Below are 72,089 nucleotides of genomic sequence, written 5' to 3'. Positions count from 1 at the left end.
TCGTTTTGTATTATCACGTAGTAGGGGAGAGAGTGTGGCAGATATGATACGCGAGTTGGGATGGAAGTCATTACAGCAAAGACGTTTTTCGTCGCGGCGAGATCTATTTACGAAATTTTTCTCCAACTTTCTCTTCCGAATGCGAAAATATTTTGTTGAGCCCAACCTACATAGGTAGGAATGATCATCAAAATAAAATAAGAGAAATCAGAGCTCGAACAGAAAGGTTTAGGTGTTCGATTTTCCCGCGCGCTGTTCGGGAGTGAAATGGTAGAGAGATAGTATGATTGGGTTCGATGAACCCTCTGCCAAGCACTTAAATGTGAATTGCAGAGTAATCATGTAGATGTAGACGAACGGCATTTGTGCAAAGTTTTCAAGCCTTTGGAAGCGTCAGCCGTGGTCAGAACAGTGTTCAGATGCTTGTGAGTGCATGGCACTAAGGTGACAAAAGCCATGGGATAGCGATAGCACACATACAGATGGCGGTGGTATTCCATACACAAGGTATACAAGAGCAGTGCATTGGTGGAGCTGTCATTTGTTCTCAGATGAGTCTTCTGGAAAGGTTTTCGACGAGATTACGGTCGCATGATGGGAATTAACAGACTTTGAACGCGGAGAGGTAGATGGAGCTAGACGCCTGGGGCATCCCATTTCGGAAGTCGTTAGGGAATTCAATATTCCGAGAACCACAGTGTCAAGAGTGTACCGAGAATACCAAATTTCAGGCATTACTTCTCACCACAGTCAACGCAGTGACCGACGGCCTTCACTGAAGACCGAGGGCAGCGGCGTTTGCGTGGAATTGTCTGTGCTAACAGACTAGAGACACTTCGTGAAATAACCGCAGGAATCGACGAACATATCCGTTAGGACGGTGAGGTGGGGGGAGGGGGAATTTGAGTTTAATGGTCTATGGCAGTAGACGACAGACGCGACTGCCTTTGCTATCAGCACATCGCCTGCAGCGCCTCTCTTGGGCTCGTAACCATATCGGTTGGTTCCTAGACGACTGGAAAACCGTGGCCTGGTCAAATGCGTCCCGATTACAGTTGGTAAGAACTGATGTTAGGGTTAAAGTGTTGCGCAGACATCACGAAAACATGGACCCAAGTTGTCAACAAGGCACTGTACAGGCTGGTGAAGGCTCCGTAACGGTGTGTGCTGTGTTTACATAGAATGTCCTTTGCTCCAACTGAACTGATCACTGAGTGGAAATGTCAGGCATGGCTCAGTATTTCTGCAGGGGATTTCCAACGACTTGTTGAGTCCATGCCACGTCGAATTGCTGTTCTACACCGGTCAAAAGAGGTCCGACATGATATTTTGAGGTACCCCATGAGTTTTGTCACTTCAGTGTATGTCGAAGCTAAGTGAATTCGAAAAAGGACAAATTTTCGGTGGTCGTATGGTGGATGCTTGCAAAAACAAGAGAGCCGAAGTTTTCGATCATTCAAGAGACACCGCATCGAAGATTTACACCACATATAGGGAAAGTGAAAAACATAATCCGCCTGAAGGCATTGGAGCGTGTTGAGCGATCGTGACAGACGATCGTTGGAGATGATTGCGACAAAAACAAGAGGACGACAGCTGAAAAAGACACAGCAGAACTGGATGTTGTACTCGCGAATGCTGTCAGCAGAAAAAAAAACAAAAAAAAAAAAACGAGAAGAGCTACAAAAGCAGGGAATTGGGTTGTGAGGTGGAATTCCAAAACCACTCATCAGTGATGCAGATATCCGTAACTGAAAAACGTGGTGACGAAGCCATAAAAACTGGAGTACGGAGGAATGGAAGAAACTCATTTGTTCATATGAGTCTTGTTTCACACTGTTTCCAACTTCTGGTCAATTTACGTCCCTAGGGTGAAACATGGTGAGGATTCCGCTATGCTTTTGGCAGCCATATCGTGGTATTTCATGCGCCTCATAGTTACTCTGCATCCATTTACTGCCAAGAATTATGTAACCATTTTTGCTGATCAGGTCAATTCCATTGTAGGGTGTTCGTTTCCCAATGGTGATGCTGTGTTGCAAGACGAGAGTGCCCAGTTCACACAGATCCCATCGCCCACTGCTGATTTTGTGAGCGCTGGGGTGGATTGCCGCATCTTCTCTGGCCACAGCGATCACCAGCTATCAACATTATTGAGATTTTGTGGACTACTTTGGAGAGAAGGTTGCGTGTTCGCTGTACGCGTCCAGAATCGTTACCTAAAACTTCCACTATTTTGCAGGAAGAATAGTGCGAGGGTTGGAACTTTAATTGTGGCAACTATTTATTTACAGCTCTTACAAAATAGATACGTGTTTCAAAGTTTTACTGACCTTCAAAGTAGTCACCAGAATTGTGCATAACCCGTTGCCAGCGATGTGGAAGTCGTAGGATACTCTCAACACTGCCAGTTGTGTTGACAGTTCGAGCGGCTCGGTCTATTGCCCGACGAATTTTTAGCAGTTATGAAGCGAATGCTGTGAAGTGTCTCCTTCAGTTTAGAAATCGAGTTGAACTCACGAGGGCTTAAGTCAGGGGAGTGCAGTAGGTGGTGTAGCACTTAGCATCCCCATCACTCAAACAAATCAGTAACAGCTTGCACTGTACGTGCTGGAGCATTGTCCTGCAAAATGATGGTCAGATCCTGCAGAAAATGTCATCACTTCTGTCTCTATGCTGTTCATTTTTGGAACACAACCTATGACGAGCTTAGAGACAGAGGTGATGACACTTTCTGCAGGACCTGACCATCATTTTGCAGGACAACGCTCAAGCACGTACAGTGCAAGCTGTTACTGATTTGTTTGACCGATGGGGCTGCTACGTGCTATACCACCTACTGCACTCCACTGACTTACGCCCTCGTGAGTTCAACTCGATTTCTAAACTGAAGGAGACACTTCACGGAATTCGCTTCAGATCTGCTACAGATTCGTCGGGCAATAGACCTGGCCGCTCGAACTGTCAACACAACTGGCACTGCTGAGAGTATCCTACGACTTCCACATAGCTGGCAACGGGTTATACACAATGCTGGTGACTACTCTGAAGGTCAGTAAAACATTGAAACATGTATCTATTTTTTACGAGCTGTAAATATATAGTTGCCACTATTAACGTTCCAACCAAATGGCTGCGAGCACCGTGGGACTTAACATCTGAGATCATCAGTCCCCTAGAACTTAGAACTACTTAAACCTAACTAACCTAAGGACATCATACACATCCATGCCCGAGGTAGGATTCGAACCTGCGACCGTAGCAGCAGCGCTGCTCCGGACTGAAGCGCCTAGAAGCGCTCGGCCACAACGGCCGGCTAAAGTTCCAACCCTCGTATATTATTCCTCTGAAAACCGTACAGGACCTCTACTCGTATTGTCGATTTCGAAGTGACTGGAAGCTGTTTTGAGTGCCAACGTGTTTTCTGCACCGTATTAGAGACGCCCATGTGTTGTGTATTTGGTGTTTCCATATTTTTGTCCGACCCTTGTTAATTAGAAATTACATATATTGTTACTCATTGTCTGAGCGCTTGCCGGTAGACACAGCTTCGGTTCTGCATCGTCACTTACTGAACGAAAAACGAGCGTACTGAGTAGTATAAAAGCTGTTTCACTCGATTCTGGGCTTCCTAGCTGACAGAGCTCAGTAAGTTCAAATGGTTCAAATGGCTCTGAGCACTATGGGACTTAACTTCTAAGGTCATCAGTCCCCTAGAACTTAGAACTACTTAAACCTAACTAACCGAAGGACACCACACACATCCATGCCCGAGGCAGGATTCGAACCTGCGACCGTAGCAGTCACGCGGTTCCGGACTGAAGCGCCTAGAACCGCTCGGCCAACTCAGTAAGTCAAGACCTTCAGATTTAAAAGTAATTTTGCTTTTACTTCAATGTAGCGTTACAGCGTTGTCATGATTTGCACAAATGATGTAATGGATAAACGTGCCTCTTAGCGGGAGAAGTTACGTTTATGGCGCATGTCGCCAAACTTAGATCACGGAGCAACTGCGTGCAGAAAGATAACCTGATCATCGCAAACTGTCTCTGCAGACATCATAAACAAAAAAATCGAGAATGTGGATGTGTTATGAACAAAATACTCCCTTCGAACAAGCCTCGGAGGATCCAACGGTACCCACCGACCGCCGTGTCATCCTCAACCGATAGACGTCACTGGATGCGGATATGGAGGGACGCTGGGTCAACATACCGCTCTCCCGGTCGATGTCAGTTTTCGCGAATGGAGTTGCTGCTTTTCAATGAAGCAGCTCCTTAATAATCCTTACAAGGGCTGAGTGCACCCCGCTTGCCAACAGCGCTCAGCAAACCCAGACAGGTCTCCCAGCCAAATACTAGCGCAGCCTGTCAGTACTTAACATGGATGATCTAATGGCAAAGGGTGTCACCAAGCCGTTGGCGATGAATAAAATACACCAACGTAAAACAAAATCAACCGATGAAAAACCGCAACTAATTTTCTAACAGAAGTAACGTACATGCCGCATTACGAATCAGTTTGAGTATACGAGGGGCATAAAAAAGGTTCTGCGAGTACTACATTTCGACGCATTTCATCCTTTTCATGTTTCATCCTATCAACTGCTTCATGGAAATGACTTTCAAAATACTAGATTATAGTTCTGCGAATGGCGTCTACGAAAGACGCAAACTCGTGCTTCGTTCCTGTGAAAGACTTTGTTTGCAGATGTTGGATCGTTGACAAACTACGGGGAAAATAAATCATCGCCATATCCACAACGGGTCAGTTGAAAATCCACACTGGATCATAAAAGTGGATAAACAACGACCTAGGTCTGCCTACATGTATTGCGGGCTTTTCAAGAATCGCATCGTTGAACTCTATTTTATTGATCTACAGTTCCTGGCAGGTATGCTACTCAAATTATTGGAAGACGTCCCAGAAAACTAGGAGATAGAGCTGGATCGATCGTTCGCAAAATACATAGAGTCTTGCACATCCACCAGACTTAACACATCTGATCTTTTATCTGAGGGAAAAGTTAAAACAGGAGGTCTACAGGGAAACACCGACTGTTCCTAAAGACATGGAATGTTTTTAGATGCGAACACTTTATCTCAGGGTGTACCGCGCCTGTTATTGATATCGAAAGAAACAACAAGTTTATTGCTACTAGTCATTGTTTATTAGTTTCCACAACAGCGTTTCAAAGGTTTGAACCTCCATCATTAGGTCTATTTATGCATAATATCGCACGTGTGCGTTTTGTTACGACTTTGGCGTAACCTGTGGCACTGTCCAGTACAGTAAGAGCGAAACACTACTTCAGAATATACTTCGGTGGAGATTTTTCACTAAGGAGTAAACGTAAATGTAAATGTGAAAGTTAACTATAACAGCGCCTTCAGTGGTCACAGGTTCCTTTCTCTGTAGTAACACATCCTATATAATTTAATTACATATCAATATGTTACTCCAAAATTTGCCTATTTATAACATGTAAGCGGGACCGCTACGGTCGCAGGTTCGAATCCTGCATCGGGCATGGATGTGTGTGACGTCCTTAGGTGAGTTAGGTTTAAGTAGTTCTGATTTCTAGGGGACTGATGACCTCAGAATTTAAGTCCCATAGTGCTCAGAGCCATTGAACCATTTTTTTACGTCGTGTTATATGTTCTTTGCATCTGATAGCTTCTAGACACCGTGTTTGTTTACGAATTGTGACGGTTTATATATAATGCATTACTAGAGAGAAAGCAGCCTGTGACCACTGGAGAGATTATATTTTAGTTAATTTACTTTCAGATATACATTTACGTTCAGTCCTTAGTCAGAGACCTACACATAGCCATGTTGAGAACTAGTGTTCTTTTTCTGTACTAAACAATGCCAGAGGTTACCCCAAAGTCTTAATACAACACACACATGCCATAATATACATAAATCTACCTGATGAGGGAGTTTTAAGCCTTTGAAACGCGTAACGCGTTGTGGAAACGAATGAACAGTGACTGGTAACAGTAAACTTGTTTCATTGGACATGAAATGCCGTCTAACACAGGGTTTTGTCGCTGTATTATCTGTGTAGAATCGCTTTATAGCATGTATCAGTGGGCAAAGGAAACATTTGATTACATACGGCACAATAGCGCTGACTTTTGTGGGGCCATTTACACTGACGCCGGGACTGTGGTTTTTGACGCTGATACGAGGGGTGTTCAGTAAGTAATGCAACACATTTTTTTCTCCCCCAATTTCGGTTCAAAATCCGGAATTTTTGTGGAACGTCGTGGAATATTCCCGCTTCAGGCCTATAGTTTCATGAAGTTCCGATCGGTGGCGGAGCCATACGTACCATTCAAAATGGTGTCTGTAATGGAGGTGCGTTCCAAGCAGACAGCTGACATTGAGTTTCTTTTGGCGCAAAAACGGAGCATAGCGGATATTCATAGGCTCTTGAAGAATGTCTGCGGGAATCTGACAGTGAACTAAAGCCCGGTGAGTCGTTGGGCGAGGCGTCAATTGTGCCTCCTGCAATGTTGGAACGTGCGGACCCTCTCACTCGAGGTGATCGACAGATCACAGTCAAACACCTCGCTACGTAACTAGACGTCTATGTTGGCAGTGCTGACACATTCGTCCAGCAGTGAGGTACTCGAAGGTGTGTGCTCGCCGGGTTCCTCGTCGTCAAACAGAAGACCATAAAGACCAACGAAGGGCCATCTGTGCGGATTTGCTTGGGCGTTGCGAGGCTGATCGTGACAATTTTTTGTCGAACATCGTCACAGGCGATGAAATGTGGGTTCATCACTTCCAACCGGAAACAAAACGGCATCCGTGGAGTGGCGCCACACTACCTCTCCTTCGATGAAAAAGTTCAAACCTGCAACCTCAGTCTGTAAAGTCATGGTGGCGGTCTTCTGGGAGTCTGGAGGGGTTATTCTGTTTGATGTCCTCCCTCTTGATGCAACGATCAACTATGAGTATATTGTGCTACCCTCAGAAAATTGAAGAAACGACTCCAGCATGTGCGTCGCCACAAAAATGCCAAAAATGCTTTTCCTTCATCATGACAACGCAAGGTGTCACACAAATCTGCGCACCCGAGAGGAGCTCACAAAATTTCGTTGGACAGTTCTCCATTATCCACCCTACAGGCTGAATCTCGCACTTCTGACTTTCATCCGGTTGGCCTAATGAAGGATGCACTCTGCGGGAAGCAGTACATGGATGATGGGTGAAATTATTGATGCAGCAAGACGCTGGTTCCGACGTCGACCACTAGTGTGGTATCATGCGCTCATACAAGCCCTCCTATTAAGACGGCGTAGGGTCGTCGCACTCAATGGAGATTATGCTGAAAAATAGGTTTTGGTAGCCAAAGGACAGGGGTGTAATATGGTAAACTGGAAACCTAAAGAAAACCAACCCGCTTTCAGAAAAAAAAATTGTTGCATCACTTACTGAACACTCCTCGAATCTTGTTACTACACTGGCGTGCGAAACATAAGGACGAAAGAAGCCATCGCATGAAGTTGCACTGTCAAGTAACATAGTTCGATGATACTTGGACCATACACAGAAAAAACTGCTGCGGTACAGTACAGAGGGTAACTGAAAGAAATACGCAAGGATACGAACACAAAGGACACTTTTATTGAAAGACAGTAACTACACTGAAGTCACCGTGATTCATGATGGTCCCATGGACGTTACAAAAGGCGGGACCTTGCTGTAAATAGGGAGTGTGATGCCACGGACAGCAATTCACGCTCAGCAACGTGCTCCCATACTGGCCACAAGGTTGGTAACGATTTATGGTGGAAGGACGTTCCATTCCTCCGACAACGCAGTTGGCGTCCACTGGATGGTACATGTAGACGTGCTGCAATACGTCTGCCGAAAGTACCCCAAACGCGCTTGACAGGATTAAAGTCGGGGGAACGGGCAGGTCAGTTCATTCTCCGAATATCCTCTCGTTCAAGACCTCCTCAAACAGCGCTGTTCGATGAGGTCGCATATTAACATCCATAAAACTGAAGTTAGGACCGAATGCACCCTTACATGAGTACAGCATCACAACAACGTTGACTGGTGAGTGTACTATGTTCAAAGATCTGGAGGTCAGTAACCCTATACAACGTTATGTCTCCACAATCCTTAACACCTGGACCACCAAAACGAACATGTTCGACAATGTTCCTGGCCGCATTAAGTGTTCGTCCTACGTTGCCGAACATGCCTTTCGTCGGTCACAGTGTTACGGTGTGTGGGGGCATAACGTTGCGTGGACATATTTGAACACGGTACACTCACTAGTCACGTTATTGTGACACTGTTTCCCAATGAGCGTCTTTTCAGGAATGCATTAGACCCTGACTTATTTTTAGGCTCTGTACCTCATTCGGTGAAACCGGAACCCTTATAAGATCACTTTGTTGTCTGCCTGTCTGTCTGCCTGTTCGACTGTTGGTCTTTATGTCTAATACTAGGGTCTACGGCGCCTTGGCAGACCAAATAATTACGCTCCTAAGTGAATGCAATCAAAATACACGGAAGCGGCAAAGAAAGTGGTGTAGGTATTCAGATACATAGATATGTAAACAGGCAGAATATGGCACTGCGGTCGGCAACAACTATATATGACGACAAGTATCTGGCGCAGTTTTATATCGGTTACTCCTGCTACAACGGCAGGTTATCAAGATTTAAGCGAGTTTGAACGTGGTGTTATAGTCGAGGCACGAGCGATGGGTTACAGCATCTTCGAGGTAGCGATGAAGTCGGGATTTTCCCGTACGACCATTTCACGAGTGTACCATGAATATCAAGAATCCGGTAAAACATCAGATCTCCGACATCACTGCGGCCGGGAAACAATCCTGCAAGAACGGCACCAATGACGACTGAAAAGAATCATTCAACGTGACAGCAGTGAAACCCTTCCGCAAATTCCTGCAGATTCCAGTGCTGGGCCATCAACAAGTGTCAGCGTGCGAACCATTCGACGAAACATCATCTATATGGACCTTCGGAGGCGAAGGCCCACTCGTGAACCCTTGAAGACTGCATGACACAAAGCTATACGCCTCGCTTGGGCCCGTCAACACCGACGTTGGACTGTTTATGACTGGAAACATGTTGCCTCGTTGGACGAGTCTCATTTCAAATTATATCGAGCGGATGGACGTGTTCGGGTATGGAGACAACCTCATGAATTCATGGACCCTGCATGTCAGCAGAGAACTGTTCAAGCTGGTGGAGGCTCTATAATGTTGTGGGGCATATGCAGTTGGAGTGATATGGGGCCCCTGAAACGTCTAGGTACGACTCTGACTGGTGACACGTACGTAAGAATCCTGTCTGATCAGCTGCATCCATTCGTGTCCATTGTGTATTCCGACGGATTTGAGCACTTCCAGCAGGCAATGCGGCATCCTACACGTCCAGAATTGTTACAGAGTGGCACCAGGAACACTCTTCTGAGTTTAAAGACTTCCGCTGGCCACCAAACTGCCCAGAGATGAACATTATTGAGCATATCTGGGATGCCGTGCAACGGGCTGTTCAGAAGACCTCTCCACCCCCTCGTATTCTTACGGATTTATGGAGAGCCTTGCAGGATTCATGGTGTTATTTCCCTCCAGCACTACTCCAGACACTAGTCGAGTCAATGCCATGTCATGCTGCGGCACTTCTACGTGCTCGCGGGGGCCCACACTAGTACACCTGCCTAGGTGTACCAGTTTCTTTGGCTCTTCAGTGTATATGCCCATATATATTACATACACCGACGAAGGAAAGAAACGTAACACTAAGAAGAAGTTGTGCGGCATAAATAAAAGTTGGTAGACGTGTTTCTATATCTGAAAGATGATGTCTATACAGACTTCGCACTAGTCGCAAAGGAGTCGCACTAGTAGTGCCACTATAGGGATGCAAATCAGGTTTTCGTTAAGGAAACCCTAAAACGGATGTGAGCGTTAGTTACATTTGAGACTGGACGTGGTGAGTTGATATTAGTTAAGAACGCCTTTAAGGCGACAAAGACGCCATTGTCAACATCTCACTGAGTTTGAACGAGGTCGTGTAACATGGCTACGAGAAGCTGGATGTTGCTTCAGCAATGTTGCAGAAAAACTAGAGAGGAATATAGTCACTGTGCAAAATTGCTGCCATCGGCGGCCACGAGAACATGCGGTCGCAAGAAGACGAGACTACAGACGGCGATTCTTCACCTATATATCAGAAGTTATTATTTTGTGGAAAAAGAACTGTTTAATAATTCATACTGCACTGACTGGACACAAAACAGCTGATTCACATCAACCTGATGCTCTTGGTACAACTCATGAGGATTTTCAGAACTCCAATGTCATTTTTTCTACGAGTTCACCTGCCTTAATAAATACAGCTAAGCTTCAGTTGAAAAAAGTGGTAAATAGTGCAACGAATGTCTCTAACTTCTCGTCATGGGCTCTCCTAATTCATCTAAAACTGATACGCCATGTGCCTCAGCACAGTCCGAGGAGCGAGCCAGGGCATACATGATGATGAGACCCTACCATCCCGGTTACCGCGCAACGTTAGGCACAGAGCTAGACATAAAACGCTAGAGAACTATTTCCTGTTAGTCTAACTACCAGTTATTGCCATTAGTTTCCATAAGACACGGAGACATCGCAAAATCTGTGGCTACACACAGAATGATATAAAAATTTAATACACTACTACCAGAATAGGGGAACATGAAACTTTCGGATCTCATTCGCTCCACATTTCACTCCTGTCTAGAGGCTGTATGTGTAAGATGATGCCACAAAGACAGTCCAGCCCAGATATATCCAGAACGAGTAAATATAACAAAGTGCAGTTTTCGCTCAGTTATAGCGGACAATGTGATGGATTCCTTTCGTTCACTGCCGCATTTCAAGGCTGACCTTGTTTTCTTTGATGGAACTTGCACACTTTCTTATGTGGCATTGTATAAGCGCCTTCGAATAGGGTTTCAGTTACGTAACATTTGTGGAACCTGATCAAAATGGTTCAAATGGCTCTGAGCACTATGGGACTCAACTGCTGAGGTCATTAGTCCCCTAGAACTTAGAACTAGTTAAACCTAACTAACCTAAGGACATCACAAACATCCATGCCCGAGGCAGGATTCGAACCTGCGACCGTAGCGGTCTTGCGGTTCCAGACTGCAGCGCCTTTAACCGCACGGCCACTTCGGCCGGCCGGAACTTGATCAAATACACTAGTGTGCAAAACGTATGGACGAAAGGAACTACCGCATGACGTGTCACTGCTCTCTTATCTCGATGAAACTTGGACCATACATAGAAAGAACTACTACAGTATAGTACAGAAGGTAACTGAAAGATACACGGTGTGGCACGAACGGAAGTGAAACTTTCATTCCGAGACAATAATTACAGTGAAATCACAGCGATTCATGACGGTCCCGTGGACATTACATTATAAATAAAGTGTGTGATCAATAGAGATGGCGGTCAACCCTCTGCAACGTGCTTCCGTGCTGGTCACCAGATTGGTAAGGATTTCTTGTGACACGGCTTTCCGTTTCTCCACCAGCGCTGCACACAGCTGTTGAATGGTCGTTGGTGCATATGAAATTGCCTCAGTACGTGTCCCTAAAGCATTCCACACGTGGTCGGTAGGAATTAAATCGAGGGGACGGGAGGCAAGTCCATTTACCGAAAACCTCTCCTTCCAAGAGCTCTTCCACCTGTGCAGTTTGATGCGGTCACGCATTGCTATCCATATGGAAACCGGCCAAGTGCGAGCAGAACTTGTGCTCTAAGAGTGCCGTACAAACTTTATTATGAATATAGGCAGTAATAATAATTTCGTTTGGTTCAATGGTCTGGTGCAAGTCTTTCTATTTGACGCCACTGAGGTGACCCGTGTGTCCGTAACCTACGCTAGCAATCCAAACGGGGGAAAGGGACCGCTCATTTTAGCGTGCAATAAGCAGTTTGAGTATTTCATTGCAGTCCATCCAAGTTGCTTATACAATTTTCTTTCACTACTGTTTCTAAACATTTACCCCACAACAAGCATTCTGAATTGATTAAACCATAGATTTAGATGCTAAAACATGTATAACAAATACAGACCATATGCGATATTTAATCTTAAAACAGAACCAACTTTTTTACATCTTACTGGTACCGGTACTTCATAAAATTCAGCTTTTTCTGTTCTTTAGACGTAACATGTTTCAGAATGGGATGTATAATATATTAAATTCATACCACCTATTATTTGAGATATTTAATGAGAATTTTAGCGCCATGTTTCATACTACTTCCAATGTATCTAACCTATTTTATAACACCGTGGTCTGAATAATTCAGCTTTGGTTTAAATACTTTCAAATACAGAGCTTTGAAGCCAGAGGGAGCGAACGGAACCTCAAAATTCAAGGATATAGGCGGTCATGACCGTTTCCTGTTTGTATCAATTTCAAGATGTTTTGTTTCTGCCGATAACTGTGTGTCTTTCATAGCTGCCATTGTCTTGATCTTCCACACAATTGCATTCTCTGATACTTTTTACTCTCCCATACCTTCGAGGCAAATTAACTGTAAATCTAACATATTTAGGGATATTATAATTTTAACTTCGATCATCAGACCCAGAAGAGTAGGTCAGAATTTTGATTTCAGAACAATTTTCTCCTCCATCCTGGTTCGTCCTACTTCTCTGCAAGAGCAACAGCTCTGAATGGCAATGAGATATCGTTCGTCGTACGGTACCTCATTATCTCCAGTTCTCCATCAGGTGGAATGAAGCTGATGCAATGTTCCGTTTCAGATTCTGATTACTTCACACACTAATTAAACCTGACGACCTTCTGTGACAACTACAGGCTTTCCCCAACGTGCTGGGTCGTCACCACTTGCAGTCAGACCTTTTCCTTTGGCCTCCGTGACAATTTTATTGTTGATACTACATTTACATTCTGGCATACCTAACAGGTCAGATTTCATGAGTACTTTGCCAGCAACTTGTACAAACACTACCAGATCTTGTGATGACATCAAAAGAATAACTTGTTAACCCACATCTAGGAACAGTTCATTCCTTCTATATATTATACCATCTCGGCACCTTCCAATCTGCCAAGTAATTTATCTCTGCTTGTTCTTCCTTAGCCTGAGGTTTTACTCCTTATTGTGTAATGAATGTTTTCAGAACACCAGCATATGACGATAATCGGAGTCCAAGATTTCTTAAAGTTATTCATAAATGAGCAAAATGTTGTTCTCAATATTTTCGTTTGTAATATTTCCAAAATGTAACTTCATAACATCTGTTATCTTCAAGAGAAATTAGAACACCATAGAATCATTCACATTCTCACATTCTGCTTTCTTACAAGTGCAACAGATGCTTTTGCTCGCTTAATGCGAAAGAACGATATTCTTGAGCACTATATTGGTCACCGGTGATCTGACTTGATTCCTGATATGTATAAAACTGAGGGGGAAACCACTGACAGCATGTCGTCCAACGTCATTCTATAAACTCTACAGATCTGTACCTCACCTTTATGGTTATACACAAATATCCCACCAATGTGTGGGCAGAGATACCAGCTTCATCGCTCTAAAAATGCAGTCTGACCGCCTTGCGTTACTACTCCATCGCTATTCAAATATGGTGCCCCCCCCCCCCCCCCCCAACCCAATCGCCAGGTCAGACATATACAGGGTGTTACAAAAAGGTACGGCCAAACTTTCAGGAAACATTCCTCACACACAAATAAAGAAAAGATATTATGTGGACATGTGTCCGGAAACGCTTAATTTCCATGTTAGAGCTCATTTTAGTTTCGTCAGTATGTACAGTACTTCCCCGATTCACCGCCAGTTGGCCCAATTGAAGGAAGGTAATGTTGGCTTCGGTGCTTGTGTTGACATGCGACTCATTGCTCTATAGTACTAGCATCAAGCACATCAGTACGTAGCATCAACAGGTTAGTGTTCATCACGAACGTGGTTTTGCAGTCAGTGCAATGTTTACAACTGCGGGGTTGGCAGATGCCCATTTGACGTGTGGATTAGCACGGGGCAATAGCCGTGGCGCCGTACGTTTGTATCGAGACAGATTTCCAGAACGCAGGTGTCCCGACAGGAAGACGTTCGAAGCAATTGATCGGCGTCTTAGGGAGCACGGAACATTCCAGCCTATGACTCGCGTCTGGGGAAGACCTAGAACGACGAGGATACCTGCAATGGACGAGGCAATTCTTCGTGCAGTTGACGATAACCCTAATGTAAGCGTCAGTGAAGTTGCTGCTGTACAAGGTAACGTTGACCACGTCACTGTATGGAGAGTGCTACGGGAGAACCAGTTGCTTCCGTACCATGTACAGCGTGTGCAGGCACTATCAGCAGCTGATTGGCCTCCACGGGTACACTTCTGCGAATGGTTTGTAACAACACCAACGCTATTCTATTGTACCTATAATAATTTTTTCTTCGGATTTTCGATAAATTAGTGTAAGCGATGTTCTGATTTCATTTCTTTTTTCTTTTCATGTCATTATGTTAAAGAAACTGTAAACAATTTTCGATGTGAAAATTAATATTTATGTCAAATTTCAAGCAATGTTATAACAAAATGGAAATGTAAGAAATGTTGAAACTGTTGTAAGATGTTAAAGTTGTACTTGTGCATCTGGTCCATACGTAGGCAATGTACTGTATTAGGATATGTGGAATGCAAAACCTTCGGGGAATACCCTGTCTGTAGGGGAGCGGTAAAAGGTGAATGGCAGGCGAGCGCGGGAAAATGCACACGGGCGCGGCACGGCATAACGGGCTCAGCATCAGTAGTAGTCGGAGTTGGGCATCGGTCTGAGAAACACGTTTCGGATCGAGGAGGCTATCCTGGAAAACGTGATTTCGTTGAGCCTCGGATGAGCCGTTTCCGACGACTATACAGCTCGGCAATAGTCCATAGGCACTAAATGGGAAAGTATTGCGACGCTATGAAGAAGTAAAGTGCCGATAATTCAAGAGCCATTGCCGTGATTGTATGTGTGCTCCGCGCCTCGCCATCTCGCCGCCTGCCGACCGCCGCATCGATACGAACAGGTTGAATCTTTTAGTACTGTATTCGTGTGGACCAGTGTTACTTTTGTTCCTGACTGTTCAATAACAAGTTAACTTTTACCATAACTGTTCTATCATTTAATTTTCCTCATCACAAACCTAGACAGGGTCCTTTCCACATGTTGTGCAACTCGAGTGTCCCGAGCGGAAGATTTAAAGTTTATGTTGATAATAATTACCTGCAGACCTATCTGAGTTAGAATGATGTTTAAGGAACTTTGTTGTTAATGAAATAATAACTTAGGTCTGACAAAGTTTGAAGATAATGTTGAAATTGGTTTGGTAATGAAGTTCAATTAATTTGAGACAAAAATAATGGTAGTTAAATGAGCAGAAAATAAGACAAAAAGAATAGTAACTCATATATTGGAAATCTTGAGTACTTAACTATTTAGGTAATCAAAAATTTCAGTACAGTGATCATAACAGTTTCAGCCCCCCCCCCTTTTCTTTTCTATTCATTTGAATTCTGAAGTGTACTGAACTGATTTGACCAGCAAAGTTAAAGTCAATATAAAACTTAAATTTATCAATGTTTTACCTTTTTAAAATTGACATTGTATGTGTGTTTCTAAAGTGCTGTTTCTAGGGTAACCTATACCCGATTTCACTCAGATCAATAGACAATACGAATTTTGTAGTAAACATTATAGTGTATTGTTGCGTATTTATAGCTTGTCCATATTAGTACAGAAAGTGAAAATATTAGTTCAGTAGATTTTCTGGTTCTAAAACTTACCATATAATGCAGTGTTACTACGTGTTGTTGTGCTTGAACGTAATCCCTCTTGTACAGGGAAAAAACTCAGTTAATGCCTAATTAGGCTGGAGACCGTATTATTAACAATTGGTAGCATCTGCTGTGTTGTTTCTTGTCCGTTCTAATGTGTAGTTGCACTTTAGGCTTGCTTGACGTGTCATTGTATTTACTGAGTGAGTGTAAGTCTGATTTTGCCTCCATTCAGGTACACGCGGTCAACATATTTACCAAAATCCTTTCTTATAAGGTGAGGCCCGTCAACTTACTATAGTACAGGCTTTATAAAGTTAACGTACGCAAGAGCGTAGTCGTTACAGGTTCATCCAACAACGTGTCAATCCTCATTTCAGTGCAAATGTTCTCTTTACGGATGAGGCTTCATTCCAACGTGATCAAATTGTAAATTTTCACAATCAACATGTGTGGGCTGACGAGAATCCGCACGCAATTGTGCAATCACGTCATCAACGCAGATTTTCTGTGAACGTTTGGGCAGCCATTGTTGGTGATGTCTTGACTGGGCTCCATATTCTTCCACCTACGGTCAATGGAGCACGTTATCATGATTTCATACGGGATACTCCACCTCATGATTTCATACGGGATACTCTACCTGTGCTGCTAGAACATGTGCCTCTACAAGTACGACACAACATGTGGTTCATGCACGATGGAGCTCCTGCACATTTCAGTCGAAGTGTTCGTACGCTTCTCAACAACAGATTCGGTGAGCGATGGATTGTTAGAGGCGGACAAATTCCATGGCCTCCACGCTCTCCTGACCTCAACCCTCTTGACTTTCATTTATGGGGGCATTTGAAAGCTCTTGTCTACGCAACCCCGGTACCAAATGTAGAGACTCTTTGTGCTCGTATTGTGGACGGCTTTGATACAATACGCCATTCTCCAGGGCAGCATCAGCGCATCAGGGATTCCATGCGACGGAGGGTGGATGCATGTATCCTCGCTAACGGAGGACATTTTGAACCTTTCCTGTAACAAAGTGTTTGAAGTCACACTGGTACGTTCTGTTGCTGTATGTTTCTATTCCATGATTAATGTGATTTGAAGAGAAGTAATAAAATGAGCTGCAACATGGAAAGTAAGCGTTTCCGGACGCATGTCCACATAACATATTTTCTTTCTTTGTGTGTGAGGAATGTTTCATGAAAGTTTGGCCGTACCTTTTTGTAACACCCTGTATAGTGTTAGTTCATCTATAGGTTTTGATTCACTGAGTTTCCGAGTTTTAAAATACACTGACAGAAAAAAATCGTAACACCAAAATGTAATTAAGGTAGAGTATTTGTAACCGCGAGATAAGACACTGCAAGTGTGAAATGATGTTACATTAGTAACCAGTGTAAGAACCAGAATGTCGAATGCAAACATGGAAAAGGGCATGCATTGTGTTGTACAGGTGCTGGATATCAATTTGTGAGATAGAGGTCCATGCCTGTTGCACTCGGTCTGGCAGTACAGGGGCAGTTAATCCTGTTTGTGGATGGTGCTGGAGTTTTCGTCCGATGACGTCCCATATGCGCTCGACTGGAGACGGATCTGCTAATCGAGCAGGCCAAGGCTGCTGGTATGTGGGCGGGCGTTATCCGTTGGAAAGCAAAAAAAAAAAAAAAAAAATTGGTTCAAATGGCTCTGAGCACTATGGGACTTAACATCTGTGGTCATCAGTCCCCTAGAACTTAGAACTACTTAAACCTAACTAACCTAAAGACGTCACACACATCCATGCCCGAGGCAGGATTCGAACCTGCGACCGTTGGAAAGCACCCCCTGGAATGCTGTTCATGAATCGCAGCACAACAGGTCGAATCATGAGGTTTACGTACAAATCTGCAGTCAACGTAGGTGCGACAACCACGAGATTGCCCGCGCTGTCATACTAAACGGCACCCTAGAGCATAACTCCAGGTTGCAAATCCAGTCTGTCTACATGCTAGGTCTTCAATTGGCTTCCTTCTAACCAACATGCGGCCATCACGGCGCCGAAGCTGAACCAGCTTTCATTAGAAAACACAACAGACCTCCACCCTGCCCTCCAATTAGCTCTCGCTTAATACCATTGAAGCTGCAAATCGCATTGATTTGCGGTCCTTGGAATGATGCTACAGGGCGTCTGGCTCAGAGCTGTCCTTGAAGTAACCGATTTGTAACAGATCATTGTGTAACTGTGGTGCCAACTGCTGCAGATGCAGCGCAATGAGCCAGAGCCATGCGCCGAATACAATGGTCTTCCCTCATTGTAGTGCCACGTGGCCGTCAGGAGCCCTGGTTCTTGCGATCGTACATTACTGTGACCACCGCTGCCAGCAGTCACGTACAGTGACTACATTCCTGTCAAGTCTTTCTGCAGTAGTGCAGAAGAAGCGTCCATCTTCTTGTAACCCTGTTACACGACCTCGTTCAAACTCAGTGAGGTGTTGATGATGGCGGATTTGTCGTCTCAAAGGCATTCTTGAGTAACATCATCTCATCACGTTCAGTATCAAAGGTAACTAATGGTCACGACCGTTCCAGCGTGTATTTGAAGCGAACCTCTTATGCGACTGGCGCGAAATCTGAATAGGCATCAAGTTTCATATGTACGCTGAAGCGTCAAACAAGCGTATAGGCAGGCTTATTGAAATGCAGAGCTATGTGAACAGGCAGAATACGGCTCTACGGTCGGCAACGCCTGTATAAGACAAGAAGTGTCTGGCACAGTTTTCAGTTCAGTCTATAGCGCGATGTCAACGCGAGCAAACCGTGCAGCGCGCATGCAGGAGGGGGTCGATCGCCGGTCGGCGGGGTCTGCCCGCCTCAGGCCCCATCGGCCACTCCACTTATGGTGACTTCGGCACCTGCAGGTGGATATCGGAGGGAGACACAGGCTATGGGCATGGTTTATGAAAGTTCAACGTTTCACTCGGGCGGAGCTGTGTAACCGCCTGGCGCCGCAGTGACGACAGGACAACACGCCCAACTGACACCAACAGCCGCTTCTACCGGTAAACAAGAGCTTTCGCGGAAGCCGTCGGTGCCGCGCAAAACTGAAACCCTCAGGGACGAAGAAAACTCGTACCCACCGCGTGGTAGCGTCCTTCATGACGAACCTGATGTGGACCACGACAGCACAACACCGCTAGAATTCGGCGAGAACATGGAATTGATGGACCAAGAGCCACCGGAAAGAGACAACAGCTTTGCAGAAACGTATGACTTCGTCCTAGTGCGACACAAACGGCAGTATCGGAGAAACTCGAAAGAACACGCGAAGCCTCAGAAAGGACGAGCTGAGACGATTGAGACTACCAGTAGGTTCACACCTATTACCCCCAGAGATGACAACAAAGACGACTCCACGCATGCACGAAACCTTGAACTAGGAACGTTGAAACAACAAAGTCGCTGCTGCATCTGACGCAGAGAAACAAACACGTGTTCCACCAGTGACGATTTATTATACTGGCCAGTATGTGGAACTGAATAATGCGCTACAACAACAACTCTCCGGAACCCTGAAGGCCATCTTCCAGAAGGAGCAGATTAAATACCGTTTCGAGTCCTTTGAGGATCAAAAAAAGGCTCTGAAATTTTTTGAGACCTACGACTTGCCACACTTCAAACATCAACCACTGGAGGAAAAGGAACTTAAGGTGGTGATCAAACGACTGCCTGCACAGCTCACAGAACGTCAACTCCATGAAGCATTAAGTGAAAAAGGATTCCCCCACCCAAAGGTACATCAGTATAAAAGGAGAGAAGGAGATCAAGTCATCAGTGAGTAACTTAAGCTGCTCAAGTACTGTGTCAGCCTTCCTCAGACAACCATAAAATCTACGACATCCGGTACCTTCTCTATACGAGAGTGCGCATTGAAGATTATCAGTCCAAGGATGGGGCGAAACAGTGCAAAAACTGTCAACGCTTCGAGCATATGGCAAATTATTGCCGGATGCCACCACCCGCGTAAAGTGCGATGGAGACCATCAAACCAAAGACTGCAGCCTGCCCTGCACTTCCAAAGCAAAATGTGCTAACTGTGACAAAGACCACTGTGCCTCGTGGCGCGGCTGAGAAAAATACGAGGCACTCCTCCGGAAATATAAAAGTCCAGTCGCAACAGCAGGCCAAGAACCCGACGGTGAAGATCGTTCACCAATCGACAACGCCAGCGACGACTGGCAAGATGGACTGTGAGGCATCAGAACAACAGCCATCCGGATAGCACCAAATATCAGCTACCCTACAGAGGACTCTGAGGCGACGGATTTCACGACCCTATATAGACACACTGTCGCCTAGGAGAGACCAACCTGCAACATCTGCGTCTACTACAGCCACCCTAGGCACCTTGACACCAGCCGTATTGGACATCGCAGCCCTCCTCGTACAACTTCAACAAAAACTGACAGGAATCCTCACGCTGGTGGAAGGAATGATCTTAGGCGTTTACCGCTCCTTAAGCAATGGATAACGGCCACAGAAGAAGACACCTCCGACTCTGCATTTGGAATGCCAACGGAGCAAGACGTAAACAAACTGAACTGAACGAATTTTTCAGTCGGCACAGGTTGGACATAGTTCTGATATCGGAAACGCACCTGACGGAGATGGCTAGTTTCAAATTACGCATGGATATGTGCGATGTCCTTAGGTTAGTTAGGTTTAAGTATTTCTAAGTTCTACGGGACTGGTGACCTCAGAAGCTAAGTCCCAGTGCTCAGAGCCATTTGAACTATTTTTGGACCGGGTTGGACAACGAGGTGGCGGAACTGCAGTGTTTGTCAAAAACACTATACGACATCATCAGGAGGATCTACCGCCCCTGGAATCACTGGCAGCCACAGCGGTTACAATCTTCACGGCAATAGGAAACATAGCTCTGGTGGCAGCGTATCTTAGCTCCAAGAAACAGATGGTGGTCAGAGATCTTAATGCTATTCGACCGATTTAATACAGTCTTGCTGGGAAGAAACCTTAACTCCAAACATGGTGCTTGACATTCAAGGAGTGCCAACCGAAAGGGACAGCTACACTACGATCTAGAGAACGATCTTCAAGTCACCATCTATGGGCCACGCGAGCCGACACATGTCCCTAAGTTCACCGTCCAGAAGACTGACGTTCTCGATATAGCGATTGTTAAAAATATCGCTGCAAATCTAGAGCTCATGACCATCCAGGACCTGTCCTCTGATCATCTACCAGTTCTCTGACTTTTCGAGGGTGGCGGCCTCCCAGTACCACCCCCAAGCTCCAGAGCTGTTAATTGGAATCTCTTTGCTACATACCTCAACAATAACGTCCGACCGACCCAAGCCGTCTCCACATACCGGAAATTGACATCGCTGTGGCAACTTTGACAGCTAAAATCCAACTGGCAACAAGACGGGCAGCGACTGATATCTTTCGTTATGAGCATCAATTTGAAACATTCCCTCCTCATCTCGTCGACATCAAACATCACCGGAATACTCAGAGAAAACGATTGCAACGATACAGACATCCAGAAGATAGACGGCTGATGCATCGTTTGTCCCGGGAGCTACGCAGCCGAGCTGAAGAATGGCGCCAAGACCTCTGGGAAACAAAGACGGACGAAATGTTTCTCCAGACTAGGGAAGAGTGGCAACTTGTCAGGGCACTACGCCAACCGAGACCACCAAAGCGAGTAATACGCTGCCCCGATGCCCTCATGTACGACTCTCTTGGCCAAGCTGAATTGTATGCTGACGTTTATGAACCATGACAGTTCGGCCCCCACAGGGTGTACAGAACGCAAGGGAAGAGGGCCGTATCCGACAGCGAATCGCCGACTTCCGCCAACTCCCCACACAACAGAGGCCTGTTCTTAACGCTCCCGCTGAGGTTAGAAAACTCATCAGGACGACGAACAACTCGGTGCCTGGCAATGACTCTGTGACGAACGCCGATCTTAAGTATCTTCTGAGAAAGGCCATCGTTCTCTTAACTCGAATTATTATCAGGTGCTTCCTCAACGGCTACTTCCCTGCAGACTGGAAGACGTTGAAGATGATTCCTATTCCCAAAAGAGGAAAAAACCCAACGTTGCCAGTCAAATACCGCCTGATTAGTCTGTTGTCCACACTCGGCAAAATATTGGAACGGGTGCTGCTACAGCGTCTCAAAGACTATCTGGAGGAAAATAACATCATCCGCCATCAACAGTTTGGCTTCCAACCACGGTTATCGGCGGAGCTTCAGGTGCTTCAGATCACAGAATCCATACAACTCAACCTGAATAGACGGAACTCCACAGTTGGAGTTTTCCTAGATACCGAAAAGGCATATGATCGGATGTGGCGTGACAAGCTTATAGTCAAACTAGTCGATCAAACCCGTCTCCCCGACTGTTACATCAAGCTGATTGATAGCTTTCTGCAGGTCAGGAGTCTGTTTGTACAAACAGATGGGAAGAAATCATCACTGCCCACAGGGAGCGGCGATATCGCCATACCTGTTTAATTTGTATATTAACGACATTCCCACCATTCAACACGTCACCGCCAGTCTGTACGCCGATAACACGGCCTTCCCTAGCCTCTGGAAGGAACATTGAGTAACTTGTCAACAAGATGTACCGACAACTTGTCGTCACCGAACAATGGGCAAAGAGCAATAAAATAACCCCAAACCGTACGAAAACTGCAGCAATACTGTTTACGAAGAAACGACCGGAACTGAGGACGCGACTTGCCATCAGTAGACAGTCAATACACTGGACTACGACGACGAAATACCTGGGAGTGATACTGGATAAAGGGATGACTTTTACGAGATAGAAAATGGAATACTATGAAGATAATTCGGGCACTCACGCCGTTTTTCACGAGCAGGAATCTAAACCTGTCAACGAAATTAAAACTTTATAGAGCAGCGGTACAGCGCTCCCTGCTGTACGGCTCGACGTCTTGGGGAACAACGTGTGACTCTAATACACGCAGTTTGCTACCACTACAAAACAGGTGTTTGAAATGGAGCCTAGGTACCCCAAGGTGGACAAGGACGAGAGACATGCACGAGCTGATTCGAGAGAAATACGTCGCTGAGAAGATAAAAGACCAGGCAACTCGTATTTCTCACAAATTACACGAGTATCGAGGATATGACCACCAACTTGCGAATGAAGGCCAGGCCCTACCACATCATTGGCACAAATCCAAGGTGCCTCGAGCCATTATTGCAACCCCAGAGGACCAACAAAGATGATGTAATCTTCCGTATTTTACATGTAAATAGTTACCGTCACTCAGTCGTACAACTACCTAACCAACACCTTCAAAGGTCTCAAGTCCCTTTGCAATCGAATACACGATAAAGTGAAACTATTCCTCACACCTTGCCACTCCAGAAGAAAAAATCGCCAAAGGTGATCATTCTTTGAACACAACATGCCAGAAAAAAAGAAAAAATACACAGCATCTACGAGATAGCTATGAAGTACAGATTTTCCCGTACGACCATTTCACGAGTATACCACGAATATCAAGAATCAGGTAAAACATCAAATCTCCGACATCGCTGCGGCCGGAAGAAGTCCCTGCAAGAACGGGACCAACGACGATTAAAGAGAATCGTTCAACGAAACAGAAGTACAACCCTTCCGCAAATTGCTGCAGATTTCAGTGCTGGGCCATCAACAAGTATCAGCGTGCGAACCATTCAATGAAATATCATCGATATGGGCTTTCGGAGCCGAAGACCCACTCGTGTGTCTTTGATGAATGCGCGACACAAACCATTACCTACCGCCAGGGCCCGCTAACGCTGACATTAGACTGTTGATGACTGGATACATGTCTGGTCGGACGAGTCTCGTTTCAGATTGTATCGAGCGGATGGACGTTTACGGGAATGGAGACAACCTCATGAATCCATGGACCCTGCATGTCAGCAGGGAACTGTTCAAGCTGGTGGAGGCTCTGTAATGGTGTGGGGTGTGTGCAGACCCCTGATACAAATAGATACGACTCTGACAGGTGACACGTACGTAAGCATTCTGTCTGATCATCTGCATCCATTCGTGTCCATTGTGCATTCCGACGGACTTGAGCAATTCCAGCAGGACAATGCGGCATCCTACACGTCCGGAATTGCCACAGAATTGCTCCAGGAACACTCTTCTGAGTTTAAACACTTCCGCCGGCCACCAAGCTCCCCAGGCATGAACATTATTGAGCATATCTGGGATGCCTTGCAACGAGCTGTTCAGAACAGGACTCCAACCGCTCGTACTGTTACGGATTTATGGACAGCCGTGCAGGATTCATGGTGTTAATTCCCTCCATCACTACTTCAAACAGTAGTCGAATCCATGCCACGTCGTTGCGGCACATCTGCGTGATCGCGGTGGGCCCTACACGATATTGGGCAGGTGTACCAGTTTCGCTGACTCTTCAGTGTAGAACCATGCCTACCACCTGTCGTTCATGTCGCACAACTTCTTCTTAGTGTAAATTACAGCTTTGGTGTCAAACCTTTAACCCTCGAACGGGCGCGTCGATTTTCATAACACTAGCGAGCTCGTGGCGAACTTTGTACACGTGCAAAGAATAGCTGTTTTAATGCGACCAAGTTAAACACGTACGACCAGAATCATAGTATAATCTTAGTTTAATCCAACAACGATAAAATAAAGGTATATAATGTGCGCTAGAACACAGTTTACTTTAACAAGAATGACATAAACTTTCATTATATCACTCTGTTGACGCGGACAGATTTTATGCCACAGTGCTGACCCACTCGAAGCACTAAACAGCGCAGTTGCATCAGATCCTAGCCACCCGCTTATTATATTACTCATTATCTGACAGAAAACTGCTTCTCTGTGCCAATGTGTTGCTAGTCCGTAATGTGGGTCGTTTTCTTACACCGATCGTAAATTTTTTCTTACGTAGCTCGCTGTTTAAACCATATTACTGCCGCGCGGGATTAGCCGAGCGGTCTCAGGCGCTGCAGTCATAGACTGTGCGGCTGGTCGCGGCGGAGGTTCGAGTCCTCCCTAGGGCATGGGTGTGAGTGTTTGTCCTTAGGATAATTTAGGTTAAGTAGTGTGTAAGCTTTGGGACTGATGACGTTAGCAGTTAAGTCCCATAAGATTTCACACAAACCATATTACTGCTGCTCGCTTAGACGTAAACAACACTGTTTAACGCTGTGTTAGCTGAAGTAATAACGAAGGAAAAGGTATGGCTTTGTAATTTTGAAACAACACTGGAACGGTGCAAAACATTTTTATTTGTGTTTGGGGCACTTTCTACACAGGTGCGCCCGCTCAAGGGTCAACATGGACTTTTCATCAATAGTTGAGAACTGTAAGACGCGACATACTTAAAACATTTATACAGACTTACGGTTAAATTCTAAAGAGAGAAACTGCATTTGTAAGATTATCATAGAACGCCCCAGAGGGCATGCACCTGTCGGAGACTGGCTTCCCCGATTTGGTTCCCACACAATGCCGCGCTCAGTGCTTGAATCGCTCGTCAGTAAAATTTTGTACAAATTCGAGTAAATGGCTACATACACGACGTTGGTTAGAGGATTTATTTAGTCTTACGCGACGATCGATATACGCTGATGACCTTAAACATTAAGACCACCTGCATAATAACATGTTGGAGCACCTTTGGAACTTAGTGCGGTAGCGACTCTGCTTGGTATAAATTCGTGAAGTCATTGCTACGTTTCCGGAAATACCTAACTCCAGATGCCTACGCACAAGTCACGCAGTTTCTGTACACTACGAACCGTTGGTTTGTGGGTGCAGAGCTAGCGCCTAGTGCCGCCCATGTTTATCCACTGGGATCGGAACAGGCGAATTTTGTGGACAAGACATCAACGTGAGCTCAGTGTCATGTCACTAGAACCACTATAACACGATTCTGACGTTGTGACATGGACAGGAATCCCGCTGGATGATGCCATCGCTGCCGGGAAAGACATCGATGTTGAAGGAATTCAGCTGTTCCGCAGTAACGTTCACGGGAGACACAGGCTGCCGTGGTGACTTCTATTACTACCACAGGTCCCATGGAAACACAGGTGAATGAACCCCATACCATAATACTATCCCCATCCGGCCTGCGTCTGTGGTGCGGAACATTTCTGGAGGAGCCGTTCTTTTTCCTGACGGCGTATCCGAACACGACCATTGATCTGATGGAACAAGAAACGTGATTTATCAATCCAGGTGGCACGTTTCCACTGATGCACTGTCCAGTCTCGAAGTTCTTCAGCGTACTGCAGTCGTAACTGACAATATGGTTGGGTCAACATGGGAAAACGCAGGGGCCGTCTGCTGCGGAGTCCCGAGTTGAAAAATGTGCGTTGAATGGTGTGCTCTGACACGCTTGTTCCTGGAGTAACGCTGTACTCAGTAGTTAGATCTGCCACAGATCACTGCCTATCCTGCTGTAGAGAGCGGAAAAGCGTCCGAACTGCACATTCTGTGGTGAGGAGTGGCCATCCACCACCTTATCACGTTCTCGTGGCTGCACCATCGTTCAAGATGTTTCTATAAATGCTCATCACAGTAGCACCCGAGCCGGACGGATTGGCCGAGCGGGTCTAGGCGCTTCAGTCTGGAGCCATTTGACCAGGGTCGCTGTTTCCGAGATCCTCGTTCCCAGGATGCAGGTCATAACAATCTTCTGCCATTTGTCGAAGTCGCTTATGACATTCGATCTCCATATTATCCATATTAGCGGCCGTAGGACAATACCCCATTCGTCACAGCTCCGACTGCCTACCAGAAAAATGAAGCACGCTGAGCATATAGTCAGATTTCAGTGAACTTCGTAAACGTACACCTCATCGCCGGGTATGTAAACGATTAGAGTTGCAATTCTCTGTGACAGATGGAACGGCCACCAGACTGGGTTGGTATTGTTCGTTTTTAGTACTGTTACCAGATTTAGTAGGGTATATAAGGGGCGTGAACAGAAGATCACTCTGAAGGATATAGAGAAGCCGCGTACTTGTGTGAGACAGCGTAATGAGCACGCCATGGTCATGGGAGACGCAGCACACACACTGGGAAGGAAATGGACTGTGATATTTTTCAAAGGAGCCTTCGCAGGTTTTGTGTCAAATGTTTCAGGTGAAGAACGGGAAAACTACATCTGGTTGACAGGGCAAAGATTTAAACCGTAGTCCTCTTGAATTAAACTGCGCCGTCAAAACGACTGCACTACCTCTCTCGTTAATCATATGTTGGATTATGAGTTGACGCTGCAAAGCCTTCGCAGTACCCACAAGACAAAGGGCTAGCGGCTTATGTTAGCAGACGGCGCGCGTGGTTTCTCATGACACCGTCGTTACTCGGTCGTTTGCGTTTCCTTTCCATGGCGCAACAAAGGTCTGACGTAACTACGGCATGGACGTACTGTTATGTTTTCTCCTTGACTCCTTCGCGTTAAAGCAGATGACGCGCAAATGAATTTCAATAGCCTCTCTGCATAATCGAGTATGGTAACTGCCGACTTCAGCCGCATCGTGGGTGTTATTGAACTTGACGATACTATAGCCACCGGCTAATGTTCGTCAACGGCATATTAAGCACCTGCTGTGTTGTACAAAGTAAATTTAAATACAGAAAAGAGTACAGCGAATAGATAATTATATTAAGTTACGCGAAAGGCAGATTAGAGTTTAATCTGCCTTCGACGACCATATCATCAGGGACGAAGAAGAGGCTTGGACAGGACAAGGTTGAATAACGATATCTGATTGTAGTTTTAAGGGAATACATCCGTCCAGGTACAAAACTGGTCCAATATTCCGTAGATTGATAAGTTCAACGGACAAAATATTTGCAACTCACAGGAGATTTCACTTTGGAACCGCGTATCTCCACCACTGGAATTGATATCGGCCTCACTTCGGTGAGTAAAATAGTCCATATGGTTTTTCAGGTATAATATACCCAGCTGAATCCAGTCGTTGTTGATTACATCTGTTTGGACTTAAACTGTGGGAATGTTGGTTGTTTCAAACTTCCTGGCGACTTACAACAGAAGAAGGACTTATCCTCCAGGACAGCTGCTCAGCGAAGGTACAGAGAATAGCTGTGGCATCCTGTGGAAATTAGGGGCGACAGTGGTGGAAGTACAGCTTTGAAGTTCGGTCTTGAGCTGTGACTGGATAGCTCTATCGATAAGATCATTGTCTGCGAAAGGCGAGGTTCCGGGTTCGAGACAAATACCACACGCAGTTTTAAGCTCCAAGGAAGTATCAGAGCCAGACATTTTACTAACATCGGGTGACATAGCGAGCCAGACGATGAGCCATAAGGTGCCTGAGTGTTCGTCACTCCAGGGACGGTCGTCGGCAGCGCTGTGAGCACAGATGTTGTCATCTTGGAAGACGGGAATATCCACAACCTATTCATTGTAAAGATATAGAAGTTGTTTTTTTATGGTCTTGAATCCGAAGAGTGGTTTGACGCAGTTCTCCATTCTACTCTATATTGTGCAGACCTCTTCATCTCCGAATAACTACTGCAAGCTACATCCTTCGGAATTTGCTTACTGTATTCATCCCTTCGAATCCCTCAACGATTTTTACCCCCCTCACTTCCCTCCAGTACTAAACTGGTGATCCCTTCGTGTCTCAGAATGAGTCCAACAAACCGATCCTTTCTTCTAGTCAGGTTGCGCCACAAATTTCTTTTTCCTTCTGTAGCACCACATTTCAAAAACTTCTAATCTCTTCTTGTCTAAATTGTTTATGGTCCATGTTTCACTTCTATACATGACTACACTTCATGCAAATAATTTCAGAAAAGGCTTCCTGATACCTAAGTCTATATTCGATGTTAACAAACTTCTCTTCTTCAGAAACATTTTTCTGGCTGTTGCCACTCTAAATTTTATATCCACTTCGGCCTTCATCAGTTATTTTTCTGCCCAAATAGCAAAAGCCATCTATCACTTTAACTTTCTCGTTTTCTAATCTAATTCCCTCGGCATGACCTGATTTAATTTGACTACATTCCATTGTCCTTGTTCTGCTTTTGTTAATGATCACCTTATATCCTCCATTTAAGACCTTGTCCATTCCGTTCAACTGCTCTTCCAAGTACTTTGCTGTCTTTGAGAGAGTTAAAATGTTATGAGAAACCTGAAAGACTTTCCAGAATGAGATTTTCACTCTGCAGCCGAGTGTGCACCGATATGAAACTTCCTGACAGTTTAAAACTGTGTGCCAGACCGAGACTCGAACTCGGGTCCTTTGCCTTTCGCCTGCAAGTGCTCTAGCATCTGAACTACCCAAGCACGACTCACGACCCGCCTTCACAGGTTTAATTCTACCAGTACCTCGTCTCCTACCTTCCATACTTCACAGAAGCTCTTCTGCAAAAACGAACCTTGCAGAACTAGCACTCCTGGAAGAAAGGATATTGCAGAGACATGGCTTGGCCACAGCCTGGGAAATGTTTCCAGAATGAGATTTTCACTCGGCAACCGAGTGTGCATTAATATGCAACTTCCTGACGGATTAAAACTGTGTGCCATACCGAGACTCGAACTCGGGACCTTTGCCTTTCACGGGCAAGTGCTCTACCATCTGAGCTACCCAAGCACGACTCACGATTCGCCTACTCTAAAAGTATTTATTTCTTCTCCAAGGACTTTAATTTCTTCTTTAGAGTTTTCTTTGGTTTCCTTTATTGCTTGCTCAGTATACAGACTGAAGAACTTCGGTGATAGACTAAGATCCTGTCCCACTCCATTCTCAATCCCTGCTTCCCTTTCCTGACCCCTCCCCCGAATCTTATAATTGCCGCCTGATTTCTATAAAAGTTGCAAGTAATCATTCACTCCTCGCCGGCCGATGTGGCCGAGCGGTTCGAGGCGCTTCAGTCGGGAACCGCGCGACCGCTACGGTCGCAGGTTCGAATCTTGCCTCGGGCATGGATGTGTGTGACGTCCTTAGCTTAGTTAGGTCTACGTAGTTCTAAGTTCTGGGGGATTGATGACTTCAGATGTGAAGTCCCATAGTGCTCAGAGCCATTTTTGAACCATTCACTCCCTGTACTTTCCACTGCTGCTTCAGAATTTCAAAGAGGGTATTTCAGTAAACATTGTCAAAAGCTTACTCTAAGTCAATAAATGCTAAAAACGTAGCTTTTCCTTTCCTAAACCTGTCTTGTAAGATAAGTCGTAGGGTCAAGTTCTGTAGGACCAAATTGAGGAGCAAATCTCCAAGGTCATGGAGCGTGTCAGTCCATGAAAGTACAACATAAAAGTAATAACACAAAAGAAATAGAATGCCAGAACAGTCCATGAGTGTAATGCCGGTCCTTAGTGACCAACGGGCACTATGGACACTATGGACCGGCAGTACACTCGTGGACTGTTCGAGCAAGAAATACGCCGGGAGAAACTGAAGGACCACAAGAAATAAAATGTGTATGTACCCCAAAAAAAAGTCAATCTATAAGTTTCAGTAAACGCAGTAAACAGTATAACGTAAGAATCAGCTTAATTTGTGAAGGGATTCCTCAACAGAATAGAAGGAGTGACGCATGAGGAATCTCTTATGTTTCGATTTGAAAGTGCGCGGATTACTGCCAAGATTTTTGAATTTTTGTGGTAGCTTATTGAAAATGGATGCAGCAGTATACTGCACACCTTTCTGCACAAGTTAAGGAAGTCCGATCCAAATGCAGGTTGGATTTCTACGGGTATTAATTGAGTGAAAGCTGCTTATTCTTGGGAATAAGTTGATATTGTTAACAAGAAACGACAGTAAAGAATATACACTCCTGGAAATGGAAAAAAGAACACATTGACACCGGTGTGTCAGACCCACCATACTTGCTCCGGACACTGCGAGAGGGCTGTACAAGCAATGATCACACGCACGGCACAGCGGACACACCAGGAACCGCGGTGTTGGCCGTCGAATGGCGCTAGCTGCGCAGCATTTGTGCACCGCCGCCGTCAGTGTCAGCCAGTTTGCCGTGGCATACGGAGCTCCGTCGCAGTCTTTAACACTGGTAGCATGCCGCGACAGCGTGGACGTGAACCGTATGTGCAGTTGACGGACTTTGAGCGAGGGCGTATAGTGGGCATGCGGGAGGCCGGGTGGACGTACCGCCGAATTGCTCAACACGTGGGGCGTGAGGTCTCCACAGTACATCGATGTTGTCGCCAGTGGTCGGCGGAAGGTGCACGTGCCCCTTCGACCTGGGACCGGACCGCAGCGACGCACGGATGCACGCCAAGACCGTAGGATCCTACGCAGTGCCGTAGGGGACCGCACCGCCACTTCCCAGCAAATTAGGGACACTGTTGCTCCTGGGGTATCGGCGAGGGCCATTCGCAACCGTCTCCATGAAGCTGGGCTACGGTCCCGCACACCGTTAGGCCGTCTTCCGCTCACGCCCCAGCATCGTGCAGCCCGCCTCCAGTGGTGTCGCGACAGGCGTGAATGGAGGGACGAATGGAGACGTGTCGTCTTCAGCGATGAGAGTCGCTTCTGCCTTGGTGCCAATGATGGTCGTATGCGTGTTTGGCGCCGTGCAGGTGAGCGCCACAATCAGGACTGCATACGACCGAGGCACACAGGGCCAACACCCGGCATCATGGTGTGGGGAGCGATCTCCTACACTGGCCGCACACCACGGTGATCGTCGAGGGGACACTGAATAGTGCACGGTACATCCAAACCGTCATCGAACCCATCGTTCTACCATTCCTAGACCGGCAAGGGAACTTGCTGTTCCAACAGGACAATGCACGTCCGCATGTATCCCGTGCCACCCAACGTGCTCTAGAAGGTGTAAGTCAACTACCCTGGCCAGCAAGATCTCCGGATCTGTCCCCCATTGAGCATGTTTGGGACTGGATGAAGCGTCGTCTCACGCGGTCTGCACGTCCAGCACGAACGCTGGTCCAACTGAGGCGCCAGGTGGAAATGGCATGGCAAGCCGTTCCACAGGACTACATCCAGCATCTCTACGATCGTCTCCATGGGAGAATAGCAGCCTGCATTGCTGCGAAAGGTGGATATACACTGTACGAGTGCCGACATTGTGCATGCTCTGTTGCCTGTGTCTATGTGCCTGTGGTTCTGTCAGTGTGATCATGTGATGTATCTGACCCCAGGAATGTGTCAATAAAGTTTCCCCTTCCTGGGACAATGAATTCACGGTGTTCTTATTTCAATTTCCAGGAGTGTATATATTGAGAGGCTAATGTCAAAATACCCAGACTAGTGAACAGGGGTTGACAAGAGGTTCGCGAAAACACCCCACTTATTGCCTGAACCGCCCATTTGTGAGCCAAAAATATCCTTTTATACTGGGAAGAGTTATCCCAAAATACAATACCAGCGGATGAAAATAAACAAAGTAGACTAATTTTCGTGTGGAACGATCACTTACTTGAGATACCGTTCGAATAGTAAAAATGGCAGCATTAAGTCTTTGAACAAGATCTTGAAAGTGGGTTTTCCACGACAGTTTAGTATCTATCTGAACACCTAGAAATTTGAACTGTTCAGTTTCACTAATCATACGCCCATTCTGTGAAACTAAAATGTCGGGTTTTGTTGATTTATGTGTTAGAAACTGTAAAAACTGCGTCTTACTGTGATTTATTGTTAGTTTATTTTCTACAAGCCATGAAATTATGTCATGAACTGCACTGTTTGAAACCGAGCCAATGTTTCACACAACATCCTTTACTACCAAGCTAGTGTAATCAGCAAACAGAATTATTTTACCGTTACCTGTAATACTAGAGGGCATATCATTTATATAAATAAGGAACAGGAGTGGCCCCAACATTGATCCCTGGGGCACCCCCTCATTTGAGCATACCGCACTCAGACCCCACATCACAGCTGTTCTCAACACTGAGATCAATTACCTTATGCTGTCTGTTGTTAAAGTAAGAGGTGAACCAGTTGTGAACTATTCCCCCTTATTCCATAGTAGTCCAACTTCTGGAGCAATATTTTGTGATCAACACAATTAAACGCCTTAGTTGCATAAAAAAATCGTAATATTGGCTTAAACAATTTATCTCCTTTAAGGTGTAAGTGGTAGCAGATGACAAACTGTGAAACAAATCAGTCACTGTAGAAACACAATACTTCAGAAAAACCACACCAGGTATGGATTCATAATTTTATGTGTTTTTTCAAATATCTGCAATTATGATTTAAAAACTAATAGTTACATGCATACAAACAGCAAAGAACATTCTTTATCTTTAACATCCATAAAATAAAAGCCCACTGAAGATGCTGCAACTGCAGTGAAACATGTTTGGGTTAAAAAACAAAATTGTGTTTTGCTAAAGGCGGACTCTGTCCAGAAACATATGTATTGTTAAAGCAATCACGGAAAAAGGGCTTCAACCTCAAGTTGATTGCTGTACATATATCTGATTTATCAGTAACGGAAATGTTTTTACTACTAACTGATTCTATTTCGTCGACCTTGTGCTGCTGACTAGACACTTCCTTCACAGCTGACCATATGGTTTTAATTTTGTCCTGTGAATTAGCTATTCTGTTTGCGCACTGCACACTCTTTGCCTTCCTAATAACATTTTTAAGCGTCTGAGAATACTGTTTGTAATGGGCAACTGTAGTTTGATTGTGACTGCCTCTAACATTTTGATACAATTCCCGCTTTGTTCTACATGATATCCTAACTCCACCATTTAGCCACCCAGGCTGTCTTTTACTGCTAGTACCCCGTTTAGAACGTTCTAATGGAAAGCAACTCTCAAAGTGCATGAGAAAAATGTTAAGGAAAGCATTATATTTGTCATCTGTGTTATCGGCACTATTAATATCCTGCCACTCTTGTTCCTTACCGAGGTTTAAGAACTCTCTATTGCTGTTAGATTAGCTTTCCTACTTGTTTGTAAGTATATGTGACATTTGTTTGCGTACAAAAGCCTTTTAATGTTAAAATTTGTGTCATGGTCTGGAAGGCCAGTCATCCTTTTACAAACAGGTGCCCGTCCAGTAATGAAGAATGAAGAGAAATATTGTCTATGGCTGTGTTACTTACCTTAGTTGGAAAAAACACAGTCTGCATCGGGTCATATGAATTTGGGAGATCTACCAACATCCTGATCGTTCCTGAAGTCGGTTTATACCAGTTTTTCCATTGATCTGTAAAGATATTCGAGAGAGGGCAACAATGTTAAAATAAACATGACGGTTCATGTTCACGGTAATCTGAATAAGTGTACCCAAGTCATGGTACGAAAAACATCTTCAAATCATGTTAGCATCATCTGCACTATACCCTCCCACACATTGTGGGTTAAGCGCCTCATTGAACCGCCAGTACATTCAGCGGGTGTCAAAATCCTTAAAGAGGCACTATTGCGATTCGTCAGACCACACTCATGCCTTCAGTCTGCTACTATTCAGTTTCAGTGTCGTCTGGGAAACTGAGCATGTGGACCTTTATGCACCACTGTCAGCAGTGACCATTTGCATTGCATTCATTCCAAACGTACGTTGCATGCAGGTTCCCTTCCTAAGCAGCGTCAGTAGAGAAAATAGTAAATAATGTTTTTTAGGCGTTACTAATTGGCTTTACACAAATGAGCTACATTCAAACACTGAAAAAGAAAGGAAAAGGTAAGGTGCGCACATCGATGAAAACTTGAACTGGAAAACCATCTAATATACCAGCTAAAACGTTTAGGTCAGGCCATTTTTGACATATGAATAACTGCCTGTTTTGGAGATACAGATGTCAACAGGTCAACATATTTTACGTCTTTTCATTTACTGGTGTCGTATGGGATAATATTCTGAGGTAGTTAACCGAGCGAGGTGGCGCAGTGGTAGCACACTGGACTCGCATTAGGGAGGACGCCGGTTCAATCCCGCGTCCGGCCACCCTGATTTAGGTTTTCCGTGATTTCCCTAAATCGCTCCAGGCAAATGCTGGGATGGTTCCTTTGAAAGGGCACGGCCGATTTCCTTCCCCATCCTTCCCTAATCCGATGAGACCGATGACCTCGCTGTTTGGTCTCTTCACCCAAACAACCCAACCCTCTGAGGTAGATCCTAAGTATACGCAAGAATTATTCCTTGTACAGAAGGAACTAATTAGAATTAAGTGAAAGGTTGGCACACATATATCTTTTAGGCATATCTTTAAACTGCTAGGAACATTAACCACAGTCTGTGGTACATTTATTTATTCATGAAATTCATTATGATCAATACATCTCATACAGAGATTAACAGAGTAAATTCACAAGTACAGCCCTAGAAGGAAAGAAAAATGATGCACATTATCCTTTCAAGAACCTAACTTTGGCACAGAAAGGATGAAATATTCAGCTATATAACTCTCTGACAATCTGCTTACCGAAATAAAAGGTCTGGCAGATAGCAGAAGTGTCTTCAAATGTAGATTGACCTTTCTTATTAACAATTTCTTGTATACGTAGAGCAGTCCTTGAATAGAAATAATTAGTTATATTTACAGAAAAAGCCTTTAAATGGCTTCCATGCAGCCAAATAAACATTTATTCGTCTTTTTATACGTATATAAGTGTGTGTATGTTCAAGGTTTATTCTGTTGACACGGTCCACAACATAATGTTTATCGTGAATATGACCTATATGACAAGTAACTACGTTCACCTGCAGATATGGTGAGGTGTACATGAATTCACTGACAGCAGCAGTTGCTGACGACTTGAAGCCAATAGTCATTAACAAGCAGTGATAACGCTATCGAGTCATTGTCGGTTATGATGATTGTACGAGCACTCTTCTTAAGCCGTCTTCTACACGCCTACGAGTGGTACACTATATCTTTTAGACACAGCGGACAGTCCACATTTATACACCAACAAATCGGGCAAGTTCATCTACAGTATGATAATAGACACGTCCAAACACGATAGCCCCTATCTGCCATTTGGTCACGCCTCCGCGTTGATCCCCCGTACTGTGTTAATTCCATACAAACGACTGGCACATACACACCTCTTCACTGTCGTGACTTTTGCCAGCTGTGCAGCGTTATTTGTCAGCCTGCTAGCATTTCTACGCCGAATTATAGCGCTCCACGGCGGCCAGTGTTCTCTTTTAATGGGTGATAACAATTAATATTTTGACATAGAGCTTATTTTGTTCTCTAACGGAGAGTACGGAACTGTAAAGAGTGCATTTAGGAAGTTCAGGAACACTGTATCAAGCTTTGCGCCGTTAATAATGCCTTTTGGATCTTATGAATGAAAAGAAGGAGCTGAGTTTCAGAATATGGCTATGTGAAAAATTAATTTTGATTTTTGCAGAGGAGATTTCCAGGGTCAAAGATACAAAATAGTGCATAATTCTACAGGGCGTTTCACAATTCACGTTACACACTTGTAGAGGTTGTAGAGGCACTTAATTGAACTAGTTTTACGTAGGGACCCATGTCTGGAAACATCATACAACGACGTTTCAGAGCGTCAAAGTTACAGGCGTCAGCGCTTGTAAATGGATCTACACTGAAGAGCCAAAGAAACTGGTACACCTACCAAATATCGTGTAGGGACCCCGCGAGCAAGCAGAAGTGCCGCAACACGACTTCGCATGCACTCTGAAGTAGTGCTGTAGGGAACGGATTCCATGAATCCTGCACGGTTGTCCATAAATCCGTAAGAGTACGAGGGGTGGAGAGCTTTTCTGGACAGCACATTGCAAAGCATCCCAAATATACTCAGTAATGTTCATGTCTGGGGAGTCTGGTAGCCAGCGGAAGTGTTCAAACTCAGAAGATTGTTCCTGGAGCCACTCTTTAGCAAATCTGGTCGTGTGGGGTGTCGCATGGTCCTGCTGGAACTGCCCAACTCCGTCCGAATGCACAACGGACATGAATGGATGCAGGTGATCAGGCAGGATGTTTAAGTACTATACGTGTCACCTGTCAGAGTCGTATCTATACGTATCAGGGGTCTCATATCACTACAAATGCACACGCCCCACACCATTACAGAGCCTCCACCAGCTTGAACAGTTCCCTGCTAACATGCGGGGTCTATGGATTCATGAGGTTGTCTCCATACCCGTACATATCCATCCGCTCGATACAATTCGAAACGAGACTCGTTCGATCAGGCAACATTTTTCCAGTCATCAAAAGTCCAACGTCGGTGTTGATGGGCCCGGAAGAGGTGTGAAGCTTTGTGTCGTGCTTTCATCAAGTGTACACGTGTGGGCCTTCGGCTCCGAAAGCTCATATCGATGATATTTCGTTGAATGGTTCGCACGCTGACACTTGTTGATGGCCCAGCACTGAAATCTGCAGCAATATGCGGAAGGGTTGCTCTTTTGTCACGTTGAACAATTCTCTTCAGTCTTTGTTGGTCTCGTTCTTGCAGAATCTTGCCCCGGTTGCAGTGATTTCGGAGATTCGATTTTTTACCGGATTCCTGATATTCACTGTAACTCGTGAAATGGATGTACGTGTAAATTCCCACTTCATCTCTACCTCGGAGAAGCTGTGTCCCATCGCTCGTGCGCCGACCATAACACCCCGTCCAAACTCACTTAAATCTTGATAACCCGCCATTGTAGCAGCAGTAACCGATCTAAAAACTATGTTATACATGTTGTCTTATATAGGCGTTGGCGACCGCAGCGCTGCATTCTGCCTGAAAACGCATGCCTTTACCAGCTTCTTTGGCACTTCAGCGTAATTTTTGATGCATTGCATCGTGACACGAATACTGCAAAGTATTCAGTGTATATACAGGGTGATTCTGTGATGATATTACAAAATTTCTAGGACGATGGAGAATTAGAAATGTATTAATTTGAGGTAACCGTCAGTATACCGGAAACGAACGAATCGGAATTTATAAGCGAAAACCATTCTGATACAGAGTGACAATTATTGAACTATATGAAATGAAGTTGTCATAACATCTGAACGATTTGCGTTAGGACGTCCAAGTTGCACTGATGGCCGAGGGGCATGATGGGAATTAGCACAGTCTGCCGCCGGCAGTGCTGCGAGGCGGTCACGCGCCAGAGCGCTGCGGGCGAGGCGCGCACGGTGTGTTTGTGTTTACTTCGGCCGCTGTAAGTGCCGTTTTCCTTCTAGACCACCATGGCGCACAACTATCGGAAGAAGACATTACGTTTCAACTTTTGTTCCGACTTCGCCCGACCCAAAGCCCTGGAGGTAGAACGGTTTATACGCGATGAAGTTAAAATACCACCAACGGATCTAATTGGTATCCACTTGTCCATAGTTAGCAGTACCGTCTACGTCAAAATGATCAACGATGCGGCGTGCGACAAGGTGCTTCAAGAGGCAAAACGTGGACTGCGCTTCTGTCATTCCGACGGCAACGTCGGACCCGTTACCGTCGATCACGCAGGTCTCGGCACACGGACGATAAGGATCTTCGAACTGCCGTTCGAACTACCTGCAGACGTCGTCATCGAGGCGCTCCGTCCCTATGGCAACGTTCTGGAACATGTTGCCGAACGATGGGTCCAATTTCAGACCTATCCAGTTTTAAACGGTGTTAGACAGGTCCGCATCGAGTTGCAGAAACACGTGCCTTCCTATCTACGTATCGGAGGCTGCCGTGCCATTATAATGTACGACGGCCAACCTCGGACCTGTTCCGGTTGCGGGAAAGAAGGTCACCTACGGTCTGAATGCATTCAACGACGTGTCGCGCAGCTCCCGTTGTCGGAAGCGTCCGTCACACCCACGATGACCGCCCTACCGGTCACTTACGCAGCGGCTCTTGCCACGTCTACAGTTTCGTCCAGGCCGTCGCCCGGTCCTTCCGATCGGCACGTCCCACCGTCCCAGTCACCAACGGACGGTACAGACGTCCCACCCGACAACCTTGCCGCCGAACAGGCTCCCGCACCGGACGCTGAGGAGACCAGTACATCTTCACAACACCTGTTTGACAATTTCATTGTACCCACCGACGCCTTCGAACCAGGTCGACGCTCCTCCTTGCCGTCGTCCGACACTGAGGAACACGTGCGCAAACAACGCTCGCCACGTAGGCGCAAACGCCATCGCCGTTCACCCACGGGCTCTCAGAGCGTTGCCACCCGCGACGACGAAGACGACACCCAAGCAGCCGACATTTCCACGCAGAGGTCGGCGGACAACTTTCAAGATGAACAAGACGTTTCGCAGGACGGGACCACTATGGAGGTCGCCACGCACAATGTAACGATCGGTGCGCCGGTTGAGACGCCTGCCTCCCCGCCGACAACTCCAGATCTCTCTCACCACGACGCAATTCCCATGGACATTGGACAGAACCACGGCACAGGAGCATGGGCCGACGACATTGAGGAAGGTACGCCCCCTCCTCCGGATGAGTTACCTCCGCCGGACGAGGCTACCTGTTAACATCAAAAGCGAGGCATTGCAGCTGATGAGACGGGACTTCCTGTCGGTGCCCTCCTCTTACTTCCCTTGGTGATGGTAGATGCGCGTCCACCACCACTGAAACAAACATACCGGTTTGCCACACTGAACATCAACATGATCGGCACTGCACCCAAGCTGCAACTCCTATGTGACATGCTTCGGGCCTCTGACGTCGACGTCGCCCTTCTTCAGGAAGTACGCGTTGCCACACTACCACCAGTCTACGGCTACGACTCATACACGTCCACATGTGATCAATCAGGGCGTGGAGTGGCTTTCTACATACGCGAAGGAATCCCACTCACGGACACGACAATCCTTCCCTGTGGAAGAGGCATGGCTGTTACCATCTTCGACACGCGCGTCATCAATATCTACGCTCCGTCTGGCTCCACGAACCGTCGGCAGCGGTCCATTTTCTTCGGACATGACGTGGCGCCCCTGTTTTCTGGACGCTATGATCGCCTTATCATGGGAGGCGATTTCAACTGTGTCCTCCATCCGCAGGACCAAGTACCTGGTTATTCGCCATGCCCGGCGCTGCTCACCTTAATCGAAGATTTTCGTCTAGTGGACGTTTGGGAGAAAATTCATGGCAATATCCCCGGTTTTACCCATTATACAGCACATTCTGCGAGCAGACTGGACCGGTTTTATGTCTCTGCTCACCTCGGCAATGAAGTCGCCCAAGCTGAACGATGGCCCCTTGCATTTTCGGACCATTGCGCCGTCATTTGCTCCCTGGCTCTGCCACCTCAGTCAGTGTGGCGCAGCAGAGGTTACTGGAAGCTTAATACCTCCCTCCTTAATGATCCACACTGCCGACAATGTATTGCCACTACATGGGCGTCTTGCGAAAGCCGCCTTCCGCAGTACACATCCACGTTCCATTGGTGGCTCAAATGTGCCAAACCTGCGATCAGAAAGGCCTTCGTACAATGTGGCAAGGAAGCAGCAGCATGGCATCGAGACACCACAAATTTTCACTACGCCGTCCTCCGTGAGCTCGATGCGCTCCCTCCATCACCTGACACCCACCGGGAACGACAACGTACTAAAGCTCGTCTCCTCTCTCTTCAACGTGCACGACTGCATGGTGTCGTGGTGCGTTCCCGACGACAAGACCTCCTCCATGACGAAACCCCATCCACAATCCATGCCGCATCCGACCATAGTCGTCGACGTCGGCTTTTCGTCCCCAACATCACGACCTCCGATGGTGTTCACCACACAACACAGGCGGCGGTCGTGTCCACCTTTGCTGAACATTATCGCCAATTTTATGATGATGAACCGATGGCGACGCCCATTCCTGATGATCTCCGTCCTTCCCCTGATCGGACCCTCACCGTAGCGGAGTCAACGTCCAAGATGTCTGCAATCACCGCAGAAGAGGTGGTAGATGCGATCAACAAAGGGGCCAAGAACAAATCACCCGGACCAGATGGTCTCCCAGTGGAGTTTTACTGGGCGTTCACCACGTTAATGCTTCCTCGCTGGACGGAAATGATTCAGGAACTCTTTACTCCGTCCTTCCCAATTCCACCTGAATTCGTCACTAGCATTCTTCTACCTGTGCCTAAACCGAAGGGAGGGTCTCATGTCTCTGCATATCGCCCCCTTACACTACTGAATGCAGACTATAAAATCTATGCACGCCTCTTAGCAGCGCGCATACGCACCGTCTTACCTACGGTCCTTTCACCTGAGCAGACTGCACGTGGTTGTGGGGCCACCTTACAAACAGCCCTAGGAGAATGCCGTGACCTCATTGCACTGGCGTCGGTTTGTCGCCTTCGTGCAGCACTGGTATCCGTCGATTTCACGAGTGCCTTTGATCGCGTTCGACACCCATTCCTCCTCATGGTGGCGACACGTATGGGGTTCCCATTGCTTTTTGTCCATGCCATTCGCCGGTTACTCCTTCCCGCGGTCTCGATGGTACAAGTCAATGGGAGGCTTGTAGGACCGATTCCTATACGCCGCTCTGTGCGTCAAGGATGCCCCATGTCTACTTTACTATATGCCATTGCACTTGAGCCCCTCATCACTGGACTTACCTCTAGACTGCAGGGCCTCACTTTGCGTGACCACACCTTTCACTGTAGGGCTTATGCGGACGATCTCCTCTTTCTCACCTGCTCCTCCACGGAACTCAATGACGCCATCCAATGGATCCACCAGTATGGACGTCTTTCTGGTAGCATTCTTAATGTCCGTAAATCGACTATGATGCACATTGGGCGCGGCCTCCCGGCTATGGTGCCGACCTCACTCCCAGTTAGTGCCACCCTTCGTTACTTGGGTATCGAATTTACGAGCTCCACACACCGCACAGTGGCCCTGGCTTACCGGCGGCTTTTGCAGTCGATTCGGCACCATGTTCGTGGTCAAGTGCACCGTAACTTAAACCAACTCCAACGTGTGTCCTATGTCAACATCTATGTCGCCCCTAAACTGGTACACGTCGCCCAGATCCTCCCAATGCCGTTACTCCTTGGCCGCCGCATCCAATCAGCCTTTGGATATTTCGTGTCAGCAGGGGCACTTTTCAAAGTCCGCTACAACACTCTAACACTGCCTCCTGCAAAAGGTGGCCTCGGACTCATCAACGTGTGGGCACGCTCTTCTGCACTCTTTGTCCACACTCTGTTGCGGCACTGGCAGGGGCCGGTCCCGTCCTTAACACGCAGTCTCTTAGATATCCTCCGACCAGCTTCTCTCGATCCACCGATCAATGTGGCACCTATTTCTCCATTATTGTACTACGTCGCGAATTGTTTCATAGAACTCAGCTACGTTCGGGCCGATCTTCCAGTCACCCGTCCTCCCCGTACAAAAGATTATTATCGTTTGTTTATGCTGTCCAACCCTTGCGACCCCATGGTGCTACAGGATCCTGACATTAACTGGCGCACGGTTTGGGGGTGCGTGCATGCACCCTTTTTACCGTCGTCTGTGTCTGCACTCTGGTATGTTTTAGTCTATGGAAAATTCCCGACTAATAGTCGACTTTATCGCATAGGACTGGCCACCTCCCCACTCTGCCCTGACTGTCAGCTCGAAGACACCGACGAGCACCGTATTACGTGCCCCCTGAAACAAAACGTATGGCTCCTCATCCAACGAATAGTGGGCTTTTACCTCCGTGCCCCGCCAACGACGGTAACACCGGATTTCCTGTTGTTGCCCCAGACATTTCACTACCCTCTTGCTAAGCACCATACCCTAATCTGGTTTCGAGGACAGGCTTTAGAATATCTCTTTCGGAGTGGTCCGCATACAGTCCTTGACTTCCGGTACAAAGTTGTGACCGCGCATAGCACCCTCACCCGAAAACCATCTTACCGACAAACTTTTGCCGGTTATCTCCGCAACGTCTTTCTTGACCCCCCTCAAAGTTGGGGTGTACCATGCCTACCTGTCACATGATGCAACACCCTCATCCACGTTCTCATGCATCGACCAAAAACAAACACAATTTTTTTTTTCTTTTTAAGGAAGAAGACAGAATATGTTATATTTTGTTGTATTTAATGTTTTTCTTTTTTTAATATTTTTTTTGTTTAACTAACAGTCATTTGTATATTTTTAAATGGTACCTTGAAGAACTCTTGCATAGTGAATATAAATGTACTTTTAGTTTGTTCAATACAAATTTTTAAACAAAAAAAAGGAAAAAAAAGGGGGCATGATGGGAATTAGTATGCGCATGCACAAGCGCCTTGTTGTTGTCGGCCATTTTAATTGGATGGGTTCGTCAATAAGCAAAATTGACTCTTTTTGGGGACTGAGAATCCGCATTTCGCGATCGAGACGTCTCTTCACCCTCAGCAGGTGACTGTGTGGAGTGCAATTTTCAGTCACGGAATAATTGGTGCGATGTTGCATGACAGCACGGTGACAAACGAATGATAGGTGAAAGTTTTGGAAGATGATTTCATCCCCATTATCCAAAGTGAGCCTGATTTCGACAAGATGTGATTCATACAAGACGGAGCTCGACCCCATCGAAGAAGGAGGAACACTTTTGGGACCGCATTCTGGCTCTGAGGTACCCAGAGGCGACTGGTATGGGCCTCAATTGGCCGCCATATTCTCCGGATCTTAACATATGTGACTTTTAGTGGGGCTATATTAAAGACAAGGTGAACAGAAATAACCCCAAAAGCATTGTTGAGCTGAAAACAGCATTCAGGAGGTCATTGACAGCATCGATATTCCGACACTTCAGCGGGTGATGCAGAATTTCATCGCCAGTGAAGGCAGGCATAACGAACATGTCATAACCTTAATCCGAATATCTGTAGTGACCTTTACATGCTGAATAAAGTGTGTGCACGCCACAGTTTATAACTAATTTACGTTTTTTCCATATAGTTAAATAATTGTCACCCTGTATCACTAAAGTATCTGATGAAGGGAAGTGGTCCATCAGTGGTGGCATGTTTGTCAATGAGACGTTAGGTGCTGATCTTCCTTCCATTGTGTAATGCACGCTAAAGGGAAATGGTTTAAAGACATTACTGGAGTCTGCTCATATGAGACTAATGTTGTGCGTGGTACGTTTCCGTCAACAATCAACATGTCATCTGTAGACCTCATTCCCATTTCAGTTTGCTACTTAGCAGAACTGCACAGATTCCACGATAGATTATTGCCCCCCACGTTCTTGGCTTTTTCCTTTCTTCAAAAACATACCGAGTGAGGTGGCGCTGTTCCTGAGACTATGGAACAGTATCTCTTTGGAACGATCATTTGATTCAAGCAGCATTATTATTATTTCGTGTGGCTCAACAGCCTGGTGTAAATCTTTCAATTGAACGCCACTTCTTTGTGTCCCCAATCTAATTTTTGAATAGAATTAACAAACAAATGGAACAACTCACCGTCAGACAGTTTAAAAGTGTCATATCCTTATTAAAATCCGCATTTCACGATCGAGTAGTTTCCTCACTCTCAACAGGTGACTGTTTGGTGTGCACTGTCCTGTCACTGAATAATCGGTGCCATATTCATTGATGGCACGGTGACTACTGAACGGTACGTGAAGGTTTTGGAAGATGATTTCATCCTCATTATCCAAAGTGACCCTGATTTTGACAAGATGTAGTTCGTGCAAGACGCAGCTCGAACCCATCGAAGAAGGAGAGTGTTTGATGTACTAGAGGAGCACTTTGAGAACCGCTTACAGGCTCTGGGGTACCAAGGGGCCACTGGAATGGGCCTCGATTGGCCGCCATGTTCTCCAGATCTGAACACACGCGACTTCTTTTTGTGGGGCTATATTAAAGATAAGGTATGCAGCAATAAACCCAAAACCATTGCTGAGGTGAAAATAGCCTTTCGGGAGGTCATCTACAGCATTGATGTTCCGGCACTTCAGCGGCTCATGCAGAATTTCGCTATTCGTCTGCGCCACATCATCGCAAACGGCGGCAGTCATACCGAACATGTCATAACCTAAAGCCGAAAATCTGTTGTGACGTTTACATGTTGAATAAAGCGTGTGCACGTCGTAATTTGTAACTAATTTACGTTTTTTTCATGTAGCTCAATAATTGTCACCCTTTACCTCTGACAGTGGAATACACGTACTGGCATTGCTATTGCTAAGACTGTAGGGTAGGAAACTTTCAGATGCGGTAGTATGGACCAAAACAAGAAAAAATATCTAGTAAACTTGGGCTCTTAAATCATACTCCAAGATATATGAGCACTTGCTCAATAGAGGAGATGTATTTCACAGTAGTGAAGATGAGCAAGTGCTCATAGCTCCTTAGCTACGCATTTTAGAGTCCATGTTTACTAGACAATTGTTCTCGTCTTGGTCCACCTCTGAAAGTAGCCTACATTCTTAGCAACAACACTACCAGTATGTATATTCCACTGTCAGAGTTATCAGAAAAAATTTCGATTGTAACTTTCTAAGCTTTCGTTTCCTAACCAGGGACCCTTACCTTATTGATACGTTGATCCATCTTCGTCAGTCGGCCGGAGTGGCCGAGCGGCTAGAGGCGCTACAGTCTGGAACTGCGAGACCGCTACGGTCGCAGGTTCGAAACCTGCCTCGGGCATGGATGTGTGTGATATCCTTAGGTTATGAAGGTTTTAGTAGTTCTATGTTCTAGGGGACTGATGATCTCAGAAGTTAAGTCCCATAATCCTCAGAGCCATTTGAACCATCTTCGTGATTCATGAAAGTTTTTAACATCATCATGGCATCATCCTTCATTTACTTACATTTACAGGTGCCGGCGCCTGTAACTTTGACGGTGATTTTTGGGCGATATTTCTGGACACGGGTTCCTACGTAAAACTTGAACTACAACCTCTAGAAGTGTGTCACATGAATTGTGAACCACCCTGTACAGGAGATATACATCAGTGGTTTAGGACTGTAGTTGCGCGTGTCCTTCTGATGATCCTCCTTGACCAGTTAAGTACTCTGCATCTTGTTCCAGTCGCGTGTTACGCATCGTTTTCTAACGATATACGGTAGAAGGGGAATAATTTCTTGTCCATAATCTAAATGTATCCTATCAGCTCCACTTGTCTTTCTTGTGTTAGTCAGTATACTATTCCATTATCTCTCATCTCAACATCTGTCAATCCGGCACTTCTGTGACGTTTGAAAGGAGGAACCCCCGTAATATATTCATCTATGAAACGATTTCGGAAGGCAGGGTTCAGTGTTCCACGATTCTCTGTTTCGATTTTGAGTCTTTTGCGGACTTTACACGAGACCAAAAGTCTTAGCAATTACCATAAGATCTACAGACACAAATTTTCTTTAGAATTCACCGAACGTTTCTCCTGTAGCTGTCACCTTGCCCATTTTGGCCACCTTCAGCTTTTGTTGTTAATATTTCCAAATATTCCTTTTATGATATGTAAGCATTGATGCTTTAGCATCTATATGGTTACTAATTTCCTCCTCTGTTAACTGAATCTTAATATTCGTTTTTTTTTTTTTTTTATAAGTGATGTAATACTCTGCTCTCACGAGTCAGTTCTGTATGCTCAAGTTAATTTTCGAGTAAGACGTTTAGCTGAATATCACACTTGTACCTTCCATGGCACATGTTTTAATCTCGTGAGTTTCCTAGGCTATAGCTGACAAGTTAAAATTTTCTCGTATTAGCCAGAAATTTGTACGTTAATAATGAAGTGAATGCACTCCATAAGTGAGTCTCTGAATATTATTCATTCGTGCGATAATAGACTACCAAGTGAGCTGAGGCGTGAGTGTGAATTTGTATTGAGGTGGGAGACGTGCTGAGGTAATTCACGCAGTTGTGCAAAGCCACTCGGCCACCGTGGTGGAGTGGTTAGTGCATCTGCATGAATTTTCTAATTTTCTGTGGTTTGTCGGCTCTACCTAAGGACTCAAGAATGGAATCAGAATTGTTATTGGGAGCATGTGCGGTCAGTCTAGAGTGGTGTCTCAGTCGGGGCGTGATCAGTCCACAAGCACATCCATGTGGGTAAGCCCGCAAGCGAGTAACTGAAAAGTGTCGTGTGCTGAACATAGCTCACAATTTTCGAAAACTGCTAGCGATTATTAGACTGTTTTCATCTACATCTATGTCTACATCTATACTCCACAAGCCACCTTATGGTGTATTCGGGAAGGTAGTTCTGGTACCAATATCAGTTGCCCCCTTTCCTGCTCCATCCGCCAATGGCGCGTTGGAAGAATGATTGTCGGCAAGCCTTCGTATTAGCTCAAAATTTTTTAATTTTCTCGTTGTGGTCATTTCACTAGGCGTATGTGGGTGGAACCGTTGCCCTGCTCTTCCACAAACTACTCTCGATAGCTCAATAGTAAACCTCTCCGTGATGCACCAACGTCTCTCTTTTAATGTATTCCACTGTAGCTTGATCAGCAAATCCGTAATGCCCTCTCGCTGTTTTAACGACCCCGTAACGAAAAGTTCGCTCTTCGTTGGATCTTGTCAATCTCTTCTGTTAAGGGGGGAAGGGGGGGGGGGGAGGTAGGACGTCAAACGCGCTGACTTGGAGCAGAGGAGGCACCACAGGACATTTTAATTTCCACTGTCTATACCTTTACAAATAAATTCATAAAAGTTTCTCAGCATGACCAGGAAGGATTCAGGATTCACACTCAGTGCAATGGAAGTTCAAAAACTAACAAAATAAGTTTTTTTTTATACGTGAAATTTCATCATTTTTTTCACTTACTATTGGCTGCACTTGTCGCTATAGGTACACTTTTCTCCATAAGTAAGAGAGATTCTCCGATGAATTTTGCGCAGCGTACAAACCATACTTACAGAAGCATGAAACTCTAGAATTTATTTAATTTATGAAAAATTAAGGAGCTGTTACATTTTAAACTTCTTGTTTAGAAAAAACTCTGCGACCGTAGCAGCAGCGCGATTCCGGACTGAAATTACAGTTCAGATCACTGTAAATAGTTACTCACATGTATTTCACGGTAGTTGCCATTTACAGTGAAATGTCATGTCACAATAATGTGATCGTACAGTCGCGGGTTTATTGTATATGCGTAACGTGTTATATTTACTTTCGTTCAGTGTCAACTGCCAGTCCTGCACAAATCATCAATACTCTGCAGCTCCTCCTGCAGTTTGCTACAATGCTCTGGCGTTGCTACATTCTCATAGACCGCCGCATTATCCACGATCCGCCTCATGAAACTTGCGATATTACCTAGTAGATCATTTATATACACTGGAAGCAGTAACTGGCTTGTCAGATTCGATTGGGGTGCTCCTTAAATTATCTTTTCATCTACCAAATTTGGTCCGTAAAGAGCGACGTGTTGAGTTCTGTCTACAAGGAAGTCTTGAATACAGATGCAAATCTGGTCCGATGCTCGTTGAGGTGGTATATTGTTCACTAAACGACTGTGCAGAACTCTATCATATGCCTTCCGGAAGGCAAGGGAAACGGCATCAACCTGGGTGCCGATGTCTTGGGGACAGTGGATCTCATGGACGAACAGAGTGAGCTGAGGTTCACAAGATCTCTGTTTGCGTAATCCATGTGAGATTTTATAGATGGCCGGCCGCGGTGGCCGTGCGGTTCTGGCGCTGCAGTCCGGAACCGCGAGGATGCTACGGTGGCAGGTTCGAATCCTGCCTCGGGCATGGGTGTGTGTGATGACCTTAGGTTAGTTAGGTTTAAGTAGTTCTAAGTTCTAGGGGACTTATGATCTAAGATGTTGAGTCCCATAGTGCTCAGAGCCATTTGAACCATTTTTTTTATAGATGAGGTTTTCAATCTCTAAATACGACATAATACCTGAGAATAGAACATGTTCCGTAATTGTACAGCAGACTGCCGTTATAAGCCTATACTGACCTACACTGATCAGCCGGAACGTTATGGCCACCTACGTAATAGCCTGTATGTCCACCTTTGGCGCCTAGAACAGCGGCGACCGACCGTGACATGGAAGCAATGAGGGTTTGGTCGCTGGAGGAAGTTGGCACCACATATACACACAGAAGACACCTAATTCCTGTGAATTCCGGAGAGGGAGGTGATGGGCTCTGACGCCACGCTCAAACACATCCTAGATGTGTTCGATCGGATTCAGATCTGGTGAGTAGTGGGAGGACGGGGGGGGGGGGGGGGAGGCGTGGCAGGGAGCAGCACAACTACTGGATCTCGCAATTGCGTTCCTCGAACCACTTCATCATCACACTCCTGAGCTTGTTGTGACTTGCTGCATTGACTTGAAAAATTCCAATGCTGCGGAAAACACGGTTGTCATGAAGGGGCCTACGTGTTCTGCAACCAGTGTATGATACTCCTTGGCCGTCATAGTGCCTTGCACGAGCTCCACTGGACCCATGGACGCCCCACGTGGATGTTCCCCAGAGAATAAGGGAACCGTCGCCTGCTTGTCTCCGTCCCGCAGTATAGGTGTAAAGAAGCTGTTCCCCTGGGAATCGACGGATTCGCGCCCTCCCATCGGCACGATGAAGACGGCATCGGGATTTATTAGACCTTCAAACGCTCTGCCACTGCGTCAACGTCCAGTGCCGATGGTCACGTGCCCATTTCAGTGGTAATTGCCGATGTCGTGGTGTTAACTTTGGCACATGTATGAGCGGTCGGCTGCTGAGGTCAATCATTAGAAGTGTTCGGTGTACCGTGTGTTCAGACACACTGTCCAGCATCAAAGTCCGATGTTAGTTCCGCCACAGTTCGCTGCCTGTACTGTTTTAACAGTCTGCCCAGCCTACGACGACCGACATACGTAATGAGGAGTGGCCGCCCAACCCCAAGACGTCCGGTCGTGATTTCACCTTAGTTTCACCAAGTGTTGAAGACTCTCTCCACAGCATCCCTAGAACACCCGACGAGTTGTGCAATTTTTGAAATGCTCGTACCGAGCCTCCGGCCCATCACAATCTGCCCTCGGTAAACCACAGATAGACCACACGCATTCTTTATTCTAGACACGGGCAGCACGCTATCTGATCCTATATGCATCAGACGTGTGTCTGACTAGTAGTCATTCCTCGCTAGATGACGCTGCTATCGCCTAGACTGGTGGATATCGCTAGTAAGTCGGTGGTCATAATTTTCTAGCCGATCAGTGTATAATTAGGCCCATCTGTTCTAGTTCTTGTAAAAGGGAATGAACGGCACTTTTTTATCCAGTCGCTAGGTACCATTCGTCGCTCCAGGGCCCTACGTTAAACTGCTGCTAGAAGGGCAGAGGGAGGGGCGGGCAAGTTCTTTTGCACAATCTCTGTAGAATCTTAATTGTGTCACATGTGGGCTAGATGCCTTCCCACTGTCATGCTACTTGGATCTTCGCCTGACAATGGGTGACTCACGTGTTTACGTGATATGAGGTGAATTTCAAATGGTTGAAATGGCTCTGAGCACTATGGGACTTAACTTCTGAGGTCATCAGTCCCCTAGAACTGAGAACTACTTAAACCTAACTAACCTAAGGACATCACAAACATCCATGCCCGAGGCAGGATTCGAACCTGCGACCGTAGCAGTCGCGCGGTTCCGGACTTGAGCGCCTAGAACCGCTAGACCACCGCGGCCGGCCATCAAACTGCACAGGTGGAAGAGCTCTTCATCATGATGTTATCAAAGGGGGAGACCTCAAACAACCAGCGATAGACTGGGAAGATGACGGTATCAAAACTGGCGTCATTGACATAAAGTCGGATGACATTTTACTGATTCTCTTTCCTGCAAATTATGTCGAACATACAGTTAGAGAACACGTGGACACTCTTCGTTAGAAAAACTTAATCATATCTATTTTTACCCTACATGTTGCTTAAAAGTGAACATCAAGTAACAGACCTAACTTGCAAGTTACAAATATTGTACCTGGCCAACGAAGAAACAAAGATGAACTTACTTCAAGAAATGGAAATTTATTCTCACAAACGTGCATTCTCAAATGACTTCCTGAATGACCAAACAGAGTTAGTCAATAAAATTCTTGAAAGGAATTTCCATAATTGGCGCATACAATCACACACTAAGTAAAGTAATAAAAAACATAATGCTGAGTCAGCCCATCCAACGCATATAGTAGTTCTACATCGTGTAAGTCAGTTGTTCTGTCCTTGTTTGTAAATGTCACTCCAACTGTCAGTAAAATACGTAATATTAATTCTTTCATATAAAATTTACTATATTATTTTTATAATGTTCCATATAATCTAATAAGTCACTACGACACTTATTTAATAACCGTACCGAGTAGTCAGCTCATTCAGGCTAAACAGTTTCAAGTGTTTGAAGTCAAACGGAAGCTTAAACTAGAAATAGAATCTTTTGGTAAAATATAACTTTGACGACAGATATAATTATCCGATGTAAACAAAGATGTCAGTGGACAACATGGCAGATACCGTGCTGTTTCTGAGCGAGATACAAGAGGAAAAGGGTTTGTGCGGCTTCCGTAATCGTGAAAATCGGAATAACAACAAACAGAGTAGAAAGTACAACTGACGAGTAATACATCGTAAGTATACAACTCGCAAAGTGTAGTAGCAACGATGTTACTGAAGATCCAGTTGAAGATACTTGAAAACCAGAAACGCGTTTTGGCATCAATAAAAATACATAAAAATGTTGCTGGTTGCGGTATTTCTGAAAACAAATTTAGAGAACCGACTCGTGCTGACAACGTCACATAAAGAGACCATAAGAACTGCTCAGACTCCCTCAATTTTATTCACGCTTATAAGATTTTTAGTTCGGTACACAGACATCAAATTCCTAAAGCAGTACGATGAATTTCTCTTTTCCAGTCGAAACAAATTGTCTTTGAAAATATGAAGATTTCCGACCACTTCTAACTTTGAGAAATTTCAAGCATATCCGCAGACCCTAGCGTAGCTTCTTCTTATTCCATTTTCGTATTCCATTTTGAAATGATAGCCTTCACATCACGTGTGCGGCAGTATCTTTCTAAAATTGCTCCGGAAAATTAATGATTGTCCAAAAGTGAAAAGCTGTTTCAAGTTACAACAGCACTTAAATATGTGGAACTCGAATTATTAACAAACGCTGCACAAAACACAACTTCGTGTCTCACAACAACAAAAACAGTAGAAAATGCCAGAAATTACTAATGGTGGTCGTAAGTAGTGAGCATTCCTTCGTGTGATTCTACATTCGGTCACTAGATTGAAGCACCGACCAGGAAACATCATGTGTTCCTGGATACACTATTACTCAGGTATTACACTTGTTAGTGTGGAGAATGAGTGGACCAAATAAAAAAAAAAAGGTACGATACACTTTAGACTGAGAGACGGCCGTTTAGAATAAGCCCTTACGTATATCGCAATAGTACTTCGCCGTCTTCCATAGTGCTCAGAGCCATTTACTCCGCCGTCGATGCAAGTCATTCGTTTTCATCACAGACGTTCAGTCACACGTCGCCTCTTTCTGCAGGTACGAGGTATCATCGCCAAAGCGACAAAGTGCAGGACTTTCTTAGCAGTAACTAATAGTTTTGACCGGTTTCAGCCAATGAAAACGCTGTACCTGAATTCGTGTTCTTTTCGGTCGCGTTTTCGGGAGACATAATTTACTTAGATCCTTTTAGTATGGTATAGAAAGTACTCTTGCGGACATTTTGTCTAGTTTGAATGTGAGGGTATTTGACGAGCAAATATCGGACGTGTGGTAAGATCGTAGCCTACCGCAGGCCCTGCCGACCCTTTCAGTTAATTGGGAATTATTTTAAAAGTCAGGTTAAGCGAAGTCGTATGGTATTCGTGAGCTTTTGTGTGCAAATATCATATGCAGACTATTTTAGCCTTGTTCACTTTTGTCTTGTTCCAGAACACAACGTGACGTGAATCTGTCTCCTTAGTAGGCATCTGTAAACCAAAGTGACTTGCAAGCAGACATTTACACTCATTCCCAAATTTACATGCGCTCTATAATAATTTCTTTTGTGGATGTGAGATATTGCTTCGGAAGAAATGTTAACTACACTTACTCGACGCCTCTTCGTCGCCACTATGGTGAAAACTCTGTAGTTTGTCTACCGATGAATTATATGATTTATATATTGTATCTAGATCTCGTGTATTGCTACCTTTTCCCTGTATTGTAAATTCAGCCATATATATTTGCGTCCTTATTGGAGTATTAATGTACTTTCATGGGGTGGTATGCTTCTTGCTTACACTTGAACCTCTGTTCAGGCCTACGTTGCACAGGTGTTTCCTATTAAGATTTTATGTGGCAAAAGATTTTCAGCAAACAGGGTAGGATGTAGCTGATGCTGTTGCTCCGATGTCTTCGAATCCCGAGGCTTCGTGTTTGCGGATCATTGTACTCACCACACAGGTTAACTTTTTAAGATACTGAGCAAAGTAATTAAGAGCTGACAAAGACATTTGTCATGAAATGTATTCGCAAACTACGAATGCGGTGCTACAACACCTATGCAATTTACTGGAAACATCTGAAAATTTGTGCCGGACCGGGACTCGAACCCGCATTTCCCACTTGTCATAGTGGTCGCCTTAACTACTTTCTTTTTAAAAAAATTGTAAATATCACAAAAACAAAAATATCACAATAATCACAAGGTGGAAGATGCAGTGTACCGTGTGGTTATAGTTAAACTTTCCCTATTTAACACGTTATAACACGGAAACTAATAACCGTACCTGGACCAAACTTCGTAGCATTAATGTCAAGGACATGGGCAGGAGAAAGAATGCAGAATCAGTTCAATTGAAACACTTTTAATATGCTGCTACGGTACATCATAACATTACAAAAAATGGCTCTGAGCACTATGGGACTCAACTTCTGAGGTCATCAGTCCCCTAGAACTTAGAACTACTTAAACCGAACTAACCTAGGGACATGACACACATCCATGCCCGAGGCAGGATTCGAACCTGCGACCGTAGCAGTCTCGCGGCTCCAGACTGTAGCGCCCAGAATCGCACGGCCACTCCGGCCGGCATAACATTACATACCGGTACCGTTATTGCTACAAAAGGGGTCAAGTATAGTGCCCATCAGTGTCCAGAAGGGTCTGAAAGCGCAGGATTGCATTCTGCACAGCACAACAAAGCATGTGCGTAGGTATGCTGGCTACCTCTCTTGATATACTGCGCTTCAGATCAGCACATGTGCGAATCTTACCCTGGTAAGCCCTGTCCTTCAGACAGCCTCACAACCAGAAATCACAGGGAGTGAGACCAGGTATTCGTACCGGCCAAGCATTTGGAAACGATCACCAGATAATTCTATTGTGTACAAATGCGTTTCGGGGAAGCAGGTGAACTTCACAAGCGATGTGCGGTGGGGTCCTGTCTTGCATGAAAACTGTTGAGTTCATTGCGTCTCTCTCATGTTGGGCTCGTTTGGCATGCTGGCGAAGCATATCGCAGTAACGTTGGCCAGTCACACTGCACACGTGTGGTCCTTGAGCGCCAACCTGTTTAACAAAGAATGGACCAATGATGAACGTAGCCGTGAAGCCACACCATACTGTGACACGTTCACCATACAGAGGAACTTAATGCACAGTGACTGGAGGTGAAAATCTCCACACTCGGCAATTCTGTGTGTTCACCGCACGTGTCTTTGACTGGGGAAAGTAGGTCTCAACCGGACGAAGGAGCATTCCAGGCTCGATCGTGTGGGGCGGCACTCGGATATAGAGTAGAAGGCAAGTATCTTCCGAAATAGAAGCCACCCATCCGCTGAAGGTCCGCATTCTAGGCGATGTTCATCCGTGTCGGTCGCATACGCATTAGGGATTCGGCCGGAGACAGTCCATGTCTTGTCGGAAACTTTTCGCTAACAATGAGGTAACAGGTGGCCCGGGTTTCCATCATGAAATATGTTTGGTGAATCGCTCGCCACACCGCAGGCCACATCATCCCTTCGTGGCGTCTCTCAACTACATTCCGTAGGTGATTCTTCATCAACAGGCCGTACACATCACGCACCTTAGGTGCCCTGGTACGGGAGAAATGCGTGTGCACATAGCTATAATCGAGGATGAATCGCCGGCCGCGGTGGTCTCGCGGTTAAGGCGCTCAGTCCGGAACCGCGCGACTGCTACGGTCGCAGGTTCGAATCCTGCCTCGGGCATGGATGTGTGTGATGTCCTTAGGTTAGTTAGGTTTAAGTAGTTCTAAGTTCTAGGGGGACTGATGACCACAGAAGTTAAGTCCCATAGTGCTCAGAGCCATTTGACCAATTGAGGATGAATCTTTTGATGTGGGAGAGAGCAGGGAAGATGTGATGAAGTGGAACAAGGAGCAGGCAGGACGGAGGCGCCAGTTCATCATCGAGGAGACCGGTGAAATTCTGTCGCCGATGGGCCTACATCTTAGGCATGATATTGACATGAAGGGTCGCCGCATGCGAACTAACGTTGATAACTCCGCTACGAGGGAGGAAGATGAGGGTATCGTACCGCATCTTGAAGATAAGTACGTTACTAAGTAGGTATCCAAAGGCAGCCTGAGTTCGCTGTGCCATCAATGGTGTCACTGGTAGGACCTGTGCCAAATGTGATATCAGGGACGTTATGTGGGTGTTGATGAAAGCGCCCCTTTGGACTGTGTCTAACGCTCGGAGGAAGTCGCTTTGGACGTCCGTGCGGAGAGCTTGTAAAATGGGCCGTCGTACGGCGGACATCTCTCGTAAATACGGTGTCCGAATACCGAAGTGCATCCATCGTCCGCAGCACGACCCCACTCCCATCCCGAAGCCCTCTGCCGAATTCCATGACACATGGCTTGACTATGTTCATGCCGCATTCCCGTACTGCTCGATCCATCCTAACGTCATGTGGGTCTCCTCCTCAGAACGTGCGAAAAAATCTAGATCATCCACGTAAGTACGGCACTGGAAATTGTGTCCTCTCAGTGTGATCACCAAAAGATGTTTCAGCTCACTTAGAAGTGGGTCTGCCGCTATTGCATAGAGTATCATTGAGAAGAGGACAGTCCTGCCAGGCTGAACGTAAGATGGGATGTGTCCTTCCACCCTATCTTTAATCATCACCCTCGACGAGGCACCATGAAGAATGCTCATGATTACGCGGGTAAAGGTGGCAGCGAAGGCCATACGGCCCATCATGGCAGACAGGAAAGAATGGCTCATTTTGTCAAACGCACAATCGAAGTCCATGGAGATAGGGCACAACGCAACCAGACGTAAGGGCGATCACATCGTGATAAGTCGCTACCACTTCGGCCATCCGAGGTCGCTTTCAGGACCGACTCAAATCTCCGGACTGTCTGATCCCATAGTACTCTCAGAATTATGCGATTGCTGCACAAGGCGACATTTATTTTTCTCGACAGATTCTCTTAGACTGAGTTTTTTTGCGTTCTGTCTCTCAGTGAAGGATAAAAAAACAAAATCCTTCAGTCTGCAGGCCTCGAAGAAAACCTCGACGATTCATGAGAGCCCGTGAAAGATAATGTCGGCCTCAGAACTCCAGCCGGCCGCTGTGGCCGAGTGGTTCTAGGCATTTCAGTCCGGAACCGCGCTGCTGCTGCGGTCGCAGATTCGAATCCTGCTTCGGGCGTGGATGTGTGTGATGTCCTTCGGTTAGTTAGGTTTAAGTAGTTCTAAGTCTAGAGGACTGATGACCTCAGCTGTTAAGTCCTATAGTGCTTAGAGCCATTTGAACCATTTGAATCAGAGCTCCAGGTGTACAGAAAATACCGTGTCGGTGTGAACAGTTTATGTCGGATGGACTGTTCACACTAATGAACAGCGCAATATAGGACACAAAAGGTTTTTCCTGCCTACGGTATCCTGAGAAATCAGCTGTAGCTGACAAATAGTTCGTTGAACAGCGTTATAAATGAAGCTATTGAGATAGAAATCTCCAGAAACAACCTCAATAAAGACGGCGGTCTGCAGGTAACCACAGTTTCAGATTCGGTCATCAGAAGGTTGAAACAGGCGCTTCGGTCTTGCAACCACGACATTAACTTATTTGGCGCTGGACTGGGAACCAGTGGCGTCACAGGCAGTAGCACCGCTATATAAAGAAGGCAGCAGCAAGCACATGACAATGGTCGAGGAGCACTTGGGTGCAGTCTTGTGGGTCTCTCACTAACTCATGTAACTGGAAGCTTACAATGATTTTATCAACGTTCCTTCACTTATAGCAAAACGGAAAAGTTTCTTAATTTCTAAATACACAAGTAATAATTAGATTTTCCTCTACTAATAATGTTCACAAACAAGATTATTACGTCATTTATCTTTGATTTACAAACAGTTCGTTGTAAACTACTAAAAACGATGGCAGCGTCTTTTCGATTGGGCTGTAGCCAGACTTTAAAACTGCTAATTGAAATAAATCTTATCGGGCATCTATGAACCGCCTTATCATCGAACCTGCGAAGGTTAAATCGTTATTGCCTGTTGGTTTTATTTTGGGGGGTGGGGGTCCTTGGCTGACGATTGTTTGAGGATTTTTCTAACGTTTCATTACCGGTGGCTGAGGAGTTATTGGGGGGGGGGGGATGATCCTTTGACAACACCAGCCAATCATGCTGGTAACACATTATAAAAATGGTTAAACCAACATTAGCTGAAGGTCCTGAGGCAAAAGCCAGCAGGCAGAACACAAGTGGCCATAAAAACCTCAGCAATTTTATATTACATGTTTAATATCTTCAACGTCTCAGTTATTTAATCACGAGTTTCTAAGTTTCTTAGTTTTAAGAGATACAAATGAAAAGGAAAACTGCCATGATTGAATATCATGCAACTAACTATAGATGTTATTCTTCGATTGAGTGACATATTATGAAAAAGAAGTGAGCGAGGTATGTGTGGTTCATGGGTAGGACGTTAGGCTCACACTTGGGAGAGCTGTCTTTCCTACTCAAATTTTGGTTTTCCGTGGTTTCCGCATATATATATATATATATATATATATATATATATATATATATATATATATAGGGTGAGTCACCTAACGTTACCGCTGGGTATATTTCGTAAACCACATCAAATACCGACGAACCGATTCCACAGACCGAGCGTGAGGAGAGGGGCTAGTGTAATTGCTTAATACATACCATACAAAAATGCACGGAAGTATGTTTTTTCACACAAACCTACGTTTTTTTAAATGGAACCACGTTAGTTTTGTTAGCACATCTGAACATATGAACAAATACGTAATCAGTGCCGTTTGTTGCATTGTGAAATGTTAATTACATCCGGAGATATTGTAACCTGAAGTTGACGCTTGAAACCTCCGACGATCAGTTGCGTGTTGTAACAAACACGGGCCACGGTCGGCGAGCAGCATCTGCAAGTACATGTTTACGATGACGACCGTGTTTACGAGTGTAGCTGTAGTGCACTGTTGTGGTTTGGTCTAGCTGTCGCAGTGTCCGAATGTATCGCTTGCTGCTATTGTTATTCTGCATTCGTCTCCGCACGCAGACCAACTGTAGTACACCGTGTTACCAGACGTCTGTGATAGTGTAGTGTTGTAGGAACTGTGACCATGGTGTATTCGAACTCTGAAAAGGCGGAGATGATACTCATCTATGGCGAGTGTCGACGAAATGCAGCTGAAGCCTGCAGTGTGTATACAGAACGGTTCCCGGACACAGAGCATTCAACGCGCCGCACATTGCAAAACATCTACCGCCAACTGTATGCAACAGGTATGGTCGTAGCACGCAAACGGGTCCGTAACAGGCCCGTCACAGGAGAAGCGGGTGCAGTTGGTGTGTTAGCTGCTGTTGCCATGAACCCACACATGAGTACACGGGACATTGCGAGAGCCGGTGGACTGAGTCAAAGTAGTGTCATGCGCATACTGCATCGTCACCGCTTTCACCCGTTTAATGTGTCGCTACATCAGCAATTACATGGTGATGACTTTAATCATCGAGTGCAATTCTGTCAATGGGCATTAACAGAGAATGCGTTGCAGTTCTACCTGTTTACCGATGAAGCGGGTTTCACAAACCACGGGGCAGTGAATCTACAGAACATGCATTACTGGTCCGTGGACAATCCACGCTGGCTCAGACAGGTAGAGCGACAGCGACCATGGACTGTAAATGTATGGTGCGGAATCATTGGCGACCACCTCATTGGTCCTCACTTCATTGCAGGGGCCCAAACAGCTGCAACATACATCGCGTTTCTGCAGAATGATCTGCCAACGTTGCTCGAAAATGTCCCACTGGAAACGCGTCGACGTATGTGGTATCAGCATGATGGTGCACCTGCACATTCCGCAGTTAACACTAGGCTGACCCTTGACAGGATGTTCGACGGGCGTTTCATAGGACGTGGACGACGCATAAATTGGCCAGCCCGTTCTCCTGATCTTACACCTCTGGACTTCTTTCTGTGGGGTACGTTAAAGGAGAATGTGTACCGTGATGTGCCTACAACCCCAGAGGATGTGAAACAACGTATTGTGGCAGCCTGCGGCGACATTACACCAGACATCGAAATAAGTGTCCAAGGAATAGAAAACAACTGGAATCACTCAATAGAGGAAAGTCCACTGGACCTGACGGGATACCAATTCGATTCTACACAGAGTACGCGAGAGAACTTGCCCCCCTTCTAACAGCCGTGTACCGCAAGTCTCTAGAGGAACGGAGGGTTCCAAATGATTGGAAAAGAGCACAGATAGTCCCAGTCTTCAAGAAGGGCCGTCGAGCAGATGCGCAAAACTATAGACCTATATCTCTTACGTCGATCTCTTGTAGAATTTTAGAACATGTTTTTTGCTCGCGTATCATGTCATTTCTGGAAACCCAGAATCTACTATGTAGGAATCAACATGGATTCCGGAAACAGCGATCGTGTGAGACCCAACTCGCCTTATTTGTTCATGAGACCCAGAAAATATTAGATGCAGGCTCCCAGGTAGATGCTATTTTTCTTGACTTTCGGAAGGCGTTCGATACAGTTCCGCACTGTCGCCTGATAAACAAAGTAAGAGCCTACGGAATATCAGACCAGCTGTGTGGCTGGATTGAAGAGTTTTTAGCAAACAGAACACAGCATGTTGTTATCAATGGAGAGACGTCTACAGACGCTAAAGTAACCTCTGGCGTGCCACAGGGGAGTGTTATGGGACCATTGCTTTTCACAATATATATAAATGACTTAGTAGATAGTGTCGGAAGTTCCATGCGGCTTTTCGCGGATGATGCTGTAGTATACAGAGAAGTTGCAGCATTAGAAAATTGTAGCGAAATGCAGGAAGATCTGCAGCGGATAGGCACTTGGTGCAGGGAGTGGCAACTGACCCTTAACATAGACAAATGTAATGTATTGCGAATACATAGAAAGAAGGATCCTTTATTGTATGATTATATGATAGCGGAACAAACACTGGTAGCAGTTACGTCTGTAAAATATCTGGGAGTATGCGTGCGGAACGATTTGAAGTGGAATGATCATATAAAATTAATTGTTGGTAAGGCGGGTACCAGGTTGAGATTCATTGGGAGAGTGCTTAGAAAATGTAGTCCATCAACAAAGGAGGTGGCTTACAAAACACTCGTTCGACCTATACTTGAGTATTTCTCATCAGTGTGGGATCCGTACCAGGTCGCGTTGACGGAAGAGATAGAGAAGATCCAAAGAAGAGCGGCGCGTTTCGTTACCGGGTTATTTGGTAACCGTGATAGCGTTACGGAGATGTTTAATAAACTCAAGTGGCAGACTCTGCAAGAGAGGCGCTCTGCATCGCGGTGTAACTTGCTCGCCAGGTTTCGAGAGGGTGCGTTTCTGGATGAGGTATCGAATATATTGCTTCCTCCTACTTATACCTCCTGAGGAGATCACGAATGTAAAATTAGAGAGATTAGAGCGCGCACGGAGACTTTCAGACAGTCGTTCTTCCCGCGAACCATACGCGACTGGAACAGGAAAAGGAGGTAATGACAGTGGCACGTAAAGTGCCCTCCGCCACACACCGTTGGGTGGCTTGCGGAGTATCAATGTAGATGTAGATGTAGATGTACTGCGGCGTGTACGGCATTCATTACGCCAGAGATTGCAATTGTGTGCAGCAAATGATGGCCACCACATTGAACATCTGTTGGCCTGACATGTCGGGACACACTCTATTCCACTCCGTAATTGAAAACGGAAACCATGTGTGTACGTGTACCTCACCCCTCATGGTAATATACATGTGCGTCAGTGAAAAAGACCAATAAAAAGGTGTTAGCATGTGGACGTAATGTGCTGTTCCAGTCTCTTCTGTACCTAAGGTCCATCACCGTTCCCTTTGGATCCCTACGTAATTCGGTGCTCTCCGATACACACGATCGAACATCGGAGGAGTGGTACTCAAGCGTCAACTTTAGGTTACAATATCTCCGGATGTAATTAACATTTTACAATGCAACAAACGGCACTGATTACGTATTTGTTTATATGTTCAGATGTGCTAACAAAACTAACGGGGTTCCATTTAAAAAACGTAGGTTTGTGTTAAAAAACGTACTTCCGTGCATTTTTTTATGGTTTGTATTCACCAATTAAACTAGCCCCTCTCCTCAGTTTCGGTCTGTGGAATCGATTCGTCAGTATTTGATGTGGTTTACGAAATACATCCAGCGGTAATGTTAGGTGACTCACCCTGTATATATTACGCAGTGGTAAGGTACTGGACTCGTATTCTGGAGGAAAGAGCTACAAGTCCTTTCCAGCCATCCAGATTTATGTTTTCAGTGATTTTCCTAAACATAACCTTAGTACAACACAGAATACAGCGTAATACAAAAACCTTCGGATGCGAAAGTACAGTGACGTGGTTTTCATTGCTACAGCAACAGCGCAGCATAGCATAATGCGGAGTGTTTGAGGAAAACGGTGTTAAGTGCCCAATGGTATTTTTTTTTTTCAGGTAATGAAAACAAAATCTCAAACGTTATGTAATGTTTGTTTATCATTAATAATGGTTTTACTGGATTATTAATACAAATTTAATTAGTACTATAAAGGAAAACTTTCAAAATAACAGATACGGAAATAGGAAAAGTTAAGTTTTTAAAATTTAATTCCAATTTTCTGTTTGATTCAGTTGCCTCACTGACAAATGTTTCTGTAAAACACGTGGTATTTCTTCTCCATGTAAGGAAGCATAGACAGATCTTTCTTTTATTCAGCACTTCTTTGAGATGACAGATTTACCTGCGGAAATTTCTCCAGACATGTCACATTTTTGCATTGTACAACCTTCCTTGAAGATTGAATAAGCATTCAATCCCTCAATTTCGCTGAATGTTTTCTTGATCAGAATTTTGTTGGAATCATTCGCTGTAGTTGAGGAGAGGTGGGTCGGCTTGAGTTTGGATGTATTGATGTACAGATCTGCTGGTGCACCCACAGCAGAAAAGTCTAGAAATAACTCCTCTTTCCATTCGTTCGACGGCTCCTTACATTTGTCCTTGCTTTTGCTTGTTACCTGCAACAAAATAATATAAATACAATATACCGCAACATACAAAATAAAATATTTATATACATTTATCGCTATTAAAACATTTGCCAGTTTAATTTATAATAACAACATGAAGAAATATGGCTCACGAAACATATTTTGAGATTTAAGGACAATACATATCTGTCGTACTGGAATTTTTGCTGCGTTATTTATCGCTGTTGACGTAGCAAAGCCATTCCATGAAGTCTACCGAGTGAGCTGGCGCAATGGTTAGCACACTGGACTCGCATTTGGGAGGACGACAGTTCAAACCCGCGTCCTGCCGTTCACATTTAGCTTTTCCGTGATTTCCCTAAATCGCTCAAGGCAAATGCTAGGATGGTTCCGTTGAAAGGGCACTACCGATTTCCTTCCCCATCCTTGACAACTTCTGAGCTTGTGCTCGGTCTCTAATGGCCTCGATGTACGAGGGGCGTTTGAAAAGTCCGTGCAAAAATAAAAACTACTTATGTGTTTGGATAACCTTTTTTTTATTTTTCGATATAGTCACCTTTTAGACTTATACACTTCATCCAACGCTGTTCTAATTTGTTGATCCCTTCCGAACAATAGGAATTGTCCAAGTCTGCAAAATAGCTATTAATTGTTGCACTCACCTCCTCGTTCGAATAAAATCTTTGTCCTGCCAGCCATTTCTTCAAATTGGGGAAGAAATAGTAGTCGAGGGAGCCAAGTTTGGAGAATAGGGGGGATATGAAACGAGTTGGGATCCTAATTCCATTAATTTTGCGACCACAACTGCTGTGGTGTGTGCTGGTACATTGTCGTGATGGAAAAGGACTTTTTTTGCGGTCCAATCCCCGGCGGTTTTCTTGTAGCTCGGTTTTCAAACGGTCCAATAACGATGAATAATATGCACCTGTAATAGTTTACCCTTTTCCAGGTAGTCAATGAGGATTAGCCCTTGCGAATCCCAAAAGACAGTCGCCATAACCTTTCCGCCCGTAGGAATGGTCTTCGCCTTTTTTGGTGCAGATTCTCCCTTGGTAACACATTGTTTAGATTATTGTTTGGTTTCAGTAGTATAGTAATGTATCCATGTTTCATCCACAGTGACGAAACGACGCTTAAAGTCCTGTAGATTCTTCCTGACTGGCTGCAAACAATCCCTGCAACGCTTCACACGATTCCGTTTTTGGTCAAGCGTGAGCAATCGCGGAACCCATCTTGCGGATAGCTTTCTCATGTCCAAATGTTTATGCAAAATATTATGTACCCATTCATTCGAGATGCCCACAGCACTAGCAATCTCATGCACCTTAACTCTTCTGTCATCCATCACCATATCATGGATTTTATAAATGATTTCTGGAGTCATAACCTCCACAGGGCGTCCAGAACGTTCAACATCACTTGTGCCCATATGGCCACTTCGGAAATTTTGAAAGCACTTATAAATTGTCCTAATCGAAAGTGCAGAGTCACCGTAATGTTTATCAAGCTTCTATTTAGTCTCCTGAGACGTTTTGCCTTTCATAAATTAATGTTTAATCATCACATGAAATTCTTTTTAGTCCATTTTTTGACTATCATTCGACTTCCCTGATTCACACGAACGCCAAGCACAAAGAAATAGACCAATATGGCTGAAACTTGGTGTGCGTTCTTTCCAAAGATGCTACTAACTAAACATGAGCTCGATACGCACCGGTGGTGCCATCTCTCGGACTTTGCACGGACTTTTCAAACGCCCCTCGCAGACGGGGGCGTTAAACCCAATCTTCCTTCCCTCCTTCCATGAACTCTCAAGTCTTTTCTGGCACCCGCTTTCTTCCTAACAGTATTAAATTCTGTGTTGAGGTCCATCTTAATGCATTAAGCCAATAAATAAAGAATTAAAGCACGTAAATGTACATGTTCGTTGGTAAGTCAGAGAGAACAGACACTAACGATATGTGTAGATGGCACTTATCTGTGTCTCCATGGAAAGTGTTATGGAGATGCTCCAGATACTATCTTTGGACAATCCATTGATGTAAATGAGAATGGCCTGGCACTTGCATTGTTTCTTACAATATTAGCAGCAGTACATAGAACGATTTCAGTGCAAAATTTGAATATGAGATATCCTGGTACTTATATCGTTTCCCACAAACAGTCTTATTATGCTGCTCTTCCACTGCATCCAGCAGTTATACACGAGGTGAATATTCGCCCCCTCTTCATCACTATGCCTATCCATACTGTTGTGTATCACTGTTAACTTACAACTACCACCACTGGAAAATAAATCGGAGACAAGAGGCGTGCATTGCGCGTTGCAGCCCACATTAACACAGCTCAGTCGCGCTGGTTCGCATAGCCGGAAGGTGCTGAGTCAGGCCCGGTGTCGCCACGTCCTACACTACCCTGGCTGGCCTGACGGGCTCCGGACTACCTGATCGTCTCTCACAGACTGAACTTGCCTAGCGACTCGTTAGCCTACAGAGCCAACACCTAACGTCATCTCGAGATGAGGCGATCCTTAATGTATACATTAGCTTGAAGTGTCAGTGACTTGGACAAAATTAAGAATAAATAGTTGACCGAAAAAATAAATAAATGATCGAAAATTAAGTTTTTCTTTGTTATGGAAAACTTTTATTACAAATTTTTATCAGTTCTTTATCAGACAGGAATTATGGCAATACGAAGGGTATTTCTTTTCATTTGTTGTCTCTAAGTGAAGCAGTCACACTAAGCACAGTATGCTATTGTCTGGCAAATATAGTTGTTAAGGAAGTCCAAATTAGTAGTTTGAAAAATTAACTAATTTGTGTCATAAACACATTTTGCATGGTGTGAGAGACGGTGCCATTTTGGATGGCAGAAATGACAAGGAGAACATCTCGGACCGTGGAGATGAAACTATTAATTTGTCCAATATGGTAGCAGTTCTCTCCAACGATCAGCCTAGGAAGTTGGTGGAAATGGTATGTTCTGAACCACTGAGGAAACAGTGCGTCCACAGAGTGTTAATATGCGTCAGATAAAGAATCTGATCGATAAGCAAAAGAATAACTACCAATACAGTTATGTATGTAGTATCACTGAATGAAGGGAACCGATAGTCTTGCGTTATTTAATTGGTATTGTTAAAGTTGATCAGGTTTGACGTGGACGTGAACTGGCGAGAGCGTCTGCAATCGCTAAGTGGTAATGTATTAACGCTGTGAAAACGCTTGTGTGTCAAATAAAATAATAGAAAGTTACGGAGTGTATCTTAGAGTGTCAACATGTGAACATTTAGGTAGTGCAAGTGAAAAGTATTCGGAGGAAGTACAGGAGGGATAGATATTCTTCGAGTAAATGTTCTCGGTTAACTTGCCGCGTCAGATTAGAATGAAATCTCAAACATTGATTTCTTAATTCTGATAACGGTCATTTGACAGTGATTTCTTGTAAACATAATTACCTGGTTCCTTGTTTAGCTGCACAACATAAAACTATGTCAGAGAATAAAAGGCTACCGTCGAAGAAGGGAAAACCTGGAACTAGGCTTCTGAAAATGGCACACTTGAGAACGTCAGTACGTGTTTTGAAGACGAGACGAGACTGTTCCTAATGAAAGACAAGCCAGACAGTGAAGTCCTAAATATTTTGCTTTCCTACTAGAAATTCACCATCATTGCCCAAAACGTTGTACGGTAGCACGCTTGATATTAGGCATCCCTGCTACCATAATTTATTTTGAGAAATTAGATGAGGAGCGCACACAAAGTGTCAATGATTGCAGTAACATAGTAGACCTCTTAGCGACAAACAATCGTGGGCAAATAGAGAATGTCTCGATGCATACAGGGATTGATGACCACACGGTTGTCCTAGTGAGACTGAATGTCGTACCATCCAACTACAGTGGAAATAAACGCAACATATATGTATTTAGATAGACAGACAAAAATTCCCTTGATGACTACCTAAGAGACAGTGTCTATTCCTTCCATACTATGTTATCACCGTCCGCCTGCTTAGTGCCAGCACAGTAGCTCAGCGTGTTCGGTCAGAGGGCTGCTCGCCCTCTGTAATAAAAAACTGAGTACAGGAATCAACGATCAACTTGAACGGATGTCTTGTGATGTCCGTCCAGACCAAATGCAACGGACAATACCGAACATACGAGTTATAAAGAAACAGGAAAAAAAAGCTGGGTGGTAACGTGCTCGCCTCCCATGCAAGCGGGCCCGGGTTCGATTCCCGGTCGGGTTGGAGATTTTCTCCGCTCGGGAACTGGGTGTTGTGTTGTTCTCATCATCATTTCATCCTCATCACCGGCGCGAAAGTCGCCCAATGTGGCGTCGAATGAAATAAGACTTGCACTTGGCGGCCGAACTTCCCCGAATAGGGGACTCCCGGCCAACGACGCCATACGCTCATTTCCATGTATTTTTATGTTATCACCGACCAGATGTGACTTATATTCAGAGCAATAGTGTTGGAGGTAAGTGAGAGATTTTACCAAGTAAATTAATAGAGATTAAACAATTCGCCCATAGGACACAAAACAGATCTGGACACTGCTACAGAACAAAGGGAAAAAGCATGCGAGACTGAAAACAACGTAAAATCTCCAAGACTGGCAAGGACTTCAGATGCTCGAAACTTACCGTGGACGTCTATATGAGATGCTTTTAATAGTTACCACAACGAAATTCTTTCTCCAAATCTGGTAAAACACGAAAGAGATTCTGGTTGTACTTAAAGTATACCAGCAGCAAGACACAGTCAATCACATTCATCATATTACTTGGTGGCAATGGTACTCTTAACGACGATGAAGTTTCTCTACACGGCTATCCGAAATTCCTTCAGCAAAGCAAGTATTCAAGTAGTATTCACGTAGTAAGTATTCAAGAATTTGAACCAATAAAAACTGCCAACATGAGTAACCGGGTAGTAGGTACCGTCGGTGTAGAGAAACAGCTTACGTCACTTAATGAATGCAGTTATTCGCGTCCACTGTACAGCAATTAAGTTACTTACAAAGTATGCTGATGCTACAAATGCATTTTTAGCAATCACATACAACTGCCCGCTCGACGGAAGATCCTTCTCTAGATACTGTAATGTTGCACAGCTCACGCCAATACACAAGGAATGAAATAGAAGTAATCCACTGAAATACAGATCCATGTTATAGTTATCGATTTGTAGCAGGATTTCGGGACTTATCCTGTGTTCCAGCTTTATGAAATACCTCGAAGATAACGATCTATTGACACATATCTAGAAAAAATTCTAGAAGTATCGTTCTTGTGAAACACAACTGGCTCTTTATTCACTCGAAGTAATGATGACAACGACAGGGAGTCTCAAGTTGACAAATATTTCAGAATTTTCTCACAAGCAACTTCTAATGCAATTGCATGTCTATGAGGTATCGGCACAGCCGTGTTGTTGGTGATTTCCTGCTCGGAAGATAACAGTTCGTAATAACTGACAGGAAATCTTCTAGCGAAACGAAAGTGATATCTGATGTTCACCAAGGAAATGTAATAGGCCCTCTGCTGTTCCCGATCTATATAAAAGATTTAGGAGACTGTCTTAGCATTCCTCTTAGATTATTTGCAGACGATACAGTCGTTTACCGCCTAGTAAAGTAAACAGAAGATCAAATCCAATTAGAAAATGATTTGTACAAGATATCTGCACAGCGTGAAAAATGACGATTGAACCTAAACAATAAAAGGTTTGAGGTCATTTATATGAGTATTAAGAAATTACGCTAATTTCGGTTACGCAACACGTTACACAAACTTAAAGGTTGTCGATTTAGTTACTTAGCAAGTGATTACAATTACAACAATATAAATTGGAAGCATCACATAGAAAATGTTGTGGGGAAGGTGAACCAAAGACTGCGTTGTCCGTCCTATTCTGGGGTATTGCTGCACGATATGGGATCCTTGCTTGATAGTAACGAAGGACATATAGAAATAGAAAGGACAGCTCGCTTTCTACTACTGAGAAACAGAGGAAGGATTGTCACTGAAAATATAAGAGTTGGTGTGGCAGTCATTACGTTGTGACGAAATATTTTCATGAAATTTCTGTCACCAACTTTCTTCTCCGAATACAAAATATATTGTTGAATCCCACCTCCACAGGTATAAGTGACCATCGTAATAACGTAAGAGAAATCAGACATCGCACGGAAAGATTTCGGAATTCATTTTTTTCCAAGTGGTATTCGAGAGTGGAATGGTCGATAAATAATATCAAAGTGGTTGTATGAAACCTCTGTGAACCACTTAAGTGTAGATTGCAGATTAATGGTGCAGCTATAGGTGAGGTTCTCATAGGTGGTGGCGCTAACCTCCAAAATGGCGTTTGTAATGGAGGTACGTTCGAAGAAGAGAACTGTCCTTAAGTTTCTTTTGGCGGAAAACTGGAGCATAGCAGATATTCATAGGCGCTTGCAGAATGTCGGTGGCGACCTGGCAGTGAACAAAAGCACGGTGAGTCATGGGGTGAGGCCTTTGGTAGCCCTGATACACTCGTCCACAAGTTGGGGTACTCTAAAGAACGTTCCTGCTGGGTTCCTCGCCACCTGACAGAAGGCCATAAAGAGCAACGAAGGACCATTCGTGCGGAATAGCTTTCGCGTTTCGAGGCTGATCGTGAAAATTTTTTATCGAACATCGTTACAGGCGATCAAACACGAGTTCATCACTTCGAACCAGAAACAAAACGCCAATCATGGTTTGGTACCGTACCACCTTTCTTCCAATGAAAACGTTCAAAGCTGCACCCTCTACCGGTAAAGTCATGGCGACGGTCTTTCGGAACTCTGAAGAGACTATTCTGTTGGATGTCCTCCCTCATGAAAGGTATTGCACTATCCACATGAAATTGAAGAAACTACTTCAGTGTGTTTGTCGCCACAAAAATGCAAACTAGCTTCTCCTTCTCCATGACAATGCAAGGCCTCACTGAAGTCTGCGCATCCGAGAGGAGATCAAAAGAAGTCACTCAACTGTTCTTCCTCATCCACCCTAAACACAAATCTCACGCGTTCCGAATTCCATCTGTTTGGCCCAATGAAGGATGCACGCTGCGGGAAGCAGTATGTGGATGATGGACAGGTTATTGATGGGCAAGACGTTGTCTGGTAGAGTGGTACCACATGGGCATACAGGCCCTCACGGTAACGTGGCGGAAGGCTGGCGCATTATCAAATTTTTGCCAAAAGGGTAGGAAAAAGTATGGTGCGGGGGAATCCTGAATAAAACGAACCTTCCTTTAAAAAATTTAGTTGCATTACTTACTGAACGCCGGTTGTACACACATCAAAAAAGTTTTGCATCAGCCCGGTTCCCAGAACTCCTGAAGATAGGCGTTGACTGTGGATATTGCATCACAGAAGCAGTCCTTTTGACTGTTCAGAGATGTCACTAAACCCGCCCCAAGATGTAAAAAACCATGCTTGAGCAGCGCCTATTAGACCGAGGGGGTCAGACAGCCGATCAGTTCCAGTTATTCCACCAGGAAGAACGCACACGGCTCGTGTTGTCTGTAGTTCCACCAAGCCTAGACGGTCAATACAGCGCTTCGATCGCGTCCGCGTTGTTAGTTTGTGCCAGGAAGGGTTCTCAATAAGGGAAGTGTCCAGGCGTCTCGAAGTGAACCGAAGCGATGTTGTTCGGATATGGAGGAGATACAGAGAGACAGGAACTGTCGATGACATGCCTCACGGTGCTGCAACATGCAATGTCTGTTTTTCACGAGCAATAAAAAGGGTGGAAATGATGTTTATGTTGATCTCTATTCCAGTTTTCTGTACAGGTTCAGGAACTCTCAGAACCGAGGTGATGCAAAACGTTTTTTGATATGTGTGTCTTAAATGGAAATGTAAAAGTAATTGCAATTGCGTATGCTGTAGCCAAGTAGCCTTTGCAACTTCCGTTTACCTTACGCACTTGGGTAGATTACGTGAAACATTATGACCCTACAACATGTATAGGTAATGAGTGCTATAGTGTACACGTGGTGAGCGTGGTAGCCCGGGCTCACGAACTGCGGGCCGTCCGTGTTGGGCAGGCTGACTGCAGCTGGCCTGCCGGCAGCCTGGTGAGTCAGTGGGTAGGTTAGTCCAGCACAGCTGCAACGAGCTAGCAGTCCGCAGTTCATGGCTCTGCGGGAGACAGTACCAAACAGAACTGAACAAAAGATTGAGGGCGAAGAGTAAAGTCGGCATTATTGTTGTCAACATAAAGTATTACTTGACAAAGCGCTTCGTATGCCCACGCATGGCAGAAACTTACTTCACGACGTAACTATGTATACTCACGTCCATGTCAAAGAAGTTCACATTGTTACCTAGCAATGCAAGCAAATGTCTGTACTGTACGCTGCCTTGGCTTGCTGTTAAAATAATTATACAGCGTTGTCAGAAACAGTCTGAAGAGTTTGTATGGGTGTTGCAGGGTAGGTTGGGCTGAGAAATAATTGATAAGAAAAAATTCGATACGGTAAGCCATTTCTGAGTTAACAGTCATTGAAGTTAGCTAATGAAGCCATTGCACGTGCAAATTCAAGCAGCAAGCCATGTAAAATTAGTGTCAGTTGTTCTCATAGAGTAAATATTAGTGCACGAGACTGCCAGGTCTTTGTCTTGAGTTCGATACTTTCTACCGTCGCTCGGTTTTAGGAAACCAAACGAAGAACTCGTTTGGCGACACCGTCTTTGGCAGGTCGCTTGGATTTGTGCTCACAACGACCTGATTTACTAACTTCATTTCTCAGCACAACCTACCTTGCAACACCCTTATACGGTTTCCTGATTTTTTCTGACCACCTTGTCTTTGTTGAAGACGAGAAAGGAAAAAAGGCGTCAGTGTTGAGAGAATAGCTGACGGAACGTGCAAGCTAAATGTTTGTTGATAGTGTGCAAATTGCAGTAGGAAGGACACCATGCTGACTGTAGTGGGATTCAGAAAGTATAAAATAACCCATTGACAGTTTTAATCAGTTTATTAATATCCACGCAACGGCCTTGCCGCAGTGGCTACACCGGTTCCCGCCAGGTCACCGAAGTTAAGCGCGGCAAAGAAATATTGAAGGAAATTGTCTTTAAAACATACAGAATCAACGAGTCGTAGAGTGTGTGAAAGAGAGGACACAGCTTTGAAAAAGTGGCACTTTACACGACATATTTACTGAAAATGGAGCACCGTAATTAAAGCAGCCCATGGTTATTAATCCGAAATAGGTAAAAGTGACGCTATGTGAGAAGTATATTCAAAAGAATTGCTATGTCTGTACTGCACTTGGGTGGGTAATACCGTGAGTGAATGGAACAATTTGCTTCCAAACATGGCACAGAAGGCATTCCATTGCAGTTTATACTTCTTTGCAGATATTTTTAGAGCAATACAGATACAAAGATAAATGTGGGTAAGAGATGGAACGAACCACAGGAGAACGCTGCTGCCTTATATCACAATTTCCCTGAACAACCTTCAAAATTTTGTCAGTGGAGTTCGCTTTCACCCTATATTTAGCGCAACGTAGTTTCCGAAGCGGCTACAGTACTGTCACTTCGTCATTTGCGGCCATCTCCGCACGACATGATCGAGTAGGTTCTGATAATTTATGCGCCTTGTTAATCGTTATGTCGGTGCTTTGCCCTCACAATTTGTTTCACAATTTAATCCAGGTATTTTAAAACAGTGCGCTTCAGTTACATATGAAATTTTTTTTTCGCCTTATGCAATTGGGTTATGAATAATATTGGTTTCTAGAGAATCTCTGCTGTTTGTAGGTAACAAATTCGAAATACAGCTACACAAGCTC

The 72,089-nt window shown here is 45.0% G+C and overlaps 1 pseudogene; it reads right to left on the bottom strand.

Moving 5' to 3' along the window:
- Window positions 1–12,269: 12,269 nt before the first annotated feature.
- Window positions 12,270–70,424, bottom strand: LOC124556203 (annotated as a pseudogene).
- Window positions 70,425–72,089: the final 1,665 nt, after the last annotated feature.

The sequence above is a fragment of the Schistocerca americana genome, chromosome X (assembly GCF_021461395.2).
Source record: "Schistocerca americana isolate TAMUIC-IGC-003095 chromosome X, iqSchAmer2.1, whole genome shotgun sequence".
NCBI lineage: Eukaryota > Metazoa > Arthropoda > Insecta > Orthoptera > Acrididae > Schistocerca > Schistocerca americana.
The sequence above is the reverse complement of the archived record's forward strand: the minus strand, read 5'-3'. Positions and strand labels throughout refer to the sequence as shown.